The 60,948-nt window shown below is 34.7% G+C and overlaps 2 protein-coding genes across 6 annotated transcripts; one reads left to right on the top strand and one right to left on the bottom strand.

Annotated features, from left to right (window-relative positions):
• The first annotated feature begins 619 nt into the window (after positions 1-619).
• LOC131848700 (protamine-2-like) lies at positions 620-8,860 on the top strand. Of its 5 annotated transcripts, none has more exons than XM_059198634.1 (6): positions 622-811; positions 2,052-2,197; positions 3,318-3,434; positions 5,104-5,142; positions 6,774-6,873; positions 8,300-8,860. In XM_059198634.1, exons 1-6 carry the CDS (start codon positions 809-811, stop codon positions 8,435-8,437), a joined length of 543 nt encoding a protein of 180 aa, XP_059054617.1. In that variant the 5' UTR covers positions 622-808; the 3' UTR covers positions 8,438-8,860. The 5 variants fall into 5 exon arrangements, with proteins under 5 accessions (XP_059054621.1, XP_059054617.1, XP_059054620.1 ...); XM_059198637.1 differs by having other exon boundaries at positions 624-811; positions 2,069-2,197; XM_059198636.1 differs by having other exon boundaries at positions 627-811; positions 2,066-2,197.
• A 969-nt stretch (positions 8,861-9,829) lies between these two features.
• LOC131848626 (iodotyrosine deiodinase) lies at positions 9,830-37,481 on the bottom strand. Its single transcript, XM_059198547.1, has 4 exons — positions 37,229-37,481; positions 19,185-19,403; positions 11,892-12,208; positions 9,830-10,312 (listed from the first exon to the last, which is right to left on the bottom strand). Exons 1-4 carry the CDS (start codon positions 37,404-37,406, stop codon positions 10,130-10,132), a joined length of 897 nt encoding a protein of 298 aa, XP_059054530.1. The 5' UTR covers positions 37,407-37,481; the 3' UTR covers positions 9,830-10,129.
• Positions 37,482-60,948: the final 23,467 nt, after the last annotated feature.

The following is a 60,948-nucleotide window of genomic DNA, read 5'->3' as shown; positions in this document are numbered from 1 at the left end:
ATACATTTTTTTTTAAATACCTACTTAATCTACATAGAAAACACCCAGTCCGATACAAACAAGCATATCCATAAATAGAAATGTTTGCACCGTGTGAGGAATCGAACCCGCGACCTTCTGAAATAAAGTAGTGTGCTTAAACCGCTAGACCACTGAGGCCGCTAAAATTACGCACGCAAAAATTACTGAATGGATTTTAATGAAACTTTCCAATAATATAGCTCACATACATGAGAATAATGAATAGTTGAGTATATTACATCAAGGCGTCCGCGCCGCGATATTCAGACATCACAAAAACGTAGAGTATAATGATATCAAAAAATACTGAATAATAAAATTTTACAATCGTGTATATCAATCGACAAAAACGAAATAATATCGAGTTTTAGAAATCTAACAGCGCCATCTAGTATTCATTTCGGAACTAAACGTAAACAACATTTGTATTCTACAGACAATCATTGTGAAATATATAACCTATTTGCTACATTATTTTTATACTAAAAGTACTATATTTATAATGAATACATACTAGATATAGTAACCCTCAACATATTACGCCGACCCCAAATAAATGGGATAAGGAAGAACCAGACGATGAATAAACTCTTGTGTGACTTGTAAAGAAACTTTTTGGATTTAATATACATTGCAACATATTAAACGTCATAATATTATATGTTCAAATACAGAAAAATATTATAAAACATATAAAACAAAGGAAGTGCTGTCATGTCTCACAGTGTTGGTGTTTGAAATGTGTGTGATTTTTTTTATGTAACAAAATTATTGGTTGGACAGCCAAATGGTATGAAATGATTTAGAATTATTATCATAGTGATATATGTATATAATAATAAGTTCTTTATTGTGTATAAAAGTAATACAATCACTATGACTTATTTTCTCTTATTAATTGTTTAACCAGTTGTTGTATATTGAATGTTTTTTCTATTTTATTATTTCATTGATTAGTGCTAATCGGTGGTTTGTATTCACACACTTAAACTTAAATTGTAAGTAAGAATAAATTATTTAAAAGAGCAACACACAAGTTTCTTGCTTGTTCTTCTTGTGATAAGACAGCATTCCGAATGAGCGGTAGATTAAAAAAAAAATGTTATGACTATTCAAAAGTGCTTCAATGTAAGTTTATTTGAATAAATGATTTTCTATTCTATTCTATTCTACAATAGCAAAAACTGTAAATAGAAAATTAATATCCAAAGTCGGGTCTTATCGCTATAAGCAATTTCTTACAGACTACCTGCAAATTTTTTTCAAATCAATTTGAAAAAAACCATTTTACTTGAAAGATTATTTACAAAAAACATTATAAAGCGTTGTCGAGAAGCGCACCCTGGAAAAGAGGATGGACAGATTTTACTCACCGTACTTATTGTACAACTTAAATGCCAAATTCTGATCATTTACGCCATAATGGGTTAAACGGAAGTTTTAGACCATAGACCAGGATACTCAAAAAATATTCTAAAATTGACGACCTCGGTGGTCTAGCGGTCTAGCGCACCGATTTACGTCCGATGGTCGCGGGTTCGATTCCTCGCATGGCACAAACATTTGTATTCATGAGTATGATTGTTTGTATCGGTCTGTGTGTTTTCTATGTACAATATGTATGTGTTTACGAAAAAAAATATCTATGTATCAGTTATCTAGTACCCATAACACAAGCTTTAGCTAGCTTAACTTGGGTCCAGATGGCGCTGTATGAATTGTCCTGAGATTATTATTATTATTATATATTAAAATAATACTGACTTTAGAGATACATCATGAGATATCAAAATGTCACACCTAGCTATTCTTCGATGTAATAAAGTTTCAATAGCCCGATTGTCGTGAAATATTATATACAGGAATTTATCATTATGGTTTTCAGGGGGGACCGCGTGGAGGTCAATCTGTTGTACCATACATTGCTAACAATTGACTTATTAATCCACACTACTAACAATCGCCGTCCCTCCCTATTTATCAGTGTACAATGAGAGGTTGATTATTCAATTATTGTACCTGTGCTGAAGGTAATGGGTTTCAGCAGCGGCATGGAGGGGGACGAGGACAAGAAGAAGCTGAACGATGACCTGGTGGTCTTCATGCGCAAGCGCAGCGGCACCGAGGCGCCGCGGTACTCCGCTCGACTGCACGCGTACGTCGATTTACAGCGCAAGTATGAAACTCTGATGTATATACTGTTGTTAAAAAGAGATAGAAAGAAACAGAATGAGAGTCGAACTCTTCACGAAAGTAGTAGGAAATAAAATCTGAAATCTATTTAGATTTAAGAAATTTACTATTTGAATGGGGTATTATTTTAAAGTGATATAACATATATATGTTTAATGGATGATAATTGAATGGTGCATCTGCCTGTGCGAATGGTTTACGCTGGTGGGGCACCAAGGATGATAAGATCAGCATGAGGTCAGATCAGTCAGCCCACGTAATAAAGCCGCATTCAGGTCAACCTGACATGGCGCATTGTTAGCAATGGGGTCATTGGTCCACATTACTAACAATCCCCATTCCCCAGCTATATATGTATGTTTAGCCGCATATATTATGTTAATATGTACAAAACCCTCATAGTTATAAGTGCTTTGTTTGTTTGTTAATGAAAATGTCCAATAATTGATAATGAAAATTTAAAATTATGTTATACAAAAGAATGAGAACGTTTCAGAAGTTACATATTCCTAATTTATTTATTAATAATTTGTCTAAAAGAAACCATTATCGGACAAGCAAAGCACAAGCTTTTCCCACAAGCAGGCCTTCTGCTTGTGGAAAAAAGTTGTGGATATGCCTGCTATTTCTAACAATCAAACTATAGTAATTTAATAGTACAACATGACCTCGAGGCCGTCTATTAATCACGTGATTTTTTAGCATTTTTTTTTTGGTGAGACGTAGTGAGGTTTAAGACAAACCCTCACCAACATCACGTGTGCTTTTAGTGCCTATAAAGAATCTTAAAATTTTTAGATCTTTAGATACAGGTATAACCTATAATCTTTTTTTATTCTGAAATTAAGAACCATGATGAAAATATCTAAACTAGGTTGCAGGTTGTTTTTGATGCCCATAAAAATAAATACACGTGATATATTACTACACTCTCCCTCCCTTTGTAATATTTTCGTGATTTTCGTCAAACCCCTCCCCCTCTTTCAAGCCTCACGTGATTAATGGACAATCCCCTGATCGATGCTAGTACATTTATACTTCTCCTATACAAATAATCTCGCCTATTTCTACGCTGACGAATAATTGCTATTCCAAATTCACAGGCGCAGTCGAGCGGTGGCCGCGCGGCGACGTTCTGAACATTTTTATCAAAGGCCATTGGCCTCAAGAAAGAAGATAGATAATGAACAGAAAGAGAAAACTATAGATAACTCGTTAGTGTTAGTTGTACTTTAGATCTTAGGTTACATTTTACCTCGTATATGCTGGTACAGGACATGACAATTGATGTTACCGGTTCTATTAATTGCGCGTAAATGACGAGTTTAATCAGTATTGTCAGTACACTGCATATAATTTCATACATCATCTTATTGCTTCATATAACACTGCATATGTCATCTGATATATGAAATTCTCGTGTCACAATGTTAGTTACCATACTCCTCCGCAACGACTTGATCGCTTCTTATGAAATTCTGTGTTCATATTCAGTAGGTCTGAGAATAAGACGTTTTATTTTTATATACAATTCTAAACAATCCTAAATTGTCACACTTCTACTATAAATGAATATTATTATTAAAAAATAGGAGTTGATATTTTTAATAGCGATTTGAATTTATATTTAAGAGATTGATATACGCATAGGAAAAGCATGGAAACTATTTTGAGAACTAATTAAAAATAAAGAAACTAAAATGAATATAAAACGTAAGCTTTTCGATACATGTGTCTTACCTGTTCTTACTTATAGTTGTCAAATCTGGGCCCTTACTAAATCCCATTCAAGAAAACTACAGATTTGCCAGAATAACATGGAAAGAAGTATGATGGGAGTAAAACTATAAGAAAAAATTAAAAAAAAACAACGTTATATAAAATATAAACTAGCTTTTGCCCGCGGCTTCGCTCGCATTAAGAAGTATTATTATTAGGTATATTTGTTGCGGCTTTACAGTACTTTCATACAAACTTTTATCACCTATTTTATTCCTTTAGGGATGGAATTTATCAAAATCCTTTCTTAGCGGATGCCTACGTCATAACATCTGCATGCCAAATTTCAGCCCGATCCGTCCAGTGGTTTGGGCTGTGCGTTGATAGATCACTATATCAGTCACCTTTGAGTTTATATATTTAGATAAATGTTAGGAAATGTAAAATGTAAATGATTAATATCTGAATAAAGGCATTATTATTAAGTTATATAATAACGCAACGATTAGCATGTCAGCAAGTAAATATACATTAAATATTTGTATTACGAAAGTTATTTAGATATAAATAACTTTCGTAATACAAAAAATTAAATAATTTATAATGAAAGGAAAGAGTAAGTAGTAAAAATACCTTGTTAGTGCCACTGAAAACCAGCTGTATGTTCACATAGGACATACATTAAAGCTGAGCAGCGCCATTTCAGTGCCTATATGGATGTAAAAATGATAATATTATGTTTATCTTTAATTATCTACATGTTTAATTAAGTTGAATTATATGTACATTTTATTTGATCATTTTTACGTTTTTTTTTTATGGATGATAATGGAATGGTCAACCCGCGTGCGCTAACGGTTTACGCTGGCGGGGCACCAGTGGAGGATGATAAGATGAACATGAGGTCAGGTTAGTTAGCCCATCGTGACAAATTCACCAGGAATTTATCACGATGGTTTCCAGGGGGCGCGTGGAGGTCAACCTGGCATGATACTTTGCTAGTAATGGGGTCATGAACCCACATTTCTAACAATCCCCTTCCCCCTGTTTTTTTTGTATTTTTACATTGTTCAAAAGCACTGAATAAAATATTTTTCTTTCTTTCTATATAATGAAAAGAATAATTTATTTCTCATATTACACCTACTAATCATACACATTTGTTTCTAGTGACAATCTTAGAATGGACGACGAACAAATGGCAAAAAGGTCTGATTTTTTTCTATAACACTTCAATTCAAATTCAATTTTTTTCAAAATTCAAATTCAAAATATCTTTATTCATGTAGGTCTATTACAGACTCTTATGATATGTCAAATCTACCGGCAGTTCGGAATGATTTCGAGATGAGAAGAACTGACAAGAAACTCAGCTTATATTTTTTCAAATAATAGTGGAACATGTTTATAATAATATACAATCATTAAAATTCAAATTTGGTCTCTCAATAGTCACTCATTTATTTCTGTAGAGTAAGGGATATTTAGTAATTGGCATAGTTAGTAGAATAGAATAGAATAGAATAGAAAATCATTTATTCAAATAAACTTAATTTAAGCACTTTTGAATAGTCAACATTTTTTTAAATCTACCGCTTATTCGGAAAGCTGTCTCATCACAAAAAGAATAAGCAAGAAACTTGTGTGTTGCTCTTTTAAACAATCCTTGTAAGTTCACATTTTACAAGTCGAAAAGTGTGAATACAAACTACCAACCAGCACTAATTTATTCAGGCTCAAATATAAAAACACAATAAATATAAAAATCAGTCGTAGTGATAAGAGCAGACCAGTACAACAAGCAGCACTCGTTCTTAGTATGACGGATGAGCCAGCCATCACTGCGCTCGACCATATTTTAGGGAGCCCAAGGCCCACCACGCAGCCACATGTCTGGACATTTTAGTGAGCATGACTACTCATTCCACTCGACCACGTCACAGCTACAAAAATTACTATATGGTAGTTACAGTATTCGCACTTTACATGAGGATGCATGCGGCAATCAATACAAAAGCCGCTACGCTATCATATATCAAGAAAGCAGTATGAAAAACAAATTATAATGTTGTCCGTAAATAAACTTATACTTGCCATATATTGCTAGTAAAAGGCAATGTATCATGTCAGGTTGATGACCTGACTTGGTTCTTACTAAAAATCATCGTGGACAACTGACCTGACCTGGTATTGTGTGTCACTCTTCACTGGTGCTCCGCTTTACAGCTTCACTGAACAATAGGGGGCTAGTGCAATTGGCACTCCAAGGGGGGAAAGAGATTGTTAGTAATGTGGATTGATAACCCCATTGCTAGCAATGTACCTCGTCAGGTCGACCTCCACGCGGTTCCCCCTGGAAACCATCGTGTTAAATTCCTGGTGAATTTATCACGATGGACTAATTGATCTGACCTCATGCTCATCTTATCATCCTCCACTGGTGCCCCGTCAGCGTCAACCGTTAGAGCAGGCGGGTGCAGCATACCATTATCATCCACAAAAAAAAACCCCGGAAGGGCTTCTGGAGCGGCTGTAGGCCCTGTATCCCTGCCTGGTGGACACGACAGCGAGGTCCGAACCCTACCTACCTAAGCGAGGTTCGAACCTCGGCTCAGACTGTCATAATTTCGGTCACCGTTGGAATACAACGAGGGATCGATGTACCACGGGTATAAATATATGTTATGCGTGTGATCTATTGTTTTGTTATCTGGCATGTTTCATTTTATTTCAGTAACAGTAAAAAAATTATTTGTTATAATTGATTTTGTGAAAGATTTTTGCTTATTTATAACTGTTGTCTGTCAGTATTGAAGTTTTGAGAAATTCTGTCGTTGCAGACGTGGCGAGAAAGAACAGGGTCGTACCGGGTTCTTCTCAAGGACCCGATCTGAACCGTCAGACCGATGCAGCCGCCGAAGGAGACGACGGCGACGGAGTGTAAGCAGAATAGCTTCTCAAATATCTATGTTAAATCTTATCTATGTTATCTCAAATACATATAAATAAAATTGGAGTGTATGTTTGTAATATTGAAATAACCGTTAATACTACATGCATATGAATATAATTACGGTACATATACCAAAATATCATTTTTTTTTTGTCTGTCTGTCTGTTTGTTCCGGCTAATCTCTGAAATGGCTGGACCGATTTTGACGGGACTTTTTTTGCCAGGTAGCAGATGTAATAAGGAGTAACTTAGGCTACTTTTATTTTAGAAAAGTAAAGTTAAATTCCACGCGGACAAAGTCACTTGTACTGCTAGTATTATAAATAATCTCTAAATATAGTCATTACCCCGCGTTTTACGTGTTTGGGTTAAAAACAGAATAAAACTTTATAAACATTTATTATGTTCCACAAATATACAACTTAACATTAACAATTTTTATGTGGTTTGAAATCGACCTATTATTAATATTTAATATTTAACTTAATGGTTTTATATAATTTTGTTAAATTTTGCTATCATTAGCGATGTGAGACCACAAATATTCAGTGCAGAGTCACTCAGAGTCGCTCAGAGGGCAATGGAGGGGGTATACTCGGAGTTACTCTGCGTGATCGAATCAGAAATCCGCAGAAGATCCAGAGTGACCGACATAGCCCGAAAAATTGCGACTCTGAAGTGGCAAGTGGGCAGGGCACAGCTCGTAGGACAGATGGCCGTTGGGGCAGTAAAGTCCTCGAGTGGCGGCCACGGACCGGAAGACACAGCGTGAGAAGGCCTATAGCAAGGTGGACCGACGATCTGGTCAAGATCGCTGGAAGGCATTGGCTGCGAGCAGCGCAGGACCGATCGTCGTGGAGGTCTTTGGGGGAGGCCTATGTCCAGCAGTGGACGACTTCCTGGGTGCGATGATGATGACGATGATGATATTGGTTGGACTTGGTCTATTCGACGATTAAACTGCGCCTGAACCGAACAGTCTACCCTGACCGTAAAAGCTAGTATCTGATCTCTATTGAATGTCTGATGACTGTCTGCCTCGTTAGAGGCGAAACAAGTGTTACAATATGGGTATAATCCAATAACCGTCGGAATTTCAATGGTGGTCAGATTTCCGCACTGAATATTTGGTCTCACACAATTGAAGAATTTTATAACTTGTTACAAAAGTTACTATCAAACCACTGCCCCACTAAAATATTGCAGAGCTTGTAGTTTATGAGTACTAGATTGTTTACTCACCAACTCACCGATACCGCGGGCTGCGAGACAGTGCTGCACATCGGCGACCGAGGTCAGCGGCAGACACCTGCTACAGTTGACAATCTAACTCATAAGTAACACAAGTTCTGCTTAACTTGCGACTAGATGGCGCTGTGTGGTTTGTCTTGAGATATTATTATTACATTGCAGCGTTGTGGCAGACGTCGTCGCAGGAGTTGCCGTCGACGACGACGTCGTAGCTGTCGCTGTCGCCGTCGCCGCAGTCGGAGTCGCAGGCGTCGTAGACGCAGTTGCCGTTGTAGAAGACGTCGCCGCTACCGTCGCTAGTCTTTGTATTGTCCAAGTCTCCCCATTTCCTAGCGTAGTGATTGCATCTCACCTCTCAGATAGAGTTCAAAATCCCATGTCATAGATAAGAACAAAAGGCGGTTTTCACATAGCCCAATAGTTCAACTAACATCATCAAAGAATCTCACTTAGTCTATAGCTGCCTTTACAAGAGACGTTCTTTCACGCGCATCAGGAACACGTGCGATTTAGCGTGGGAAAGACAGCGCGCACAATAGTGAGTGATTGCATATCTCACCTCTCTGATAGAGTTACAACATAAAAGCAAGTTATCGATAATTTTCAAAATCCTATGTGATATATAAGAACCAAAGACTTGCCATAACATAGCTCAATAGTTCAACTACATCATGATCAGGGAAAATCTCTTCTAAGTCTATAACTGCCTTTTAATTAATATCATCAAGTTCACTCTTGTCTATTTTTAAACTAAATTCAACATTCAAATTATCTTTATTCATGTAGGTCTATTACAGACTCTTATGATATGTCAAATCTACCGTCAGTAGATTTGACATATCATATAGTAACTAATCTACTAATATTTATAAAATCAAATGTATTTAGAATTTTAATAGTTGAAAATTTAGATTTCGCAAGATAAATACTTGGGTATGACACTAAGAGCATGTTGAATGTTATTGTATTTATTTAGTAATATTGGTTCATGTTCAAATATTGGTCAATGGTAAGGGTTATCCGATGTTAACATAGCATTGCGCAGTCAGTTTTTTGTTATCGTTGCTTTTAACTCTGTAGTGTGAGAATGTAATGTATTTTTGTGGTTTGTTTAAATTTTGAAATATATTTGTACTCGGTTTATGGTAATTTTATTTCTTTTAAACTTAATCTGGCATTATCTTATATATATCTATTATTAGTAATATTCTCTAAATAGTCTAATTTATTACATTTATTTTAATACAATTTATTTACTGATGAAGTAATTCTTCAAATCTTTTAGCATTTATTGTTGATTGATTATAGTCAGATTTTTAGTCTATTTTTATTGATTTTTGAACACATAACTCTCTATGGATAATAATGTCAGGATAATTTACACAGCACCATATAGTCGCAGGCTAGAGCTTGTAGGATGGAACTATACTACTGATATAAATACTTTTTTTGTAAATACATGCATAATACAGGAAACATCATTGTTTTCATGAATACATTTTTTTGTCCTGTACGAGGAATTAAACCCGCAACCATCGAAAGTAAAGCGGTATCTAAACCACTAGACCACCAAAGCCGTTGTGTATGTTAAACTTATTTATTGTAGTTAATGCAGAGCTACACAAAGCTTTCAGTTTAAGTACAAAAAATCGCCTTTGAATTAGAGATTACAATAAAAACAAATATAAGTACTAAAGTCTTTATTGTCATTACAGTCATGGATTACATTAATCTAGATCAAACACGAACTAATGCATAATAGTTCCAAAATCTTCATATCACATTGTAGATAAATCGGGAAAGTTTTAGAATATCGTGCGTATAATTAAGGCACCTAACATAAGAATATGACATTTTATTGGCACAACCGCAAGTGGCTTATTTTCTCGTGGTTCTTTAAATGCACAATTTATAGAAAACCAATGGAGAGGTAAATAATTACAACCAGAGTTGCGTTGCGTTTCCCCATTATTGTATGAAATGTGATATCAATCAGATCTTTATCATAATTTCTGATAGCGGCTTCCTAGGTAGATCGGGTACTGTGGCATCCTTGTGTGGTCTTCCTACAGGTAGCAGAAGTTCTAATCTCTCGTTGCCTGGTCTTGAGAGAAGATCCCTAAGACGAGCGTTGCAATTCAGCGGGGTGGAAGTAAGAGCTACTAGTCCACAATACTGAAAAGTGAAAAAGAATAAAATATAGTAGTGTAGCAATTGTAAACTATAGAAGTGAACAGGAGAGAAAAAGCTGCAGTGGATGGTACGTTGAATATTTCAGGTCAAGGTCTGTAAGACCCTACTAAGTTTGGTGTCTCTAACTTAGAACTCACTATTACAAACATATGATTGTACTGGATAGTATATCCTATATATTGGATGGCATAGCTTTAACACATTCTTCTCCCATCGGAGGTTAGCGATCATTATAGCCATCTTTATTTTGTCCACGGCGATCCTGAAAATGGATCTTCTACTTATCCTAAACCACTGCCTCAGGTTTTTCAACCACGAAGTACGGCGTCTGACCATATACCTAGTAAATTCAAATACCATCTCACATAAATTTATTTAGTGCTATCAGAAAAGTAATGACGCGATGAAACAAATCAAAAATAATTTATTTCTGTAGGACCTTTTAGCCGCTTATGAAGGTCAAATTTTTGTATTAATAAGACCCACTGACTTTTTCTAAATGATTTATCCTAACCTTCATAAAAATACTTCTATCAACAAATACAAAAATAAAGGTGCACATGGAGCGCCTAACATCTTGAGTCATTTTCTCCGATTCTACTCGTATATTTAGGATTTATTTTACATTTATTTTTAAGTTTCCTTAAATGTGGTACAATGATGAAAGTTGGCTTTAAGATTGTCTGTGTCACATATTTAGTAATCACTAGGAGTATGATTCCGATGGACAAAAGACATACCGGTTTATACAACTAGTCATCTTAAATATTCATTCCTCTTCAGTACAGCTGCTTACTTGTTCTTATAGCACAACTGCATTCCCAAGATAGAGCATTGGCTCCCAGTCCCAGTTGAACATTTATACTTTTTATGTCAATTCACGCGTGCAAAGTAACAAGCACACACACAGCTTTTATGTGGTAAAACTGAGCGCTTTTTCTATGTAATGGTAGCTTTTTTAGAATTATTCTAATGCTGTTTGCCGCAGATGGTCTTTACATCACCATACAATAAGTGGCTACACTATTGACGACACTCCTACAAGCTATTTGTGCAGCTTTTTCATTAAATGCATATGAAAGTATATACGGTACTTAAATTAATTCTAAAAAATTGACTGTTATTTGTTCTAGCTAATCTCTAAAACGGCTAGACCCATTTTGACGGAACTTTAACTCCCAGATAGCTAGTCATTAGGTGTAACTTAGGGTACTGTTATTTTAGAAAAAAATATTATAATAAAAAAAATCCATGCGTACTATTTCGCGGATAACTGCTACTAAATATATACAATTGTAGCATATGCTGTCGGTTGCTCTATTCTCCCTAATCTGAATTTTAAAATGATTTGTATTATTGTAAACATGTACAGGTACATATGAAAAGAATGAGCTGAGTTTCTTGTCAATTCTTCTTAGATCGAAAGCATTCCGAACTGACGGTATATTTGGCATATCATTAGAATCTGTAATAGACCTACATCAATAAAGATATCTGCAAAAAATACAGTAACTACAATTATCAATGGAATATTATTAACTATTTAAATATGTAGGAATACCTGAATGGCAGTTAACAGGATACCAGCTGCAATCGCTATACTGACTTCACTATAATAATGCATTTTTTTCTTTCCATCCTCTCTCCAGGAATGCGTCTGACGAAATACCAATAGCAACGCTGGTGCTTCAGATAAATATGGCTTTATGTGCTTCGTTGCGAACGGTTTCAAATCTGTTACCCATTGTCTGGACATTCTTTGTGTGTAGTTCAATTCTTCTTCCTCTTCCACAATAGTTCTGATAGCTTCTTTTACTTCTGGGTCTTGGACTACTACGAATGTCCATGGTTCTGTGTGAGCACCAGATGGTGAGGTACCTGTAATGTTATCAATGTTTAATAAATTATCGAGCATATTGACAAAATTTGCTTCGATCAGATTAAATTTTTGTATTGAATTAGTCATTAAGTATAGGAGACAGAGTACACGGAAGTGAACAGAATATAATAAAACTCAAGAAAATATGCGAGAAAATATGCGAGTCCGGCAGTGGACGTCTTCCGGACTGCGATGATGATGATGATGAACCTAAACGTAGTCAAAGATATAAAAACTAAACATAACGCTGGAACCATAGATTGTGGTGCTAATTGTCAGAAAATTAGAGAATTTATCTAATATTATCTTCCTTTTAAATAGTAGCCTCCAATAACAACTGCGCATTTTTCTTAAACTAACGTATTTTAAAGAATACATTTCTGCCTCGTATCTATTAAAATAAGGTCGTAACAATACAACAATCTTTACTACTACTAATTAATGTATATATTCTTTATGTCGCCAGTAAGTTTTTCCAGCGACGTAAAAAAATCATATATTCATGAGGTCATGCGCATATGAATCTTGAACATCTACATATACTTACCCGACCTGCTCTTGAAGCATCTTAAATACCTTGAAAGTTTAAATGTGAATATATAAACTTGGAACAATATTATTGGATTCTGTGATTCGAGAGCCTTCTTGATGTGATCTTTGATCACGACTAGGATATTCAGTTATGGACATTATGAAATCTATAATAATACTAGCTGTCCCGGCAAATGTTGTTTTGCCATATAAATTAAAATCGCTATTAAAAAATAGGGGTTGTTCCTAGAATTTAGGGTTGTTTGTATTTTTCAATTCTAAATAATAATAAAATATATATTATGTGGAAAAAATAAAAAATATATATTTAGGGGTGGATATCCCTTACCACTTAGGGGTATGAAAAATAGATAGTAGCCGATTCTCAGACCCACAGACAGACAGAACATGCATATAAAATTTCATAAAAATCAATCAAGCCGTTTGGGAGGAGTATAAAAACTAACATTGTGACACGAGAATTTTATATATAAGATTACAAATGCAAAACTGTCTGTTTGTACTTTTGTTAATAATATGGGACAAAATACTTTTACATACTTGAAAGGTTTTTTTTTAAATACTTGAAAGGTGATAAATTACACATGAAGTTCATATAACGGCCTCGATGGACTAGCGGTTAAGCACACCCTGCTTCTGATGGTTGCGGGTCCAATTTCTCACACAGTACAAACATTTGTATTCATGTTGTATGATGATTATTTGTATCGGTCTGGGTGTTTTCTATGTTTCACCTACACGTAATTTATAACCTATGTATACACTGTAATGTTTCATCAAACACTGTTTGGTAGTATTTCTGTACATGAGTAACGGTAGGGGTAAAAATTTTTTAATGTAAAAACTTGACGTTCATTAGCGGCTAAAATGTCCTACATAAATAAATTGATTTTGAATATTGAATTCTTTTGAACAAAGATGCTCCCAAACTCACAGACTTTCGCGTTTACAAAAAAAATGTTTTTTTTATAAGTCTTACTAATATAAACGTTCTCTAGTACCTTTAACAACTCTGGGACTGTGTGTGTGTGTAAATTGTCCTGAGATATTATTATTATTAGTTTATTTATATGATAAGGCTAGACGTATACTATTTTTTCTTCTAAAAAAGCAGGAAGTCACAAGTAATAGCCTTGTTGGTTAAGTGCTGCAGTAGTGACTAATTATCATCAGGTAGATCCTTTTTTAATGATGGTGTGTCCGAGAAGTATCATTTAAAAAAACATGATTATCATACTCGGAGTTGAATGTTCGAATTGCATTTTTTTCTATGGGTAACACGATAAAAAACATTGACGTCTATGGTTTTTTACTTCATTAGGTGCCTTCCACTGTTTTTTTTATAAAAGATTACCTATCTGTTGAAGCTCTTCTAACCTTTCATAAGACTTTCGAGGCTATATGCTTAGTTGGACTTTTAATATTTTAATTTAATTTAAGAACCTAATATAAACCGTGATTGGGATTACAAGATCTCTGCTAATATTTTGACATGACCTAACCTTTGCTGAGGTAATGCATGCCAAATATTTTATTTGTACAGTTGCATTCTAACATTTACCCTGGTAATAATTTAATGTTTTGTTCAGATGGATGGTTGTGTGTAACTGTGAGAAAACAAGACGCTAAATTAATTCAGTTATGATACATTTGGTGGTGGAATATGAACTATGTGTTTAACTACTTAAAGGTCACTAAAAATTTCAAGGGCCCTATAGTGTTCCTTGAGGAAGACCAATATGTAACAGAAGATTTTATTTAGATTTTAAATTTGCGCAGAACTATATATAAAAAGGAATTGCTATGAGTGCGAAATCATTAAGTCCTAGAGCCTCGTTATCATAATAAATCTTAACATCAAACCAGTGCAATGTAATGTAATAGTTATAGAACACGTTGACTCTATTGAACACATTATAGGATAGCATTTAATGGAAACTTTTGGTGAAAATTAAAAAGACAATACTAGAATTTCATTTTAACAGCCATCTTTGGAATCTATATCAATGTTGAAAAAAACAAAAGCGTGAAATTACGCATGATATCAATAGAAGGTCCAAGATTATTTCATGTTAGTTCATATTAAGCAAACAATTATTATAAATATTGGAATTTAAATAGTAAAGTAGATGCAATTAAGGAAGTCTTGAACTTAATTGTGAATAAATTGTGGCCTAAGAGATTAAAATTAAATTACTATGATGAATATAAGACGAGTCCTAGAGAAAATGATAACTGGAGAGATGTTAGAAATCGTGAATTGCATATATAATTTTCAACAAGACTTTACCAAGGAATACCTACTTGGTAAATCAATACGTGCAGTTTTGTAGATAATATTTTTGCTTATTAATACCAACTAGTGTTGTTAGTTTAGTACGACACGTATTGTTTGCGAGTTGATCTCATTATTTGCCTTATTGTTATTCAGCATATAACGTCAATATGATTACTAAATAGAGTATTAATCCAAAGTCAATATAAAAACATCACTGTTGCTATTTACAACTTTACACATATTATTATATTATTAGTCTCAAGTGTCAATTTACTCCATTTAAACTATATTTAAACTTATTCTATTTACTGATATATTTAACAAACATTAAGATAAAGTAAAATCGTCTCACTAACAGGTTTCGTTAAGGTCTAATTTATTTCCACAAAAATTGCATCTCTTCATAAAATTGTGCGAAAACACAGTGTTGTAAAAATATTTTTAACCTGTGGATTGTCTCGTCTTCATCTGGATGCTCGTGACTTTGTGACTTTTGTATATATTGACAGACTGTAGAGTCTATTATCACAATGGATTAATGTACATTTTAAACAATGAAATAATTTCTCTATTTCTTCTTCTTCTACTTTCAGTGCAGTAGTTTCGGAGTTTGCTTTTCTTATAACAAAATTCTCTCTCTACTTTTCTCTTTGTATAGATAAACAATATCAAACATTAACATTATAATGCAAAATCACTCTCTATATAAACTTAGCAAATTACGAGTACACTATCTATTTGCAATATACCGAGAAATGTTGAGATTTATCAAAAGGTCCGTATAGGTCATCAGAATGTTTTTATTATACTTACCTACTGTATTTCAATTACAAACTTGGTCATTAATGATGAAAACACGACGTGACATTTCACGATAAGCAAATTAATAAAGCATTCTTTATTAGACTGGCGATAAAAGATTTATAGATCTCAAAGGTCGTGGACTCGAATCACTGACACCAAACTTTGGGTGTTAATTTAAATTTATGACTAAGTGTCCGGTACTGACAAAATTGATAACAAACCAAGACGTGGTGTTAGACTCGCTTCCTGCGAAGGTGATAAGATTAATATTCTCAGCCAATCGTATATTTTAACAAAAATAGAGTCCTTACTGCGCAAAGACTGAGCAAATTATTTTTATGATGAATTTATTTAATTTGGGATAACAACTACTCAAGTATTGTAAATATAGATTTTAAGTTATTTTTATTAAGTTATATCACTTTGTTTTGAATTGTGGAAAAAAATCCCATTAATAAAAAATTCCATAAATAATTCCATTAAAACTTTTTAAACGACCTCAATTGTCAGTACGCTTATTTAATGGCGCGCCACAAGAATGGCTATAGTTAATTAGCAATTGTTCATAATTAGTGCAATTGACCCAGACGGGGCAATGATGATAAAAATTTATTAATAATTATATATCAACATATAACCACATTAACATATAAAACCCATTGTGTACGTGTAGCATTAGATTGTTATAAATAGAAATGTATTGTTTGTAGTCGAGGAACTCAGCTGTAGAATTTGCAAATAAATTAAAATAACAGATTTTGATGTTGAACATAAATTGGAGGTCTTTGATCACTTCAATTCAATTTTACATAAAAATAGAATTAAGAGAAACTCCAGTCTCAAAACTGACGGAAACTAATAACTTTCGCCTATATCAGTAAGTAGTACCACCAATGATGGCAAATCAGGGATGTTTCCTAGAAATTTGTAGAAATTCTATTTTCATAGTGGGGTTTTGAGGCAACATATATTTGGAGTGATTTGTGAGCGATACAGTAACAGATCAAAGTGTCAATAAAAGGTCAACAGGACCGCATACGAAGAATTATAAAATAAGAACTGAAGAATTTAAGGCTACACATATTTCAAGTGATTTGTGAGCGATACAGTAACAGATTGTAGCGTCTAAAAAAGATCATCAGGACTTCGAACTAATATAAGAATTATGAACTGAAGATCTGTCATGGAATAAGCGATCCAAAAAGTCAGGGTACATAATTGTTTCTTGGGAACATTTCTTCAATACCTGAAATAGGGGATTTTGGACAAGTTTTGGGAGGAATCTAACCAGTCACGAGGCAACACTGAGCAGTCTTTCTGTAAATATTGCAAGCTCAGCGTCGTAGTCTAATTGGTTGCCACATTTTGTCATAAATACAAACGTCAATCTCAAGTACTATGATTACTATAAAAGAGCTATCACTATCAGCTAGAACCAGTCACGTTTATTGAAATAATTTCCATTCATTATTAATGATAATGATATCGCAATTGTCGATGTCAACTAGTTATTTATCGTTGATATCTAATGATATCGACAAGCTGAAGTTATCGTTGTAGCTGATCTAGTTATAGCGAGGTATTAAGTACTAGTTTAACCTGCGACTTTGCGCGCGTGTATATTGTTGACTCCATTGATTTTCAAAAGAATCGATTTCTTTATTTTTAATGGATGATAATGAAATATCATCCATTTCATTATCATCCATTAAAAAAATAAGGTGAATATTATCTATGCCACAATAGGCTTTATGGATGATAATGGAATGATGAACCCGCCTGCGCTAACGTTTTACGCTGGCGGGGCACCAATCCAGGATGATAAGATGAGCATAAGGTCAGGTCAGTTGGCCCATCGTGACAAATTCATCAAAAATTTATCACGATTATTTCCACGGGGAGACCACATGGAGGTCAACCTGACATGGTACATTGCTAGCAATAAGATCATCAGTCCACATTACTAACAATCCCCTTTGCCACCATATGTTATCAATGTATATGCTCAATCATTTTGTTAATAATTGTTGATAACAAAATGGATATTATATCAGGGTAATGTACTAAACTGTATAATAATAGATAAGAATTTATGTACTCACGCAACACTTAACACTCCTATGCAATAAGTTTATTTTCTCTTTTATTTTATTATATGAATTGATAATAATTTTCTATATATTTTATGCCTATATGTTATACCTATTTATGTTTTTTTTTATTATTACTATTTATGATAATATAATAGGGTTGATTAGAAGTGGTCTTATTACATGCGTCCTCTCGAAGGTCTCTGGGCAGTGCCTGAATATCAGTGGTTTGCTGCTTGTACGCAGTAAACAATACACTGAGGTGCTGCCTTTTTACGTATGGGCTATGCACACACACTACTCAAACCGTTTTTTTTTTTGTTAACTGTACTGCATTTTATTTTACCTGTACATTTTTTGTGTACTGTATTTTATTTTGACTAATCTTATATATAAAATTCTCGTGTCACAGTTTTCGTTCCCATACTCCTCCGAAACAGCTTGACCGGTTCTCATGAAATTTTTTGAGCGTATTGAGTAGGTCTGAGAATCGGCCAACATCTATTTTTCATCCCCCTAAATGTTAGGGGTAGTCCACCCCTAATTTTTTTTTTATTTTAAGGCAAAACAACGTTTGTCGTGACAGCTAGTGTAAATTTATGTCTATGTGTGTGTGCCTTTAACTTGAATAAATTTTTTATCTATCTATCTATTTATTACGTATTTATGTACTTTTTTTATTTTTGTATGTAGTAGTTAAAACACTGTATAGTACAGATTCGATGTTTGTTAATTACATTAGTATATACATACATACATACTTTGTCTGTCTGGCGGACTAGCTACTGTATATATCTATACATATAATAAAATAGTAGAGGTCGAATTTCTGTACACAGAAAAAAAAATCGCCAAAAACCAAGTTAGAGGAATGTTAGTAGTGAAATAGGACTATTTATAGGCTACTGATTAAATATAAATAAATATGACATTCCAAGTTTGTTGCAACCCTTAAAGGGGTAAAATAAAATAGGGGATGAAAGTTTGTATGGATCGTAATGTTTTAAACAAGAAGAACGATGAAATATTTTTTGCCATTTGGGGTTAGTTTATTGAATATGTTTTCTTTTTAGGTCAAGGTATATATACTATACACCTGGACGAAGTCGCGGGCTCAGTTAGTATATAATAAAATAAACTTATTAAAGAATAAAATACTTTAAATATCGTGTAAAATACCATAAACTGGCAAAACTGGTTCTCACGCGTAGCGAGCTCATCTTAAGTCTATATCTTAACATTTAAACTTACCAGCAGTTTTTATAATGTTATCCAATACTTCATCAGGTATCGGTTCAGGACTGAACGCTCTAACAGTCCTTCTCTTGGCCATCAGCTCGTAATATTCCCGTGACTTCTCCAATATCTCCTCGTTTGATCGACGAGGAGGCTTGTAGGGTATGTGAGCTATATCTTCAGGTATTGCAGGGACGAGACCGTCAGGGTCCTCATCATCAGGGAAATCTCTTTCTGGAACAATAAAATAACAATTCAACTATAACATAACAATGAAACAACAATAAAATAACAATAAAACTAATTTAACTAAATATAATCTTATTAATATTATAAACACGAAAATTCGTGATTGCGGATGGATTTGTTACTCTTTCACGAGGAAACTACTGAACGGATTTTGATGACACTTTACAATAATATAGTTTATACATAAGAATAACATACAGTCTATAAAATTCACGCGTATGAAATCGTGGACACAGCTATAAATAACACAGTAATAAACAATTTTATCGCTGAACAATTCACAAAGCGACATTTAGTCCCAAGTTAAGCAGAACAAGTGTTATAGGGACTAGACACCTGATAGAAATACTCAAGTATATTTTTGTAAACACATACATATTATATATGGAGAACCAGACGAAACATAAAATCATACTTATGAATACAAATGTTACCGTGAGAAGAATCAAACTTGCGACCACCGGAAGTGAAGCACTGGTAAATTTAGTAATTAATTATTGTTTAATTAACTTCAAGACAGTTCTCCTGGATGTGTTAAAAGCATTGTCAACTGTTGGTGTAGTTATGTTTTATAATGAATAATAATTGATTCTATTATTATTTATTATATCTAAATATATATAACTCAAAGGTGACTGACGTAGTGATCTATCAACGCACAGCCCAAACCACTGGACGGATCGGGTTGAAATTTGGGATGCAGGTAGATGTTATGACATAGGCATCCTAATCCAGGCTAAGAAAGGATTTTGATTAATTCTAACCCCAAGGGGATAAAATAGGGGATGAAAATCTGTATAAAACTTTGTAAATTTTAAACCGATCAGACTGAGACTTAGCATGCATAAAGCTACTATTACGTAGGCATCCCCTAAGAAAGGATATGATCAATTCCACATCCATTCCACATCACACACCACATCAATTCCATTCCATTAACATAGGGGATGAAAATTTGTATAAATCTTCTTAGATTTTCGAATGATTGAACTGAAATTAAAGATTGGAGCTACTATGATGAAGACGTTCGCTTAAATAGGATTTTGATAAATTCAACCCCCATGGGGATAAAATAAAGGATGATGCAGGATGTAAATGTATTAGTTTGGACCTATCAGTACCTAATGGAACGAATAAATTAAGACGAACAAAATAATTTTTAGTTCTTTAGACTAATTTTATATAAATTCCACGCGGACGAAGTCGCGGGAACAGCTAGTATATATATATGTATAGGCACATTTTGTAAAGGTCATGTCTTCATTAATATCTTATACTGTCCCCAAAATTGTTTACAAATTAATAATTCGGCCTTAGTTGTCTAGGTTCAATTCCTGGCACGGCATAAACATTTGTATTCACGAGTATGATTGTTTGTATCGGTCTGGGTGTTTTCTATGTATAGCTAATATGCATATATTTACGAAAAAAAATGATCTATGTATTTGTATCAGTAATGTACCCATAAAACAAGCTTTAGCTAGCCTAACTTGGGTCTAGATGGCGCGCTATGTGAATTGTCCTCAGATTGTTATTATTATAGAATAAATTACAATTAAAAAAAAGGCGCTCACATTTCGTAAAAAAAAAGCAGACAAAGTCGCAGGTAAGAGCTGGTTCCTAATAGATTATCCTTTATCGTGTAATATTATAATTTATTATCAATACATAATATAATGGGTCACTCACAAATATAATCTTGTCAGTGTTATCATCGACCAGATAAGTAATAAATATATCAATAAATTAATTAATCTAAGTACGTAATCATACATTTATTGCACTGGAAGTTGGATTTTATAATAAATTAGTTTTAATCAAATTTTGGTATAAAATAGTAATAATACCAAGACAATTCAGTCTTCTAGTTCCTAAGCAAAACCTGTTGTTATGGGTACTAGACAACTGATTCATTCATTCATAATTTAAGAGCTGTGCTCTTGTCGGTGGAGCTCCCGCCTCCTACGATCTTCTATCAGTCTTTTTAATCTTGATACGACACGACTCCAACTTTTTCTTTAACTTGCTTGATATAGCTGTGTCTCGGTTTTCCCCTTCCTCTCTTTCCATCTATTTTTCCTTCAATAATGTTATTAATATTATTTATTATTACTATACTCATGAATACAAACGTTTGTACTGTGCGAGGAATCGAACCAGCGACCATAGTTAGTGATCATGGGAGTTGCAACAATGCAGAAATATCGGGAACTTAAATCCCGTGATTTTCTCAATTTTAATTATTGCCTTATTTTTTTTAAAGTTTCGATTACCACGCCTATTAAATTGCATTCTCAACTAATTTATTCCTTCTTTTAATTAATCAACTTGCAGTTTTTCTCAGAATTAATATCTGGACTAAGGAAAACTGCTATAATGGTTAAAACATTTCCAGAATAGGAATTCAGTAAAACCAGTTTTACTTAGTTTTGATAGAGGCCTATACTTGTTAGCCTTAATCCAAAATCGTTAAGTTTACGCAACATTTTAACTTGATCAAATAAAATTACTTTTAGTAACACTCGTATTGAAGTCCTTGATCTAGTTTTGAGAGGAAACTTATTCGCCATAAATATACAAACAAGGTTTACTGTCAGAACAGATATAAATTTAAAAATTTAACCGACACTCAATGTTTACGCTTGCAAAGAACAAATATTTAGCCAGTCTGTATTAAAACGATCACTAGGTCCAATCTGTGAAGTCTATCAATACATATATAAATAGTAACTACTATCTGTCTGTACATGGAAGATATATGAGAAAAACTATTATTGGGAGAGCATATAAACGATCTTGCGGCTCACCTGATGGTAAGTGATTACCGCCGCCCATAAGCACCTGCAACACCAGAGAAATAGCTAGTGCGTTGTCGGCCTTTTAAAAAGGTTTAACTTTTCCTGAAAGTTTCAATATTGTTGTTTCGTATTGGTTTGGAAATTCCTGGAAGGTGATTCGACGATGTGGTTGTGCGTGTCAAAAATTTCTAGAAAACCGCACTGTGGAGGACCGCCATTCCAGATGATCAGGACGGTGATGGTGAAACTCAGCAGCTGGTATTAATTCGAACAATTCCTCAGAACACTCTCCGTAATACATGCAGTAAAAATGCAAAGAGATGCAATGCCTCGCCAAACCAATGGGCCGAGTCTGCCACAAAGACGACATACTTTGTTAAAGTAATAGAAACCTAAAGAAAGATTGTTAGAATTCTAATCTGTTTGTACGTCTGTGCAAGCTAATATCTGGTAGAGCTGTAACACAAACTATGTTTGTATATTTGTGCACGTTGATCTCTCCTATATGCTATAATACAAAGTATAGTTAGAAAAACGTAAGTCGTTCAGAAACAAGGTATCTAATAATACTAGTTATAAACCTCAACGCTGCTGCATTGAATACAGCCTGTATATAATATTTGTTGGTAAAGCTAAGTAGATGCATCTGTAGACAAATGAATTTTAATTTCGAAATACTCATACAAAGAAAATTAAATCTTAAATTTAATATATCGATGTTCTACATCTATACATATAAATAAAATTGGAGTCTCTGTTTGTAATATTGAAATAACCATTTATTACTACATGCATATGTATATAAATACGGTATATACGCCAAAATAACATTTTTTACAATTTTTGTCTTTCTGTCTGTCTGTCCGTTCCTTCCGACTAATCTCTGAAATGGCTGGACCGATTTTGACAGGACTTTTATTGACAGGTAACTGATATAATAAGGAGTAACTTAGGCTACTTCTATTTTATATGCGTACAGGTTGTCATCAATACAGTATCTTCGGATACTGCATTGATGACGAGTTGACGAGTGAGTTCACGGAATGAAAACGCAGGAGTCTTTATCACGGATGTATTACGTTATTCCTACATTACATGGTATACAAGACTGCTCAACGCGATGTAATATGATATGTGTGCATAGCACACCTACAGTGTGTAAGTTGAGACAGCAAATGGTTCAGCCACGTTGCAATAATTACTACAAATTGATTTAAAGAGACTGTTGGATAAAACCCTTTATTATTTTATGACAATACATTTATTCCTAAAAAGAGAAATGATTACTGCGAGACTATCAGAAAATTTTTCTTTTTTGTTGTTTAACTCGTTTCTAAATTAAATACCTATAAAGACTAGTCAAAGATTTAAAAAGAGAAATGATTATTGAAAAAAGACGAATGCGAGACTATCAGAAAAATTGTCCTTTTTGTTCAACTCTTCCTAAAGTAAATAACTATAGATATCAAAGATACTCAATTAAGGTCCCTTGCTAACTCTTCTAAACTGAAACTATCAATGAAATTGAACAGTAGAATTAAAAAACAGTAATAAAAAATTTAAGTTTGACGGCAAGATTCTTGGAATATTGTTTTTATAATACTAAAGAATGTATGCAGTTTAAAAGATCTAAACATATCTCACCTTGATACACTAAATCGTAGGTGGTTTGAAATTTGGACTGTTTTGCAGGAAACACATACTAACCTGTGTTAACAGATCTAGACGGATCAGAAGATATACGAAAGTGTAAAAGCAATAGCATTATCCAGATAATGAACCTAATCTCCCAAATTCGAATTTAAAAATGAATCTGTATTATTGTAAACATGTACAACATTTATTTATTAAGTTTCTTGTCAGTTCTTACTGATAAGAAACTTGTATTTTTTTCATTTATTTGAAAAGAATACGAGCTGAGTTTCTTGTGAGTTCTTCTCATCTCGAAATCATGACTGAGGAGCTCCTCAATAAACTAGAGCGCTTACAAAATTTAGCCATCAGATTTATTTTCAGTTTACGTAAATACGATCACGTCTCTGAATTTCGCGCTCGTTTAAAGTGGCTCCCAATCCGCCTTTGACATAATATGTACATTCTGACCCTGCTCTATAACATCCTTAATAATCCCAATGCTCCTGCTTACCTTAAATCCCGCTTTCAATTCTTGCCCCTCCTACTAGACCGAGACGTCTTTGCCAAAACCACTCCAAAATGTTAAAACTTCCACTTGGCAAGTCTCAATTGTTAGGAAATTCCTTTTCATTTCGCGCTGCTCGGTTATGGAACAAACTACCAGTACAGATACAGAAAAGTCCATCAATTGGTTGTTTTAAGAAAAGGTTAAAATCGCACTATTTATCGACCTTAGTATGATTAATTTCATCATGTATTTCATTATTTGTATTTTGTGTAATATATGTAGATATCTATAGTAATTGTATATGTATGTATGTATATATATATATATACATATAACTTTTATTAATATTTATTTTATTTATAATTGTATATTTTATTATAATTAGAACATTATTTAATTTGTTGAATTTTAAATGTTTTATTTTTCTCAACTTTTGGACATTTCAACATAATAGTGTTAATTGCACATGTGTTACCTACTCACTACTAGCTATGCCACATTGTTGGGTTGACTGGTAGAGATCTCTCTTAGAGATAAGTCCACCTTTGCTCCCTCTGTATATGTTTAAGTTTAGAACTGTATTTAAAAGTGCAATAAACAATATATAATCATTCCGAACTGACGGTAGATTTGACATATCATAAGAGTCTGTAATAGACCTACATGAATAAAGGGATGAATATTTTGATTTTAATCTCGTTAAAGTTAAATGCGAACAACTGAAATGCGAATGTTGAGATGGATGTGGTGTGACAAGAATGGATAAGACAAAGAATGAATACATTAGAAATCGTCTTTCATTTAGTCAATATTGCCGTTGCCAAACCACTCGAGGAACCTTAATCTTCCTAGCAGTAGAATCAGTTTATGGGTAACTCCTTTTCATTTCGTGCTGCTCAGCTATGGAATAATCTCCCTTTGGAGATTAAAAAAAGTCAATCTATTGGTTCTTTTAAGAAAAAGTTAAAATCGTACTACCTTTCTACTGCTATGTGATTAGTGTCATCATTGTAGATATATTTATTGTTTGATTTAATGTTTTTTATCTTTATGTATATTGTATTAGTATCTGTATTTTGGACATTATATTTTTATGTTTAGTTTTAATTATTTTTGACATTTTTATTAAACTATTATTTAACCCACTCAACACTTCCTATGCCACGCTGTATTGGGTTGACTGGAAGAGATTTCTTTTAGAAATAAGTCCTCCTTTGTTAACATTATTCCTAATTAACTTGTTAATCGGGGAATTTCTGTTTAATTACGCAGCATATAACGGGCACTGTCTCTCACTAGGACGTGTCAGTACGTCAGCACAATATAATTTAATGTATATATTTTTGATATGACATATTCCATCAGCTACAGGTTCCAGGGCGCAGCAGAAATTTTAAAAATGTAGGTATACATATGTCCTACACGTACACAAAAGTTTGACATTTGACATATTTATACGTACTGCTCGGTTAACAGGTTAATAATATTTCAATTAGGACAATTCACACAGCGCCATCTAGTCCCAAGCTAAGCAGAGCTTGTGTTATGGGTACTAGACAACTGATATAAATACCTGGATACATTTTTTTTTTGTAAATAAATATATATTATACATAGAAAACACCCAGACCGATACAAACAATGAACACAAATGTTTGTACCGTGCTTGGAATCGAACCCACGACCATCGGATAGTCAAGCGGTGTGGCTGTCAAAGTTAATATACTTATAAAGTGTATTTACGTACAATAAAGAATACATATATTGTTATTACATAGGTCATCTATTGCTAAAATAGTCAAGTCTATTGCGACTCTCATAATGACCATCGATTCAGTATTGTTGCAATTTGTCATTCATGGGATGTTACTGGTTTGCGTGACTCGTTTTCACTCATCAACTGGCGTTATTTGATGTCATATCACTTAGCGGCACGCAACCTGCTAACCGTTCTGATATACATAACTTCCTGACAACTACTCTGATCATCAATTCAGCTGCTACAATTATTCTTTATTCAAATTTGACGGCCTAGGTATAGCAGTTTAGCACATCTCTTTGCCGATGCCGATCCGATGGTCGCGGGTTCGATTCCTCGCAAGGTGCAAAGATTTGTATTCATGAGTATGACTATTTGTATCGGTCTATGTACATATACAGAGTGTTCGGCAGATCGTAGAATATAGGAAAGTGGGGGGTAGGTGAGATCGTCTCCTATCTATTCAGACCTTAAAAAAATCTTGGTCTTAACAAACTTTTTATATGATTTTTGAATTTTCATCACTTTCGAACCTTTAAACCCTTATAAATTTTTATTTTTTATAGCTAGGCCATTTTTTTCTTTTTTTAAATATTAAGGGTTTGTAGTTTAAAACAAAAATAAAGATGTTGCATGTTATAGCTAAAAAAAGGGGAAGATGCCCAAACCAATAAAAAAAAAAATGTATTAAGATCCACGTTGCGTTGCATTTAAAAAAAAGTTAGTTGGTTGCAGTCCAGCGGCCAACAGCATTAGAATGGTTCGGATGTAAAAAAAATATGAACGTTATGTCGCATCGCTAACGTGCAGTATTGCAAGAATGTATTCTCTTACCAGCCCTTCGAAGCCAAGCAAAAAGTAAAAATTAAAACTATTTTTTATACATAATTGAAATACAGTTGGACATATATATAAAACAAGATATTTTATCTCTCAGGAAGTTATAGGATTGTGCCGAATTGGGACAATGTAATAATAATAACTCAGGACAATTCGCAGTGCTATCTAGTACCGAGATAAGAAGAACTAGTATATGGTAGAACTGGTATAAATATTTACATATAATTTTTTTTGTATATACATTCAGAGAAACGAACCTACGATCATTGGAGGGTAAACTGCTTAACCACCGAAGAAGTAGAAGTAATTTATAAATATACAAATATTTAGAATAATAATAATATAATATCTCAATACAATTCACACTGCGCCATCTAGTCCCAAGCTAAGCAGAGCTTGTGTTTTGGGTACTAGACAACTGATATATATCAATACATTTTTTGTAAATACATAATATACATAGAAAACACCCAGACAGTTTCAAAATAATCATACTCGTATTAATATTTGCATCGTGCGGGGAATCGAACACACAACCATCGGCGGTAGACGGTGTTCTCACATTTGGAAAAATTCCTAATACCTGCCATAATCAAACAAATTAAATAAGTTTTATTTAAAATATAATTTCATACATCATACCGTTATCGAGTTATTTAAAAAAAAAAGGAGATTTTCAACCCTTTTTCCAATTTTTTCATCACTTTCCCGTTAACTTAAATCAAAATTTCTTTCTGAATATTATTATTCACTTATTTTTATATATTGTCCAGTAAAATTCATAATAATGATAACAAATCTGAACTAGGCATTGGAAAATAAGTCGCAGAGCTCGGATAAAAGTGTTTGTATCCTTGTGCTATCGGAAATGTTTGATAACATTAAATTACATAATCGTGCAGTCAAGAGCGTTATTTATTACATTAATCGACGGATTGTGATAAGAATTTCACTGTTTCTTACATATTATCTGTAGTCATTATCGCTCACGTGAGTTTAGAAGAGTTTTCGATGATTTTATTTATGACTAGCTGTACTCGCGACTTCGTCCGCGTTGAAATTTATTTTATATTTCTAAAATAAAAGTAGCCTAAGTTACTCCTTATTACATAAGCTACCTGCCAAAAAAGTCCCGTCAAAATCAGTCCAGCCATTTCAGAGATTAGCCGGATCAAACAGACAGATAAAAATTTTAAAAAATGTTATTTTGTTGTTGTGACCGTATAGATGTATAGACTAGCGACCAGTCCAGCCTCCGCACTGATGCTAATGTCGGATTCTGATGGTAAAAGAATTTTTCAAATCGAGCCAGAAGTTTCGGATCTTATTCAATGCAAACAAATAAACAATTAAATATAACCTCTTTATAATCTAGACACGCGGTAGCGTGTCAAGCCGAGTTTCAAGTAAGAGAACTGGCAAGCAGCACCGTGTGTATATTTACACGAACCATTTGGAGTCACTTTTGACCCCCTCATAACTCAAAAACTCTTTCACATAAACCTGTCAAATTTGGTTCATATATTGAAATTTGCGAGATAAATTTGTGTTCCAAATTTCATAAACATATCTCAAACGGTTATTTAAATATTAACGTCCAAATATCGTCATTTTTATCACTGATCAACAATACAAACTCAAAATTATAACCCACTTCAAGATGACTTAGGAAGTTCAAATTTGGCATGCAGATAGGTAATTAGGTGATTATAAAGGAAAAAACTGAAACTAGTAGTACTTGGCTAGTTTTCATATACGAAATATACTGTAGTCTTCGCAAGTTCTAAACATGTTACTTGTCGGTTCCTACTTTATTATTAGTAGTAACTAGCAATCAAAATTAACAATTGGTATATGAGAACTGGCCAAGTCAAACCTTAGGCTACAGTATATTATCCTAAGTTATAAGAAGAAATAATATTTTATATTGTTATAAATACATTTCAGGACAGACCATTGAACTTGGCTCCCATTTAGATCTCACCTCTTTTGTCGTAGAAGTCAACAATCAAGGCATATATATTAAACTCGGCTATCATTTCACATTTATGTTTTTGATGGGATATTACTATCCTTCCCGGCTACGCACGGATGCATACAAATCTTGGAATTAATCGGCTTGTTCAATACTGTAACACGCATGTATTATACATATAAATCTTCCTCTTGAATCACTATCTATTGCCGAAAACTGCATTAAAATCGGTTAAGTAATTTAAAAGATTAAGCGAATATACAGCGGCGGCGACGTTGATTTATGCTATATAAAGATTAGACGCAACTTCGTCTAAATCACATTTACCCGGTTTTACTAATATTTTTCATTCAGCTCCGCTTTTATTGGTCGTAGCGTGATGTTATGTAGCTTATAGTCTTCCTCGATAAATGAGCTATCTAAGAGTAGGAGAATTTTCAAAATCAGATCAGTAGTACCGTTGATTATGCCAAACGTCTAAACTCAGAAACTTTACCACATTATATTATTAGTATAGAAGGTGGTGATGATGGTGATGACGATGATGTTGGTGATGATGATGATATGATATATCCGTGTACAAAATTTTATTGGAATCCGTGCCACAATTTTTGCGTAAAACAATACATACATCCATTCACCCTCACATACTTTAGCGAATGCAAAAAATGTATCTGTCTGTTTCTTAGTTTGTAAGAACAGTACGGCCGAACTGGTATTAATGAACGTATGTTAGTCTTTGTGTTGCAATGTATGTAACATTGTAACACAAAGACTGACATACTTAATCTTTTATCTCAAAAAATAATCTTAAAAGTGATACAAATGTTCAATATTTTCAATATTTATGTTATCAATGCAAAAAATGTGTTTGTCTGTTTGTTAGTTTGTAAGAACAGTACGACTGTTTAATCTAATATTGAAACATTCGTGATGAGTATAATTGTATGATATGAAATGATCGGAAAATTTCATGTTATTGTCGATTCGATGACAGAATCATGTTCTCGCTCTTTCACTTGATTCGTTCATTTGCCAGTTGAATACTTCCAACTCGAGTCGAGTTAACTCGAGTTGACACATCTCTACCTATAGGGTCTAAGATCTAGTACAGTTCAGGTCTAATTAATGTACTAATGTACAGCAGTAAATAACGACCGATCGGGTATTAATGAACGTATGTCGGGTGTACAATGTTATATACATTGTAACACAAAAACTTTAAGATTATTTTTTTGAGATAAAAGATAAAGTTGACATACTTTATCTTTTATCTCAAAAAAATAATCTTAAAGATATAAATATTCAACATATGTATAGGGAATCAACCATTTCTCAGGTAAGATACATAAATATGAAAAATAAGACTGTACCAGGTACTTCTTAATAGTCTGAGCACTTGACAATAGTTATTTTTAACTTTATTGTTTAATATACATTATTTATATTATTAACGACGACCTCGGTGGTCTAGCGGTCTAGCACACCGCTTTACTGTCCGATGGTCGCGGGTTCGATTCCTCGCACGGCACAAACATTTGTATTCATGAGTATGATTGTTTGTATTGGTCTGGGTGTTTTCTATGTACATTATGTATGTATTTACGAAAAAAAAAATTATCTATGTACTTGTATAAGTTATCTAATACCCGTAACACAAGCTTTAGATAGCTTAACTCGGGCCTAGATGGCGCTGTGTGAATTGTCCTGAGATTAGTATTAGTATAGTATTATTATTATTAACCGGGTCTTAACAGGGGGGAAAGGGGATCGTTAGTCATGTGGACTGATGATCTTATTGCTAGCAATGTACCATGGCAGGTTGACCTCCACGCGGTTCTCCCTGGAAACCATCGTGATAAATTCTTGGTGCATTTGTCACGATGGGCTAACTGACCTGACTTCATGCTCATCTTATCATCCTCCACTGGTGCCCCGCCAGTGTAAACCGTTAGCGCAGGTGGGAGCACCTTCCATTATCATCGTAAAAAAAAAACAACCCCTGAAAACCATCGTGATAAAGTTTTGATAAATTTGTCACGATGGGCTAACTGACTATGACCTCATGTTCATCATATCATGCTACAGCGTAAACCGTTAGTGCAGGTGGGTACATGGTGCACCCGCCTGCGTGGTGGTGCATCCGCCTCCATAATCATCCATGAAAAAAACCGGGTATTGCCTGGTATTTATATTATTAACCGGGTCTTAACACGAATAATTTTATGGCAAATAAAAGTACATCTCGACGTTTCGACTAGGTTGCACTAGCCGACTAGACAACATTGAAATGGCAGTTACTCCAGTCAGCTCGCTCCATAAAATTATTCGTGTTAAGACCCGGTTAATAATATAAATACCAGACAATAGCCCAAAACGCTCAATAAAAACAATGTCCGACATAAATATCGATGATTTTGCCATCTGTTTTATACTTTTGTAATTTTGAATAAACACAAGGTCCTTGATATTACCACCTGTGTAAACGATCACATATTTAATGAGGGAACACGCAGTTATTATGACCTCGTGTAAAGAAATACGTAAATACACTTGTAATTTCATACGCAGTATACATAGAATACAACCACACCAAAATCATACTCATGAACATAAATGTGTGTACCGTGCGATGGATTGAACCCGTGACTATCGGAAGTAAAGCGGTGTGCTAAACCGCTAGACCACCGAGGACAACCGTTAAGATTTTTTTTTCGGAATACTCTAATGCTGTTGATGCTTCACCGGACGTTAGCGGCGAGTGCAGATGGCACTCCAAACCAAGGAAGGACTTATGGAGCGGCTGAAGGCCAACTCCTGCCTGACGGATACGACTTTATTCTGGCACCACTAGGGGTTCAACCTCGGCTCAGGCCGTCGTAATTTCGATCCCCGTTTGAATTGGACGGGGGATCGATCGGAGGGGCCGTTAAGATATCGATTAATCGGTACATAAGAGTTAGGTGTATGCTTGAGATGGTTTCAGCATAAAGACTTTAATTCTTTATAAACAAAAAGAAAAAAAAATCTCAGGTATGACTAATATAAACACTTTGGGGGGAAGGGCATTGTTAGTAATGAGGGCTGTTAACCCCATTGCTAGCAATGTGCCATGTCAGGTTGACCTCCACGCGGTTCCCCCTGGAAACCATCGTGATAAATTTCTTATTAATTTATCACGATGGGCTAACTGACTTGACCTCATGCTCATCTTATCATCCTTCACTGGTGCCCCGCCAGCGTAAACCGTTAGCGCAGGCGGGTGCACCATTCCATTATCACGCAAAATATATATATATATAAACACTCATTCTCATGAGTGTGTATGCATTGTGCGAGGAATCGAACCCGTGACCCGGTATGCTATTCCGCTAGACCAAACTGACAGAACATTTCTTTTTACTCTTATCAAATGAAATTGTATGATTACGATAATACAGATTTATGCGTAAATTAAAAGAAAACATTTCATCAAGGGCCTAAATCGTAACAGAACAGTCTCCACAAGCAGCACCCGTTCTCGAGTATGACAGGTGAGGCAGCCAATATTTTGTTATCAACATTTAACACTGACCACGGCAATCTGCCACGGTAGCGCCGATAGACCACCCTCTTCGGCCAGTAGTCCTCCTTCATGAAGGTGGGCAGCATGTTGGTGGGGACCCGGGCCACGATCGCTATGAAGCTCGCGTTGTAACTCGATTTCAGCTGCGTCACCCTCAATGTCAGGTTACTTTTGGTCCGGATGTAGTCAACAATGCCTGTTCCTTGGTAGCGTAGTGTAGAGATGTGCTAACTAGTAATAAACATAAATCGAGTTGAAATTCAGGTAACTCGAGTGATACGAGTTACCTGGAATAAACAGTTGTTTTTGTTTTTTTTTTTAATTTTTCGAACAAATCTAATGTTTTAGGTTGCAGCTAGCCTTGAAAGCTTCACCAAACCATAGGGGGCGAGTAGAAATGGCACTTCAAATCTGCGGAAGGACTTAGAACGCATAATCATTTTAATGAAACATAACCGGACGAATATGCGAAAAAATGATAACGACCTCAAATCAATATTGAAATATTTGTGACGAGTGAAAATTGTATGATATGAAATGATCGGAAAATTTCATGTTATTGCCGATTCGTTGACAGAATCATGTTCTCGCTCTGTCACTTGATTCGTTCATTTGTTCCTCAGGGCTCTATTTTAGGTCCTTTCTTATTTTTAGTTTACATAAATGATCTTCCTTATATGGTAGAAAAGATAGCTGACATAGTTCTGTTTGCTGATGATACTTCATTAGTATTCAAAGTCAATCGACATATTGATGATTTAGACGAAGTAAACGGTGCTCTTTCTTATGTTTTAAAATGGTTTACGGCTAATAATATGTTACTAAATGCAAATAAAACTAAATGTATCAAATTTACTCTCCCCAATGTAAGGCCGGTAGATTCAAAAATCACGTTGGACAATAAACCTATTAATTTTGTGGATGATACTGTATTTCTAGGTATCACATTAGATTCCAAGTTGCAATGGGGTGCTCATATTACTAAATATTACTAAAAATTTACCAGCTGAATATTTCCAACTCGAGTTGGCAGAATTCAACTCGAGTTAACTCGAGTTGACACATCTCTAGCGTAGTGTTGGCGGGATAGGTACATTGCCGTGGTCGGTGTTGCGGCACGTAACAAAACGTTGGGCCCTGTCGGTGCTGTGCCACAATGGTTTCGATTGACCCTCGTTGCACACTTCTTCATGTTCACTCATGCATGATTTGTAATTAATAGCATTTACTATTAAATTTAAGAATTCAAGCGAAGTCTATCTTTTCTACAATCCTGTAATCTGCTGGAGCCATCAACACCTACCATCTATTAATTCGAGCCGCATCATCACGTCCCAAGACCTTTATAAAACCTGATTGTGAATTGCTAAACGGTACTAATATATTCTGTTCAAATGTCACTTGATGTGGATTAACAAAACACTACAACTCTATATCTATACATATAAATAAAATTGTAATATAAATACGGTACATACACCAAAATAACATTTTTTACAATTTTTGTCTGTCTGTTTGTTCCGGCTAATCTCTGAAATGGCTGGACCAATTTTGACGGGACTTTTTTTGGTAGATAGCTGATGTAATAAGGAGTAACTTAGGCTACTTTTACTTTTAACTAATAATAATAGTCTCTGGACAATTCACACAGCGTCATATAGACCCAAGTTAAGCTAGCTGAAGCTTGTGTTATGGGTACTATATAACTGATTCAAATACATCGATTTTTTTTTTCGTAAATAACATACATATTATACATAGAAAACGCCCAGAACTATATAAACAATCATGCTCATGAAGACAAATGTTAAAACGGTTCAAGGAATCGAACCCGCGACCATCGGAAGTAAAGCGTTGTGTTAACTACTAGACCACTGAGACCGTTATCGTTGTTAGAAATATGGTTTCCATTACATTATTAATAATTTATTCTAAATTGTTGACAGTCATAAGTAGTCTTTTCCTGGGGAACCTAGGATGAAACCTTACAAAAGTGAAGCCTATCTAGTGAAACAAAGAACAATATGTGGATAAATATTACTATGTGTTGTGAATTAATAATATTATACTTAAATCTAAAAGAAAACATATTTATTCAGTGCTTACAATAGAAACAAAAACAAATAAAAAAGTTATCGATACATATAAATACTATAAAATTGGAGTGTCTTTTTGTAATATTGCAATAACAGTTTTTTACTACATACCTACATATGAATATAAATACGGTACATACACCAAAATATCATTTTTTACAATTTTTATCTGTCTGTCTGTTTCTTCAGGCTAATCTCTGAAATGGCTATACCGATTTTGACGGGACTTTTATTGGCAGGTAGCTGATGTAATAAAGAGTAACTTAGGCTACTTACTTTTATTTTAGAAAAATAAAGTTAAATTCCACGCAAACGATGTCACGTGTACATCTAGTAATATATATATAACTAAAGTAAAACAAAAAGAACTTGAATTCTTCTACATACACCAAAATAACATATAATATTACAATTTTTGTCTATTTGTCTGTTTGTTCCGGCTAATCTCTGAAATGGCTGGATCGATTTTGACGAGACTTTTATTGGCAGGTAGCCGATGTAATAGGTACTTTTATTTTAGAAAACTAAAGTTGAATTCCACGCGGACGAAGTCATGTGTACAGCTAGTAATATATATAATTAAGTAAGCAGGTATTGAAAACTAAAATATTTTAACATCACCTACATTTATATTGCATTAATATCTCTTTCAAATTAAAATATCTTTATTCATGTAGGTCATTACAGACTCTTATGATATGTCAAATCTACCGTCAGTTCGGAGTGATTTCAAACTAAGAAATACTTACATGTACTCAAATGTTATTATTTTCAAAAATGCTTATACAAATGTACAGATTTGTGTTTACAAATTAAAGACCCTATTGCTAGCAATATACCATGTCAGTGACCTTCACATGGAAAATGTTTTTTTTTTGTATGATAATGGAATGGTGCACCCGCCTGCGCTAACGGTTTACACTGGCGGGGCACCAGTGGAGGATGATAAGATGAGCATGAAGTCAGGTCAGTTAGCCCATCGTGACAAATTCACCAAGAATTCATCACGATGGTTTCCAGGGAGAACCACGTGGAGGTCGACCTAACATGGTACATTAATAATAATAAATTTATTTGCAATAGATTTTGGGTACATACATATATGATGTTATACAAAAACATGGCCCTTACAAAATCTGCTTATATCAGGCGTACAAATTTTAAGTTAATTAAATTATCGATTCTTTATATAATTATGAATTATTGTATGTAGGTATATGTCAATTTGTACATAAATCTAAATGTCATGAGGAACAATTTATTATTTTAATATTCCAAAAACTCTTTAATTGAGTAAAAACACTTGGAAACTAACCATTCATGCAGTTTTCTTTTAAATAATATTCCAGAGAGGGTTCTTATATCGTCAGGAAGCTTATTAAATATTTGTATCGCCATACAAAATGGACTCTTTTTTGTCATGGATAGTTTTATTGTAGGTACTTTTATTTTACTTGTATGGCTGTCGCGTACTGATTTATTCATCGTTGTCTGTTTTAGAGGAAAATATTCTGGTTGTTCTTTAACGAATATGCATAATTGTTTAATATATAAACATGCTAATGTAAGCAGTTTATTTTTTTTAAATAACGGGTGACAAGATTCTAGTACATCCGTACCAAAAACTGATCTTATACATTTTTTTTGTGATTTAAACACTTTATCAATAAAAGTACAGTTTCCCCATATAATTAAGCCGTATTGTATTACTGACGCCACATGTACATGATAAGCCAATAGTGCACTCTCGGTAGAGGATATCTCACGGAGGCGCCGAAGAGCGTAAACAAACCTACTGAGCATGACTGACATTGCTAGCAATAGGAGGTACTAGTTCCCATTACTAACAATATCCCCCCCCCCCCCCCAATGTAGCCAATTGAAGAACACAGTAGAACACCCTGGAAAATGTTAGGTTCCTGATGAATTTACCACAATGGCTAACTGACATGCTCATCTTATCATTCTCCACTGGTGCCCCGCCAGCGTTAACCGTTAGCGCAGACGGGTGCACCATTCCATTATCATCCATAACAAAAATTATACCAGTAGAATTATAAGGTAAGTATGAAGGTATAACACTATAGTCCTTAGGAATGCCAACACATACTTTGAAATAAAAAAAACATGAGACTAGCCCAAGAAAAAAAAATAAAAAAAAATGACTGTAAGCAAGTTACCATTTACCATCAGGTGAGCTACGATTGAAGGCATCACCTTTTTTTCTGTTTTCTATTCTAGTTACATAAAAAAATCGTACGTAATTTATGGATGTTACAATGTAACACGGCTGTGAGTACCAGCCGATCTCTCGAAAATTAATTTCGATTCAATGACATTGGATTGCTCCGTTTCGCGCCTTTTTGTACTCATGAATACACTAGCAACATATTAATTCCATATTTCATGGTCAATAGAACTCAAATTTATTGATTATTATCTCGATTACAAAGGAATCGATTGGATCGAAATCAATATTGAAATGCAGGTAACAAGTACAAAAAAAAAACAACGCACGAACAAAACACCACACGCAAAATACAATGTGGATATCACATTATATTCTTTTATTTTTATTATCTTATTTTTCAGCTCGCACATTATTATAAAATAGTAAGCATTATTGGCACTAACCTCTCCCACTGTTCCAACTTCGCGCCAATTTCTTTTTTGCAGAGACAGTTCTATTTAAATTTGTTTCCATCCTATTTTTGTGGATCACTGTGAAGCCAATAAAAAATACTATCAATATTGTATACACATAATAACAATTATGTTCTAATGTCCACAGAGTTAATGACACGATGTTCATATTTTTGTAATTCGTTTTCGCGCGCGTTTAAAACAAATATGGCGGCTGACAGACAACCGTCTACGACCGATACACGCCGCGTACTAACTTTGTTTGTTGTCATATCATTTGTTTTACTCCGCTATCTTACAATCGACAATATTTATTTGCTATTCGATTTTTAACTTTATTTCTTCGGCCGTAGGAGACTTGAGAGTGATAAATATTTACAATTTTTGCCACAACTATCCTTGTTGGCAATGTTATACACTTTTTGCGTACACGTTTATAAGCAGCCTTGGCATTTTAAAATAAAATTATAAAAGCAAAAAATTATAATTCTGGCGCATGTATAACCATCTCGATATCTACTCGATATAGGCCATTTACCTTGAATATTGTTTATTTTGTATGAACCACATGGTTATAATATTAAAACCAAAGTTAGCTGTAAATTATGATAAAAAAATTAAAGCATATTTTGAGCTAAATATCTTAGGATTTTTTTTAATTTATTACTGACTAGCTGTTCCCGCGACTGCATCCGCATGGAATTTCACAATAGTTTTCTAAAATAAAAGAACTTTTCTAAAATAAATGTAGCCTAAGTTACTCCTTATTACATCAGCTACCTGCCAAAAAAAGTCCCGTCAAAATCGGTCCAGCCATTTCAGAGATTAGCGGGAACAAACAGACAGACAAATATAAATTGTAAAAAATGTTATAAAGTGGTTTTTTGGTGTATTTATATTCTGTATTTTTATACTATACTATTTATATACTGTATTTATATTCATATGCATGTAGTAAAAACCTGTTATTTCAATATTACAAACAGACACTACAATTTTATTTATTTGTAATCTTGCTATAAAAATATAGGTATAATTTTAAATATTGCTTGCCTAATGAGGCAAAGCATAATGGGACATTATACTTTACAATAACAACAAATGAAAAACTATATTTATCGCAAAAAAAATCATTGATTTAAGTTACCTACCTACGTAATCAAAGAAAGTATATAAGTTAAGGTTGCCAGCCCAAATTTAAAAAATCAGGATTCTAAGTTCAAAAAACCAGGACTATCTAGTTTAAAAACAGAACGCAGTAATAGTGTTGCTATAGTTATATTAATATGTAATACAAATTCAAGTAATTAATATAATCAGGTGTTTAATAAAAAGTATTTGATAAAATTATACTGTTGAAAATCTGTAATTAAGAGGCGCGCATGTGTTAAAAACCCAGGACGCTGACAAATAACTATTCAGGACTTCCCAGGACATTAAAAACTAGGACATGTCCTGGGAAAACAGGACGGTTGGCAACTCTAATGTAAGTAAATATCATATTCACTTAATACCAATTTCTTAGAATAGAATAGAATAGAAAATCATTTAATCAAATAAACTTAATATAAGCCCTTTTGAATAGTCATAACAATTTGTTTTTTATCTACCACTCGTTCGGAAAGCTGTCTCATCACAAGAAGAACGAGCAAGAAACTTGTGTGTTGCTCTTTTAAATAATCCTTGTAAGTTTACATTTACAAGTCGAAACGTGTGAATACAAACTACCAACAAGCACTAATTTTTTGGGTCAAATATAATCATGCAATAAGATTAAATCAGTCGTAGTGATAAGAGCAGACCAGTCCCTACAAGCAGCACTCGTTCACGAGTATGACGGATGAGCCAGCCATCACTGCGCTCGACCATATTTTAGGGAGCCCATTGACCCGGCCCACCACGCCGCCACATGTCTGGACATTTTAGTGAGCATGACTACTCATTCCACACGACCACGTCACAGCTACAAAAATTACTATATGGTAGTTACAGTATTCGCACTTTACATAAGGGTGCATGCGGCAATCAATACAAAAGCCGCTACGCTATCATATATCAAGAAAGCAGTATGAAAATTAAAATTATAACGTTGTCCGCAAATAAACTTATTCTTGCTATATATTGCTATCATCTATAAATTCATCTATCTTCCTTGCTTCCATCTTGCTTCCTTGAAGTTTAAAATTTAAACTTCAAGGAAACTTGAACTAAGTACGTAAGGAAGTTGAGTAACAAGGGTTCCGCATCATTGATTCAAATTAAAATCACTAACTGTGCCCGCCAGTTTTTAGCCTGTGTTATTCTGATGTATAAGTTATATTACTGTAAAGTTTCATTAAAATCCGTTCAGTAGTTTTTGCGTGAAAGAGTAACAAATATACATCCATACTCACAAACTTTCGTTTATAATATTATTAAAAAGATAGTGTTATCCCTGGATTTTCAAATAGTGCCATCTAGTCCCTCTGCCTCCTCCTCTGCATCTGCCTCTAGGTAAGCACAGCTTCTGTTGTGTGTACTAGACAACTTATATAAATACATGGATACATTTTTTTTGTAAATAAATACATATTGTACATAGAAAACACCCAGACCGATTCAAACAATCATACTCATGAATACAAATATTGGTACCGTGCGAGGAATCGAACCGACGGCCATCGGATAGTAAAGCGGTGTGCTAAACCACTAGACCACCGAGGCTGTCAATAGAAATAAACAGGTTGTACAGAAGTGAGAGGTAGCCAGATGGACAGACCTTTTTAGTACGAACACAAAAAAGGTTTTCTGACAAATAAAATTGATCAAGGAACCCTAACGTCTTTAAATATATTTAAACTCTTCGAGTTATCTTACTTAACTGGAGGTTTTATCTAATCTAAGCGATATAGGTTAGGACTCTAACGGTTTATTTTTAGTTAAACCAAGTGACTGTTACTTTTTTCGTTGATTTCTTGGTTAAATTGTATCCCATCAAAAACATAAATGTGAAATGATAGCCAAGTTTAATATTATGATATATACCTTGATTGTTGACTTCTACAACAAAAGAGATGAGATCTAAATGGGTGCCAAGTTCAATGGTATGTCCTGAAATGTATTTATAACAATATATAATATCATTTCTTCTTATAACTTAGGATAATATACTGTAGCCTAAGGTCTAACTTGAACTTCCTAGGTCATCTGGAAGTGGTTATAATTTTGATCTATAGTTGATCAGTGATAAAAATGACGATATTTGGACGTTAATATCTAAATAACCGTTTGAGATATGTTTATGAAATTTGGAACACATATTTATCTCGCAAGTCTCAATATATGAATCAAATTTGACAGGTTTATGTGAAAGAGTTTTTGAGTTATGAGGGGGTCAAAAGTGGCTCCAAATGGTTCGTGTAAATATACACACGGTGCTGCAAGCCAGTTACTTGAAACTCGGCTTGACACGCTACCGCGTGTCTAGATGAATTTAGTTAATGAAATACAATACAAGTTTTTTCGTAACATAAAAAGAGAAAATCTCTTCAAGTACAAGTACAGAACAGAAAAGTTTGTACCGTTTGAGTTTCTTACCATTTATTCTTAAGTGAAGTGACTATACAGGCTTGGCGGCATTAGCACACCGCTTTACATCCGATGGTCGCGGGTTCGATTTTCGGGTATCCTCGCACGGTACAAACATTTGTATTTATGTAATATGATTGTTTGTTTCGTTCTGGATGTTTTCTATGTATATTATGTATGTCTTTAAGTATTCATATCAGTTGTATAGTATCCATAACACAAGCTCTGCTTACCTTGGGAGTAGATGGCGTTGTGTGAATTGTCCAGGAGTTTTATCATTATATAATTTCTCTCAGATAATCCTTAGATAAAGATCAAATTTGCCATTTGCCATTTTAATACACAAATATGGATATGCAAAACATTTGTTAAATCATATTTACTGAGCAAAGCCTAATCATAATTACTCACTAAATGATTACTTGAATGACGAGCGTGCATGGCAATAGTTGTTCATGCACGGGATTTTCATTTAATGTTACACATAGACACCTATATAAATATACATTGTAAATAGACTAGCATTTAAAAAGAAAAAATAAGTCATTCAATTGAGTTTCTGTCCAGTTCTTCTCAATTGGATCTATATACTGAACTGGACGGTAGGGAAAAAAATAAAATTATAATGTAAAAAATTTGACGTTTATAAGCGGCTAATATGTCGTATGAAAAAATAATTTTTGAATTTGAATTTGAATTTAAATTAAATGCTATTTTGTGACATTTTAATACAAATCCGGAAATAATAATAATATAATATTTATTTAAATAAACTCAATACAAGCACCTTTGAATAGTCATATTTTTGATTCTACCACTTTCGGAACGCAGACTCATCACAAGAAAAATGAGGAAGAGACACAAGAAAAATGACAACATTATGGATGTCAATATATCAATATAAAAGTAAAATAAGAATAATAAAAATATACCAAAATTAAGTACAAATATGTCAAGTCGGAATTGAATGACTAATCATAAAATAATCATAAATCATTTAATAATAAATTAATAAAAATAAATACAAAATCATACTCAGGTTTGAGTCAATATATACATAGCAACTGTTACGTGTAATTTAATGAATACTTAATTTGAGCTAATGTTTTGTTTTGTTGTATGAGAATGGAATGGTACACCCGCCTGTGCTGACGGATTACGATGGCGAAATACCAGTGGAGGACTATAAGATAAGAATAGGGTCAGATCAGTTAGCGCATCATGATGAATTGGACCAGGAACTTATCACGATGGTCTCTAGGGGGAACCGCGTGGTGATCAACCTGACGTGGTCCATTGCTAGCAATGGATTCACTCATATTAATAACAATCCCCTTCTCTAAACTAAGATTATGAACAGAAAAGATATGATCACATATACATTGACGACCTCGGTGGTCTAGCGGTGTAGCACACCGCTTTACGACCGATGGTCGCGGGTTCGATTCCTCGCACGGCACAAACATTTGTATATATGAGTATGATTGTTTGTATCGGTCTGGGTATTACAAAAAAAAATATATGTATTTGTATCAGTTATCTAGTACCCATAACACAAGCTTTAGCTAGCTTAATTTGGTCCTAGATGGCGCTGTGTGAATTGTCCTGAGATTATTGTTATTCTTATTGTTATATACATACTAGCTGCTCCGGAAAACGTTGTTTTGCAAAATAAATTAATATCGCTATTTAAAAATAGAGGTTGGTTTTATAGAAGGCTGAAAATTTAGGATTGTATGAATTTTTATTGCCCCATTACAAAAAATAAAAAAAATGTCCAAAAAATACAAAATCAATGTTACAAGTGGACCTTATCACTTAGGGGCATGAGAAGTAGATAATAGCGATTCTCAGACCTACTGAATATGCAAATGAAATTTAATAAAAATCTGTTTCGGTAACTTACATTGTGACACGATTTATTTCATATATAACATATACTTATATATTTTTTTTAGTGGATGATAATGGAATGGTGCACCCGCCTGCGCTAACGGTTTACGCTGGCGGGGCACCAGTGGAGGATGATAAGATGAGCATGAGGTCAGGTCAGTTAGCATCGTGACAAATTCGTCAAGAATTTATCATGATGGTTTCCAGGGGGTACCGCGTGGAGGTCAACCTGACATGGTACATTGCTAGCCATAAGTGCATCAGTCCACATGCCCCAACAATCCCCCTTCCCCCCTACACGTATATATTACAAGCACGTACATTTACATGTAAAGTCTTTTTGTCAGTCTGTACACGACAGGCATAGATATGTACTGCAATCACGTAGTATGAGACGATGGTCACATTTCAATCGATTAGTGGCACAAGCTCCACTGTTGCAAATTACCATTTTCCAAGAATAGAATAGAATAGAATAGAAATAATCTTTATTCAAATAAACTCATTACAAGCACTTTTGAATAGTCATATTTTGATTCTACCACTCATTCGGAATGCAGATTCATCACAAGAAGAATGAGCAAGAAACTTGTGTGTTGCTCTTTTTAATAGATGTTTTTTTTTATACAAATAATTACAGTTTACAAGTAAGAGGCATGCGATAATCAACATAGAAATCGCTACGCACTCATTATTAGTGTAATCAGATAATATTGTCAGTGCTATGTATTTAAAATTTTTCTACAAAAACATTATTATCGTTAACGAATTCTTCAATTTTATAGTAAGCTTTTTTGCAAAGGAAGTGTATTATTTGAAATTTAAACCTTTTTTCTGGCAGATTTATAACAGACTCTGGTATTTTATTGTAAAACCTTACGCAATTGCCATAAAACGAATTACTAACTTTAGCCAAATGACATTTAGGTAAAATGATGAAAAGATGGGATAACTGATCTGACGGGCGTTGCATGTGGGGACTGGCCTGTTCGGGTTACGAACACTGATTGGACTATTCCTTTGACAAAATTGCTATAGCATATGCTAGTGGTAACTGTATTCTCCCAAATTATGTACTACTTCAATCTGAGGGCACCGCTAGGGGTTCGAACCTCGGCTCAGGCCGTCGTAATTTCGATTCCCGTTTGAATTGGAGGGCATATATATTTATGACTGCTTCTGTATCTGTAGACATGTTATATAGGATAAGCCTCGCGTGATGATCTCGTGACTATAAAAATTAAGGGTGCATGTCCCAGACCTCTCCGTACAAAACGTATGAAAATTTTCACGGTGAAATTTTGTCCACAACAAAAAGCAACTAATATAAAAGTTTCACACTAGTCAAGTTTTATTTAAAGATATTAGTTTTAAAATCACACATAAACTCGATTTTCACCGAAAAAAGTACCTATCGATTTATACTGTCTCAAATCCTCCACTGGATGTTTGCACTTATATTTATTAGGATTATCTGTACTCGCGACTTCGTCCACGTGGAGTTTAACTTTATTTTTCTAAAAATTTTTTTTTCTAAAATAAAAATAGCCTAAGCCTATTTTGACGGGACTTTTATTGGCAGGTAGCTGATGTAATAAGAAGTATCTTATTGCATCAGCTACCTGCCAATAAAAGTTCCATCAAAATCGGTCAAGCTATTTCAGAGATTAGCCGGAACAAACAGACGTCTGTCTGTCTCAGACAGACAAAAATTGTAAAACATGCTATTTTGGTTTATGTACCGTATATTCATATGCTATGCATTTTACTACATAAAAAGACGGTTATTTCAATATTACAAACAGACACTCCAATTTTATTTATCTGTATAGAAAATTATATATAGCGGAGTGTACATATTCATACCAAATTTATTTATATTTTTTAGTCGCATTTTTTTATCCTCATAAAACCTTCAATAGCTCTCACCCAGCAGGGGCATTAGATTCTTACTCTTCAATACCTACATAGTAATTTTATTTCGTGGACACACTCTTAATAAAGTGTCTAAATCACGTCTACCAGATGTTGCTCCGTCATGCTCGCATGCCCTGATAACGTTATCAGTGTAGCGGCTTGAATGGAGCAATATTTAAACAACAGCTATTACTTGCATCCGGGTTCCAGCGCTGCCGGTGTTTTTATAGTAACAAAGTGTCAAAGGTGACTTGACTTTTGCCCTTGGAAGTTGTAAATCCAACATTAGAAATTGATTTTTTCTTACTTATCATTATGTTAATACGTGACGCAAAAACTTTGAACCCCTATCTTATGTTACGTGTTAGGGAATTTACTCTCTGCTACCAAAATGTTAGGGAAAGTACTATGTATATATATAGGGAAAAATATGTGTGGAAACGTCTGTCACGTACCTGTAAGGTTCTGCGGATTTCTTGGGCTTCAGGGTCTCGAAGGTATCTTCGCTAGCTTTCCAGTTTCACAGTAGGTTTAACACAGTTCTAATTTATTTTAATTCACAACACAATGCGCGCGCGCGTCAAGGCCGCTGTACGGTCAGTTCAGTACTAGGTAAGGGAGGGGAAGGAAAGACGCGGGAACAGAAATTAACGGGCTCTAATATAATAATCTGTGCTTACGATGGTACAGGGTAGATTTTGAACATTACGTTTACATTCAGCCGCTTCCCCGGCCACTCACGCTGCCGGAAATATTGCAGCGTCAGCGTCGACGTGAGTGTCGTTTACACTCTGCCCTCATACTTTTTTACCAGCCGACTCTTCCTTACTTTCCAGATCCTGACTGGACACGGCTGTTTCGGTAAGCGACTGCACGCCATGAGACTCTACGAGTCGAGCGGCTGCGGTTGCGGGGAATCGGAAGAGGACCACCACGTTGTGTGGGAGTGTTCCCTATATTCCGATCTCAGGGGGAAGCTGCTGGAGGGGATACGTCGTGGTGAAGGCGAAGGAGAGGGTCCGGTGTACTACCCGGACTTGGTGTCTACAGAGGAGAATTTTAGGAGGCTGCGGGAGTTCGCGCATCAGTGGCACCGGAGGCGGAGCGAGTACGAGAGGACTGCTGGTGGTACGCGTTCAAGAAGGAAGGACACCGCTGAAGACGGAGAGCTGCCCGGCACCGAAGCCGTTTACGTTTCGTCCGCTGCCCCAGAAGGGGGAGAGTGCGACAGAGGGGACAGGAGTTGAAATAATTTGTAGGGGTCAAGAGAATGCGTGCTTTTCAGCGCGCATTCCCCGCAGATTCGGCCAGTATAACCGAGAGGTTGGAATGGCCATGGGTTGGTGGAGGGTTGTCTTCCTTACTTTCCGCTTAAAACGCCGGGCGACAACTGAGCGAGGGCTGAATGTAAACACACGCTGCCACTCGCGCTGCCAGTCATTTGAAAACCGACAACCGACGAGCGCCGGGCAGCGCGAGTGGCAGCGCCAACGGCATGGGAAATAATGTGATTAGATTCTCGCGTTGCTCACTTCCCTGCCCATCAGGACTGAGTGTAAATTGCGCGGACTGGGAAGTATGAAATTCCGCTTATAGTTTATATAGAGGACTGTAGAGTGGTAATAATTTTAAAACCATGCATAAAAAATACATTAAATTTATTATGTTTGAATTTCGATCACTGATAAATAAATCAAATACACTATTAAAAAATAAAGGTTGGTGGTAGAAAGGCAAAATAATAAGGTGAAATAATCATAATCACATCAAAAAAAAAGATGACCATAATCATTTTTAGGCTAGGTCACCCTTGTTTCTCAGGGCTGTAAAATATAGATAAAACCGATTGTCAGATCTACCGATTATACGTATAAAATTTCAACAAAATCGGTTTCGGCGAAGTATGTCAACTAACATTGTGTCGTGACAATTTTATATATATAAACTAGCTACTCGTCCTGGCTTCGCACGGGTGTACATGTATTATATATATAAACCTTCCTCGTGAATCACCCTATCTATTAAAAAAACCGCTTTAAAATCCGTTGCGTAATTTTAAAGATTTAAGAATACATAGGGACGGACAGACAGCGACAGCGACTTTATTTTATACTCTGTAATGATACTAGTCTCATTAGACAAGTATCATCTTATATATAAAATTCTCGTGTCACAATTTTCGTTCCCATACTCCTCCGAAACGGCTTGACCGATTCTCATGAAATTTTATGAGCGTATTGAGTAGGTCTGAGAATCGGCCAACATCTATTTTTCATCCCCCTAAATGTTAGTCCACCCCTAATTTTTTTTTTTATTTTAAGGCCAAACAACGTTTGCCGTGACAGCTAGTTATAGTATAAAATAAAGTATATATAGGAAATAGGGCTTTTTAATTGAGACAACTGAACACTATAATCACTTCTATATTTATCTTTTATTTTAATACTAGGAAGCCAATATGCGTCCGCTCTTTACAGTGTACAAAACAAGAGTGAGGGACCGTCTTACAGTGGTTATAAAGAAAACTAGGTCAACCTCAATATAAATATAGATGTAGGTAGATATAATTCTATTAAGTCACTCAATCAGTTGAGATGTTAATTTTTGCATTTTAATACAATTAAATCAACAGTATATAAAGATGGTTTTCCAATAAAACCTTCCGCAATTTTGTCTAGTAATTGGAATGGCAAAAAAGACAATGGTTCTGATGGTGAATGGTAGCGGTCGTTATATACATGACCAGTTTTATTTAGATCACATTATCATATAGCGCCTGTAAAACATCTCATACGTTGAGATCTATGACGCATAGTAATGTGTACTAATGAATTATAGAGTTTTACAGGATAAGAGGAACAACATCTTAGTCTTCTGGAAGAGTAATGAATGATATGAGTGCTATTAGAAGTGCTGTTCAGATATAACAATTTGAAAGGACAAATAATTTTTTTTTTATGGATGATAATGGAATAGAGCGTCCGCCTGCGCTTTACGGTTTACGCTGGCGGGGCACCAGTGGAGGATGATAAGATGATCATGAAGTCAGATCAGTTAGCCCAACGTAACAAATTCAGCGGGAATTTATCACGACGGTTTCCAGGGGAAACCGCGTGGAGGTCGACCTGACATGGTACATTGCTAGCAATGGGGTCATGAGTCCACATTACTAACAATCCCCTTCCCCCCAAGGACAAATATTTCCCCCTGTCTATTTTTCATCCGGGATTAAAAAAACTAACTAGTTGGACGAAGAAATAATTAAGGCAGAAGACTCTGTAGGCTTTGTAGACACTGCTATAACACTAAACGTGCCGAGAGATTTACTATCTATCTTAGGGATAACGACTTTAATTACTGGGTGAATGACGTAATTGTGTACGTTAGGGGTGATACATGACGACCAATGAAGATTATATTACTAGTTTATTTATTTAACGTTTCATGTTAATACGAGTTACCTATAGATATTAAATGCAAAGCTACAGAATTCACATTTCAATCAAAATATGTAAATATCATTATCACAAATATAATAATTTGTTTTATTCCAAATTCAAATATATACTTTCTTTGCACCATTTCTACGCACTTGAGTTTGACTGTTGTTTATATAAATTATATCTGTAAAAATCCAAGATCTTTATCTATATATAAATAAAGTATTTCTATATACATATTTATAAGGAATTTTGAAAATAGTTTGAGTTCAAAAACAATCTACTTCTTCACAAAATCACTTCAGATAAACATCCAACTGAATTTATTACTTTCAAAAATAAATAGCAATTTAATGTTACTTACATTTTTGCTAGTTATACTCGAGTAGGCGCATTGCATCGTTCACGCAGAACTAATAAATTAAGTTAGACTACATGGGGTTAGCATGTCTGAAAACAAAAACCCCAAAATAAATTTAAATTAAAAAAAAGCTAGACTACCGACTCGTGTGGGCTTCTCTCGTATTGTCATAACTTTGTAAGTGTTATATTAACACTAACTGTGCCCGCGACCTCGACCTCGTGGAAAAATGACCTTTGATAGCATTTTTTTATTATTAAATATAAGATATAATATATCCAATATACTTCTTCTGGATATAATGATTCTTAATATCAAATTTCATTAAGATTTATTTAGCTGTTATTAATGATACAGTAAGTGTCAGACTACCCGATCTAGAATAACAGTCGTGAAGTTATTTATATATTTTTCATACGTCATACTCGTAAATTCGTTGCTGGGACTTGTCTGCTCTAATCACTGCTATTTTAATCTTATTGTGTATTTGATATCTGACCCTAATAAATTAGTGCCAATTGATAGTTTGTATTCACACGTTTCCAATTAAAATATAAAGCTACTATGATTATTTAAAAGAACAACACACAAGTTTCTTGCTTATTCTTCTTGTGATGAGACAGCTTTCCGAATAAGCGGGAGATTTAAAAGAAAAATTGTTGACTATTCAAAAGTGCTTATAATTAAGTATAATTGAATAAATGATCTTCTATTCTATTCTATTTTATTCTATATAAATAAAATGTACCTATTTTGTAAACCGTTTCAGTAACATTTCGAAACATAGTCATTAGCGTGTAGATACTATGATATTACTAACTTGTATATGAAGGCTACAACAATATTATTTGACAAATAAATATCTAATAGTTAGGTGTGAATTGAGTTTGAACTTGGGACATCCCCAAATACTTCCATTACTCATTTGAACTCAGTACTCGTTTTGTATTTTAAGAACTGTAGAGCAAATATAAGTTATTCATATTATAGTGATTTAGGGGGGGAATTATTGTGAGTAAGTGCAAGTAAACCCCGGTAACTCCTGGAGACCATTGTGGTAAATTGCCATCTGCCAAGATGCGCTAATTGACCTTACTTCATTCAATATCATCCTCCACTGTTAATAATGTGGATTAATAACCCGAAAGGTTGACCTCCACGCGGTTCTCCCTGGAAATCTTCGTGGTAATTTACCAGTTACCAAGATGGGCTAATTCACCTGACTTCGTGATCATCTTATTATCATCCACTGGTCCATCACCAGCGCAGGTGGCACACACAGGCGGGTGCACAATTCCATTACAAAAGAATAACAATCCGTACAGGATTGTTATTTTTTTTTACCACCACCTTTATATATATATATTTAATGGATTTTATTGTCAGATAATTTTTAGTTTGTATTTTTAACTTAACTTAAAATAACCTTTAACTATAACTGAAAATAATAACTTCCTCTGTTAATTGTTAAAACATCGTATAATCATAAGGACATAGATTGTATTTTAGATAAAAAAACTAAACATAATTGGTGGTGACGGTAAACAGTAAACATCAATTAATTATTTAAAAGAGCAACACACAAGTTTCTTGCTCGTTCTTCTTGTGATGAGCTTTCCGAATGAGCGGTAGAATAAAAAAAATGTTTTGATTATTCAAAAGTGCTTAAATTAAGTTTATTTGAATAAAGGATTTTCTATTCTATTCTATAAAGTGAATTGACCTATAAAAATAAAATTACCTAGTTTTAATTTCACCTCCAAGCAAGTTCATATATGACGCAACCAACCAAGGTAAGTCTGCTGAACTGTGTCAAGTGAATTTCCGTAAACGATATTTTTATTTGCAAAAATCGCATTTGACAAAGGCTCGACAGATGTGTAATTATGTAGTATAAAAGTCGCTGTTGCTGTCTGTCCGTCCCTATGTATACTACGCAACGGATTTTGAAACGGTTTTTTAACAGATAGAGTGATTTAAGAGTAAGGTTCATATGTATAATACATGTACACCCGTGCGAAGCCGGGATGGGTAGATAGTCACTAATAAAACATTTATTTAGCAGTTATTGACATTAACATGTATTATGCTATGTTTACATTCAGCCGCTTCCCCTGCCACTCGCGCTGCCGGAAATATTGCCGAGCGACAACTGAGCGAGAGGGCTGAATGTAAAAACACGCTGCCACTCGCGCTGCTCCTTTGACTCGCGCACGAAAAACCGACAATCGAGGGAGCGCCGGGCAGCGCGAGTGGCAGCGCCAATGGCATGGGAAGTGTTTCCACTCGTGTTTACACTCTCGCGCTGCTCACTTCCCTGCCCATTCGGGCTGAGTGTAAATTGGGCATTACAGTATGCGGAGTGTTCTGAGGAATTAATCCTAGCTGCTGAGTTTCACCACCGTACCACCTGACAGAAACAAAAATACCATCCTGATCATCTGGATGAATGGCGTTCCTCGACAGTGCGGTTTTATAACTTTTTGCCCACGCACAACACATTGCGGAGTCACCTTCCAGCAGTGGTATTTCCAAACCGATACGATATTGAAATCTTCAAGAAAAGTGCTTATTCCTTTTTAAAAGGCCGGTAACGTACTTGCAATTTCCCTGGTGTTGCGGGTGCTCATGGGCGGCAGTATTCACTTACCATCAGTTGAGCCGCATGGTTATGTCCCCTGTGATAAAAAAATACAAATAGCATAACTAATAATATAAGTTTATTAAAATTAATAGCTACGCCCGCGTGAAACTTATAGCCTGTATGTTATTCTGATGTATAAGCTATATTCATAAAAAGTTTCATTAAAATCCATTCAGTAATTTTTGAGTAAAAGACTACCAAATATCTTCTTCTCATTCGCTTCGTTCTTGTCAGAACGGTCGTGGTTGTTACGTAGTGGGATGTGAGGCTGATGTCATCCGCCGCACGACAGCTCGCCATTTGTCTCTACTGTCTGCCATTCTGGTACACTCGTGGAGTGGACCGCCTATTGCTGCTTTGATTTGGTCGGTCCATCGCATGGGTGATCGTCCACTGGGTCTAGTACCATCAACTCTACCCTGTATGACAAGTCGCTCTATGGATGCGTCGTTTTTTCGTGAAACGTGACCGAAGAAGTTAATAATGCGTGATTGTGTTGTTGCTGATAGACGCTGTGTAATGCCGAGTTCTTCGAGTATAGAAACGTTTGTTCTGAATTCGGTCCATGATACCTGAAGCATTCTTCTCCAGCACCACAGTTCCAGAGCGTCTATCTTTTTCTTTTCTATATCCCGCAGAGTCCACGTCTCCGCACCGTAGAGAAATATGGGGAACACGAGTGTACGCACTAATCTCACTTTTGTATTCTTTGTTATTTTTCGGTTCCTCCATATTTTTTTCAACTTATCCATAGCGCTTCTTGCCATGGCCATACGTCTCTTGACATCTTCCATGCAACCTCCTCCATTCGAAACTAATGAGCCCAGGTAAATGTAGGATGGGACCACTTCACAGTTCGCCAATTGTGTGACTTCGGACGAATTATTATTTGCGCGGTCAACAATCATGATCTTAGTCTTTTTACGATTGATTTTTAACCCAAACTCATTACTCACTCGTTCCATTTTCTGGAGTAACGTTTCCAAACGTTCAGCACTAGTTGCAAACAAGGTCGTGTCATCTGCATAGCGTAAGTTTGTAATTTTGTAACCACCGATGTTAATACCGTCAGTCCAGTCCTCTAAAGTAATGCGCATGGCACACACACCGTGTACACATTAAACAGTAGCGGTGATATTATACATCCTTGGCGAACACCAGCACTGGGGTGGAAACGTTTAGACAGTATTTCGTCAGTGCGTATTGAAGCTGTTCCGCTCTGGTATAGACACTGAAGGAGATATACCAGGTGTGCCGGTGTTCCCAATTCCAGTAACGTTTTCCACAGAACTGGCCATTTCACAGAGTCAAACGCCTTTGAGAAATCAACAAAGCAAATATAAGTCGGCCTATTGAATTCACGGGCCTTTTCTATTATCTGTCGCAGGATGAAAATTTGCTCTCGGGTCCCTTTTCCTTTAACAAATCCTGCCTGTTCGGGCGCGATTTCCTTAGATAGGCAGGATTTTAGGCGTTCATTTAGTACATGCAACATGATTTTACTAGTATGTGAGATTAGGGCATTAGCGTGTGGGATTTTGTGTCACAGTCATTACTATTTAATTTGAAGGAATTTAAATAAAAAAATTATCTATCTAAGTGACGCTACTCATTTCTAGTATAAGCAATTTATCATATAAGTGAATAACATTGTTTACCATCAGATGGGATTCAGCTCGTTTGTTATTTCAATTATATAAAAAAAACATTCACAGTGTTTTTATTTACATAACTATGACATACATATATATATATACATATTTAGCTATATTAGTTCCAAGATTTTGTTTCAATTGTTTTTTTTGCGTTTTCCTGTTATTTATGATCTTCTAAACCTACCATTGCTTTTAAAATATGGTCTTTTTTGTATTTTATACAAGTGTACCTAATATTATATCACAGATAACATAATATTACATAATTATATATTCGCGACATAGGCCGGGGCATTGGGCTCCCTAAAATATGGAGCGCAATGATGGCTGGCTCACCCGTCATACTCGTGAACGAGTGCTGCTTGTAGGACTGGTCAGGTATACACACTATGACGAATTCAATCTTACTTACAAGTTCCCGCGACTTCGTCCATGTGGAATTTATCTTTATTTTTCTAAAATAAAAGTAGCCTAAATTACTCTTTATTACATTAACTAACTGCCAATAAAAGTCCCGTCAAAATCGGTCCAGCCATTTCAGAGATTAGCCGGAACAGACAAACAGACAAAAATTATAATAAATGTTATTTTGGTGTATGTACCGTATTAATATTCGTATGCATGTAGTACAAACAGTTATTTCAGTATTACAAACAGACATTCCAATTTTATTTATATTAATAGTTGGTAAAAATATACATCTTAATGATTACAATTAATCTCAGGAGAATTCACACAGCGCCATCTAGACCCAAGTTAAGCTAGCTAAAGCTTGTGTTATGAGTACTAGACAAGTTATACAAATACATAGATCTTTTTTTTCCTACTTACATACATATTATACATATAAAACACCCAGACCGATACAAACAATCATACTCATGAATACAAATGTTTCTGCCGTCCGAGGAATCGAACCTGCGACCATCGGACGTAAAGCGGTATGCTAGACCGCTAGACACCGAGGGCGTCAACAATTAATAAATAAATAACTCTGAACAATTAACACAGCGCCATCTAGTCCCACGGTAAGCAGAGCTTGTGTTATGGGTACTAGACAACTGATATAAATACATAGATATTTTTTGTAAATACATACCCAATATATATCTATATAATACACCCACGCCGATATACTACTCATGAATAGAAATAATGCACCATGCGAGGATTCGAACCCACGACCATCAAGCGGCTTGCTAAACCGCTAGACCACCGGGACCGTCCTGTTACGACAGTATAATGATCGAAGCTCCAGGCTTGACAAGACAATGAGCTAAATCATTACATCACTTAGATCATCAATTATATCCACTGTTACCAGCGACTTCGTTCATTCATTTTTTAAAATAAATGTAGCCTAAGTTACTCCTTACTACATCTACTACCTGCCAATAAAAGTCCCGTCAAAATCGGTCCAGCCATTTCAGAGATTCGCCGGAACAAACAGACCGTCAGACAGAAAGACAAAAATTTTAAAAAGTAGTTTTTTGGTGCATGTACCGTATTTATATTCATATGCATGTAGTAAAAACGGTTATTTCAATATTACAAACAGACACTCGAATTTTATTTATATGTATAGATGTATAGATTAACAGTTCACAGTAATATCCGCAATATTACTCATACACGTGTTAATCATTGATATGATCACTCTATTGTCATTCATAAAAAAAACATACATTTCCGTTTAAAGCATGACGTTAGTAACTTAAGAAGAAATCTCTTGTGGTCTGTAAAGTAAATAAATATTTCTTAAGTTGTTTAAAACTACTGACGTTAATACTTTCAGTGAAAAAAGTTCATTTAACTTATTTAACTCCATTCCATGCACCAAGTCAAAAAAACTATACAATACTGGCTGATGTAACTAAATTATGACGAAATAGAACAAATACTTTCAGCTTACTAACACCACAGATAATATTATATTACATACTAACACACAGTTCTGCAATATGAACACACACACATATACTCATTCACACCAATGCTCATACCGTTTCGATATGCATCCACAGATTTTACACAAATTTATTCCTTACAAATTTATTTTACACAAGTTCAATATTTCAATTAGTTATTTAATATAAAAGGAAAACATGTAAATTGTGTACAACAGTAAGTCATTTTCTAAAATACAGGCCTGCGAGCCAAGTGTACATAGAATAACTGTAAATTAAAAATGTAAATGTGTATCAAGAATAAATATTATTATTATTCATATAAATATAACAAGTAAGAATCTCGATTATTGATATATAATCTCTTATTGATTCGACTCATAATTATTTTAAAATATTCTATTAATTACTTATTAAATCTATAGTTTTTTTTTATAACACAAGGGACAAATGAGCATGCGGTTCACCTGATGGTAAGTGATTACCGCCGCCCATGAGCACCCGCAACACCAGGGGAATTGCAAGTACGTTGTCGGCCTTTTAAAAAGGAATAAGCTCTTTTCTTGAAGGTTTCCATATCGTATCAGTTCGGAAATACCATTGCTGGAAGGTGATTTCACAATGTGGTTGTGCGTGGCAAAAAGTTTCTAGAAAACCGCACTGTGGAGGACCGCCATTCATGCAGATGATCAGGATGGTATTTTAGTTTCTGGTGGGTGGTACGCTGGTATTAATCCGAACAATTCCTTAGAACACTCCCCGTGATATATGCGATAGAAAAAGCACAGAGATGCAATATCTCGCCGATAGTATCCATGCACCAGTCATCCTGTTTTCTCGTACTTTTGGAGCCGTTCTTTTGAGTCATTAACTGTTGGAAAGTATTGGGACATACTTTCCAAAAACAATCGATGTATCGATTGTTTTGTTTTTGTATTTGTATATATTGCCGCATGCATGCTTATGTAAAATGTGAGTAATAACTATCAGATGGCAATTGTAGGTAGCTATGACGTGGTGTAGTGTTTTGAGTAGTCATGCTCACTAAAATGTCCAGACTTATGGCGGCGTGGTGGGCTGGCTCTTCCGTCATACTCGTGATCGGGTGCTGCTTGAAGTGACTGGTCTGCTCTAATCACTATGACTGATTTCCTCTTATTAATTGTTTAACCAGTTGGTTATATATTCAATATTTTTTCTATTTGAGTATTTAATTGAATTAGTGCTAATTGGTGGTTTGTATTCACACACTTAAACTTAAAAATGTAAAGTAATAATAAAATTATTTAAAAGAGCAACACGCAAGTTTCTTGCTCGTTCTTCTTGTGATGAGACAGCTTTCCGAACGAGCGGTAGATTAAAAAAATGTAATGACTATTCAAAAGTGCTTCAATGTAAGTTTATTTGAAAAAATGATTTTCTATTCTATTCTATTGTGTAAGTACAAGTAGGTAGTTGTATGGACCTAGGGATATTGTACCCGTAAAAAACTAAATGTTTGTATTTTAGTACGTCCTTGTCTTATTTATTTGTTTTCTTTTCAGTTTATTTTTGTACTGGCAATACCAGCGATATACTCGCAATACTAAGGGAATTTCGAGTGAGTTGCCTGCCTTTTAAAAAGGAATAAGTTCATTTCTTAAAGGTTTTCACATCGTATATGCATATTTGTATATATTGCATACTCTCCCAAATTTGAAAAAAATCTGTATTATTTTAAACACATGAAACATTAATTTGAAAAGAATACGAGCTGAGTTTCTTGTCAGTTCTTCTCATCTCGAAATCATTCTAAACTGACGATATATTTGACATATCATAAGAGTCTCTAATAGACTAACATGAATAAAGATATTTTGAATTTCAATTTGTATACGTTCGGAAATACCATTGCTGGAAGACGATTCCATGAGTTTGTGCGTGGCAAAAAGTTTCTGGAAAGTGGACATTTTTGCCACGCACAACCACCTTATGAAGAAAGTTGCAGGACCGCCATTCATCCAGATCAGGATGCTATTTTAGTTTTTGGTATAGCAGTTCCTGGCGGATAGTCTGGCGATGATGAACTCCAGCAGTCGGTATTAATCCGAACAATAAATTATTAATTAACATTGGAATAATATCAAAACCATTATTAATATTATCTTACAAACATCTAGCGACAGTAGCGTCATTATCACAAGATATCGCTTTCAAAAATTTCAGTGCATTATCTACATGCCCCCCCCTCTGTAGTTATCAATGACTTATTTGACATTAATATTATTATTAGATATATAAGATAGATACACGTAGATTTAATTATCTTTTAAGGGCAATCACTTTTAGTATCTACTAGCGACCTTTCTATCTACTGTTCATTTAGTACAAGCAGCAGCAGGAAAGGAGGAGGTGAAATGAAAGTTCAATGGAGGCTGTGTACATATTTATATTGATGAAATATTTTTAATAGATATATAAATATATACTAGCTGTCCCGGCAAATGTTGTTTTGCCTTAAAATAAAAAAAAAATTGTGGGTGGACTACCCATAACATTTAGGGGGATGAAAAATAGATGTTAGCCAATTCTCAGACCTACTCAATACGCTCACAAAATTTCATGAGAATCGGTCAAGCCGTTTCGGAGGAGTATGGGAACGAAAACTGTGACACGAGAATTTTATATACAAGATATATATTATTATATATACACTAGGGCTGAAGATCGGGCCCAGTTGCATGCCTTGGGAAAGGCCAAAGTCCAGCAGTGGACTGCAGTGGGCTAATGATAATAATGATGATGATGGACAAGAAAGCTATTCGGTTTCTAATGATAGACTTGTTATTTGCAAGCAGGCAACGTCGTTGCCACGCGATTATAGTAAATTCGCCACACACAGATGCATTACAAATCTTTTAATTTCTCCACTTGTTCTATATTATTTATAACACGCATGTATTATACATATAAATCTTCCTCTTAAAGGACTGTCTGTCTATCAACTGCTGAAAATGGCATTAAAAATCCGAAAAAAAAAACTTATATTCTCTTATCGGTCTTATCTACAGACTTTACGTCATCATGCACGGGCTGATCGTGTATTTGGGGCCCTGGACTAAATATTAGGGGCCTACCGAATTTATATTATTATATTATTCAACTAAAAAAATACACATATAAACATTTCCCGCTCCTTTCTGTAGACGCGCACTTGCATGCGTTGATTAATCTCAGGATTGCCGAGTATTCTCACGAGACATGGGGAGTGCATAGGGTTTTTCAAGAAGGGTATATTAAGGTTTCTTAAGGGTCGGCAACGCGCACGGACACCCCTGGTGTTTCAGGCGTCTATAGGCTACGGTAACCATTTACCATCAAATGGCCCGTATGCTTGTTTGCGACCATAGTAGTATAAAAAACTCGGGTCGGCTCTCCCAGTCTTTCTTCGTCAGGCATCTGTCCTGGGTCGTCGAGTCGGTTACTTCGACGGACTGCCAAGTAAACAGGTCGTCCTCGTCTCTTTGGGCCGGTATTAAGATGCAGGACTACTTATTTATTAGTATTTATTATTAAAACACTTGATGGCTGACAAAAGTACGAGGTACCCGCGACAACTTTTCGAAACCTACAGTTAGGCAGTGTAATGCGTAGTTCACTCAAAAAATATATCTGAAATGGAAAATTACAAAGGAAAAATGTACATTCCTTATGTAGACGCTAATTAACACGGTACGTCATGAAGTAATGTTGTCCGGTTTTTTTTAAACATAAGTCTATATTTAAAACGCGAATTAATTAGGTATTTTCTATTATAATCTTGACCTTAGATCATCATTATCACAGTACTGATAATTTGATCGATTACGCATGTTTTAACCGATTATATTGGTTTATTGTTTATTTTATAAATATTTATGTGTTGTGCCGATACTCTGAAATTTGATTATCACTAAGTGATACGATTTTAGGGTTCACTGATTGATTTTAGGAGTTTTGGGTGATTAAAACGAAAGTTTTACGACAGTTACGTTGATCAAAAGCTACTAGTAGTCGCCTAAGTACAAGTAGTGATCTTTCACGCAAAAACTTTACAATAATATACCTAATCTTATATATAAAATTCTCGTTTTACAATGTTAGTTACCAAACTCCTCCGAAACGGTTTGAGATATTTTTATGAAATTTTACATGCATATTCAGTAGGTTTAAAAATCGGCTACTATCTTTTTCATACCCGTAAGTGATAAGGGTTGTCCATCCCTAACTTTTTTTTTAGAACATTTTTTTTTTAATTTTTATAATGTGGCATTAAAAATACAACATACAACCCTAAATTTTCATCCTTCTACCACCAACCCCCATTTTTTTAAAGTTATATTAGTACCTAAATTTATATGGCAAAACAACGTTTGCCGGGACAACTAGTAATAATATATTAAGCATAACACATGCGGGGGGAAAGGGATTGTTAGTAATGGGAACTAGTACATTGCTAGCAATGTACCATGTTAGGTCGACCTCCACGCGGTTCCCCCTGGAAACCATCGTGATAAATTCTTGGTGAATTTGTTACGATGGGCTAACTGACCTGACCTCATGTACATCTTATCATCCTCCACTGGTGCCCCGCCAGCATAAACCGTTAGCGCAGGCGGGTGCACCATTCCATTATCATCCATAAAAAAAAAATCCTTAATGATATGTCAAATCTTTCGGAGTGCTTTCGAGCTAAGGACTGACAAGAAACTGAGATCTTATTTGTTTCAAATGAGCTTGTACATTTTTGGGGGCGTCCATACATAACGTAAGGTGTTTTTTTTTATTTTCTGTCCCTCCCTCCCCCCTTGGTAAGATGTCGTGAGATTTTATTCAACCCTCTCCCCCATCCCCCAATCTCGTGAGATACTTCAAAATGTTTCTTACGTAAACGCGTTGGATTGTTATTGTAAAAAGAAAAAAAAATTGTTTGAAGTGCTTTTTTTTACGACTAGTTAAGACTAGTAATCAATATTGCTGAGAGTTATAAGTGTAATAAGCATGTAGAATCTGGATTAAATGGACTAAAATAGTATTTCTTTTGATTCAATCAGAAAAAATTTTGTGTGATATTTGCCGAGACCGTCCCTCTCTCCAACTTAAACATCTCACGTAATTTAGGGACGCCCCATTTACAAAACTGAAGATTAATTTATAATTCGAATTACGGAGACCACAATACGCTATTGCAATTTTGTCAAAAGAAAATAACATGATTTCAGTAATACACATTCATTTTTAATTCACAGAAGATCGAAGAGCTGGCAGCTACCTCGGACAAAGAATTAGTCTAGCTATTCAAAGAGGGAACACTGCCAGTATTTTCGGAACTTTGCCTAAAGGGAACTTTTAATAATATATTTTAGTTATTGCATTATATTTTTTAAGCTTTTTAATTTTAGGTTGGAGTTGTACAATTAAATTATGTAAATGATATAATTAGTTATAAAATATAAAATTAAATAAATAAGAAATTTTTAAATTCAGGGACATTCTATCATCTCTACTTTGAAATTTAGTTATCAAATGACATGTTGTTTTTTATAATGATCATTAGGAAAATGTTTTTGTTGTTATCACATAGTAATCACTTTTTATTATCAATGACGTAATTATTACAAAGTTTATTGTACACATAGGTGTGGCGTTAAATTCTTACACAACATGTAAATAATAGGAATGTATTATTTTCAGCGCATGTAACATGTAAACATGTTTATAATAATATAATAATAGTGCCATCTTCTCTCCTTAAGAGGGGAGGTGAGAATTTTTGTAAAGTTTGGAAAATAATAATAATAATAGTAAAATAACCTCAGGACAATTCACACAGCGCCATCTAGACCCAAGTTAAGCTAGCTAAAGCTTGTGTTATGGGTACGAGATGATTTTTTCGTAAATACGTACATATTATACATAGAAAACAATCAGACCGATACAAACAATCATACTCATGAATACTGTTTGCACGGAGGAATCGGACCTGCGATCATAGGATGTAAAGCGGTGTGCTAAACCACTAGACCACTAAGGCTGCCAAAAGAATCGTATGAAATATGTTTTTCATAACAATAAGAAAAGAAGAAAGGAAAATACATAATTTGGTAACACCCTATGTATTAAATATTGCCTATTGTAAATTCTTTATACTATTATGAAAATAAAATGATAATTTCTTGAAATTCATCAATCCATATGGTTTGATATGTTGTGGCAATAAATAAACATGTTTACATGTTGTGTAAGAATTCAACGCCACACCTATATGTACAATAAACTTTGTAATAATTACGTCATTGATAATAAGAA

Source organism: Achroia grisella, unplaced genomic scaffold (genome assembly GCF_030625045.1).
Source record: "Achroia grisella isolate CSIRO2021 unplaced genomic scaffold, CSIRO_AGI_Agris_v1 utg567, whole genome shotgun sequence".
Classification (NCBI taxonomy): Eukaryota; Metazoa; Arthropoda; class Insecta; order Lepidoptera; family Pyralidae; genus Achroia; species Achroia grisella.
The sequence above is the reverse complement of the archived record's forward strand: the minus strand, read 5'-3'. Positions and strand labels throughout refer to the sequence as shown.

Excerpts from the sequence above, each read along its gene's own strand:
- LOC131848700 (XM_059198634.1), top strand. Across the intron at positions 3,435-5,103 it reads ACTATAGATAACTCGTTAGT|TGACAATCTTAGAATGGACG; the intron begins GTTAGTTGTACT and ends ATTTGTTTCTAG. Across the intron at positions 6,874-8,299 it reads GGAGACGACGGCGACGGAGT|CGTTGTGGCAGACGTCGTCG; the intron begins GTAAGCAGAATA and ends ATTACATTGCAG.
- LOC131848626 (XM_059198547.1), bottom strand. The coding sequence starts at position 37,406 with ATGAACATCGTGTCATTAACTCTGTGGACATTAGAACATAATTGTTAT. Across the intron at positions 19,404-37,228 it reads AAGTTGGAACAGTGGGAGAG|AAAGAGATTTCCCTGATGAT; the intron begins GTTAGTGCCAAT and ends TTATTGTTCCAG. Across the intron at positions 10,313-11,891 it reads TCCTGTTAACTGCCATTCAG|TATTGTGGACTAGTAGCTCT; the intron begins GTATTCCTACAT and ends TTCACTTTTCAG.